Source organism: Engystomops pustulosus, chromosome 10 (genome assembly GCF_040894005.1).
Source record: "Engystomops pustulosus chromosome 10, aEngPut4.maternal, whole genome shotgun sequence".
Taxonomy (NCBI): Eukaryota; Metazoa; Chordata; class Amphibia; order Anura; family Leptodactylidae; genus Engystomops; species Engystomops pustulosus.
In genome coordinates this window covers 25,066,803-25,117,448 of record NC_092420.1, presented here as the reverse complement: position 1 = coordinate 25,117,448, position 50,646 = coordinate 25,066,803, and the positions used below count along the sequence as shown (strand labels likewise).

The 50,646-nt window shown below is 42.7% G+C and overlaps 1 protein-coding gene across 1 annotated transcript; it reads left to right on the top strand.

Annotated features, from left to right (window-relative positions):
- Positions 1–12,281: 12,281 nt before the first annotated feature.
- Positions 12,282–44,307, top strand: NINJ1 (ninjurin 1). Its single transcript, XM_072127276.1, has 4 exons — positions 12,282–12,478; positions 41,200–41,425; positions 42,685–42,849; positions 43,652–44,307. The coding sequence occupies exons 1-3, from the start codon at positions 12,392–12,394 to the stop codon at positions 42,834–42,836; spliced, it is 465 nt and encodes a 154-aa protein (XP_071983377.1). The 5' UTR covers positions 12,282–12,391; the 3' UTR covers positions 42,837–42,849; positions 43,652–44,307.
- Positions 44,308–50,646: the final 6,339 nt, after the last annotated feature.

The following is a 50,646-nucleotide window of genomic DNA, read 5'->3' as shown; positions in this document are numbered from 1 at the left end:
GTATATTCTTTCCGAGAGCAGGTCGGTAACAAAGCCAATGCAGACACCGACACTTTAAGTAAATGTCCCCCTTTATGTATGTGTTTTTTTTATTTCTAAATGGATGGGATTAAATTGTGATAAAAAAAATGTAAAAAAAAAGGAAAAATAGGAAATAGAATTTGAATATTCAGCCATTGGGAGTAAAGGCCTCATGTCCTTCTAAGTAGCAATGTATCTGGTTGATAAGAATGGAGCAAGTGGGCAAGTCAATAAGATCCTCCTACGCAGAAAGATTACTATTATCTGATTGCAAACATTATTGGTATCTATGAGCTGACTAAACCACCTTGTGTTCTAACAAACAGGTTTTTATCACTATACTGTCCCCGGCCGTGATGTAATCATAGTCCCACAATAGTCCCCGCTCCTATTTGCTGGGATATTTGAGGATTTTTCGTGTCAAGGTGGCTTTTAATCCTGTTGTTATACCTGATGTGGACCTTCCATTATTTCCTAATACTACTCCAAGGGTGAGGACACATGTTCCGCTTGCAATTCATTTTGAAATGCAATGCAACCGGAATGGGGAGGGTGTTGTGCCGATTTCATAGGAAACGCATGCGATCGGTAACTAGCACCGCGCGTTTTGCATTGTTTACAGGATTAGAAATACATAACTGCTTTCTTCTAAAACAATGTCCATAGGTTGGATTTGTAGTCCTATTCACTTCAATAGAGCTCAGTTGCAGTACCAGACACAACCCATGGACAGGTGTGGCGCTGTTTTTAGAAGAAAAGCAGCTCTAGTACAGGTATGGCTCCATAGAATATGCTGGAATTGTACAAGGTTCATACAGACGACAGCTTTGGAGAGAGAATTGCCTCATCCATATTAAATACAAATGATGTAGGTTTCCGCTGTTGGGTGTCAATCACCACCGTTTATACCTGATGGCAGGCAGACTTGTCACGCTCCAGACTCTTATAAGGAAACGCTCTGCAGTTTGCTTTTTGCATAGAATATATTACAGTAGCCTGCCATTTAGTCATTCTTTACATTTAATGAACGCCCTGAAGACAAAATCCATTACATACAATGAGAAAGGAACAAAGCAGAAAACTGTCACCTATAGGCAATTTCATTCCTGCTTTCCCAGACCCTAATGTAAGCTTAAATTACACCGCAGTGACTATACCATCCCATGTGTCATTTGTCTGGTTTTGAAAAGGCAAATAATTGATGTTGGTTAAGTATTGAGCTAATGGGGTTTTGTATAGGAGATATGCTAAAAAGTTATGGGAAAAGAGAAACCTATGCCAACTCATATAAGAAGGCTTCTTTAAAGTCAGGCATTGATCTAAAGGGAGCTGCCTTCTTTAGGGTACAGTGTACACTCACCGGCCACTTTATTAGGTACACCTGTCCAACTGGTCGTTTACACTTAATTTCTAATCAGCCAATCACATGGCGGCAACTCAGTGCATTTAGGCATGTAGACATGGTCAAGACAATCTCCTGCAGTTCAAACCGAGCATCAGTATAGGGACGAAAGGTGATTTGATGCCTTTGAACGTGGCATGGTTGTTGGTGCCAGAAGGGCTGGTCTGAGTATTTCAGAAACTGCTGATCTACTGGGATTTTCACGCACAACCATCTCTAGGGTTTACAGAGAATGGTCCGAAAAAGAAAAAACATCCAGTGAGCGGCAGTTCTGTGGGCGGAAATGCCGTGTTGATGCCAGAGGTCAGAGGAGAATGGGCAGACTGGTTCGAGCTGATAGAAAGGCAACAGTGACTCAAATCGCCACCCGTTACAACCAAGGTAGGCAGAAGAGCATCTCTGAACGCACAGTATGTCGAACTTTGAGGCAGATGGGCTTCAGCAGCAGAAGACCACACCGGGTGCCACTCCTTTCAGCTAAGAACAGGAAACTGAGGCTACAATTTGCACAAGCTCATCGAAATTGGACAGTAGAAGATTGGAAAAACGTTGCCTGGTCTGATGAGTCTCGATTTCTGGTAGGGTCAGAATTTGGTGTCAACAACATGAAAGCATGGATCCATCCTGCCTTGTATCAACGGTTCAGGCTGGTACATAGGGCCACATTTATCACTCGTTTTTTCTGTTGTTTTTGCGCCTTTTCATTCAGGCGCACCGTTTTTGCGCCATTTTTGCGATTAAATGCCAAACTAGCCGCGCAGCAAAAATAAGCAGCTTTCCCTCATTTATCTTACCAATCCAGATGTTTTGCAGCGCCTAATGATATTCATCACTTGCAACGTTTTCATTTAGGCGCAAAAACGGGCGCAAAAACACTCCAGCCCGAAGGTGGCGTTTTCTGAGAAGAAAGCACTGAGCCCCTTTGCAGAAGAGCTCATTTCTAGCAGCAGAGCTCAGACAGACACTAGAACATATAATAGATATATTAGATACACTACAGACAGGAGCTGCAGACTCTATTTACAGTTCATCACCTTCTATTTACAAAATATTCTGCAAAACGCTGAGCTCACAGCAAGAGAGAGGAGAATGTTACAGAATGTTGCAGATACTACAGACAAGTGTCCCCCATGTAATTCTGCACAGTATCTGAGGGGGATATTGTGCAGAATTACAGGGGTGCAGCAGGAGACCAGCATTGGGGGATCCCCTCCAGGAGAAGCCCCTGCTGAGGAGGTCACTGGGTGCAGGGTGTCACACACCTGGGTGCTGCTGTGAGTGTTATCTTCATTCTGGGTTGTGGGAGAAGCAGTGAGGAGCTTGTAGCAGGATGACATGTAAGTGCCTAAATCTAACATTGCGCCCAAACTGCGCCAAAATTGCGCCTAAACTGTGTTAAAGTAAAGTGATTAATAAGAGGCAGAAAATATACTTATCACAGATGGTTGTAGCTTGTGATAATTCTGGCAAAACAGTGCGCCCGAATTTAGGCGCAACTACTACACTTAGGCGCACAAAAGTGATAAATGTGGCCCATAGTGTCTTATATGTAGGCAGCATGTTATAAAGCAGGAGGAGCTGAGGAGAATGTGAATAGTGTTCTATCTATATGTTATAGCATCTGATTTTTGCAATCTCCCTGTAATTTCCAAAAATTTTAACCCTGTTCTGATACACTTTAGCAATCCACTTTGAAGGAAGGAGCTTGACCATAAGTGTAAGAGAGCCTAGGCTGCAGTTTCACCAGAAGCTAAGGTCACTGTACGCCCTCTGCTGGTAGATATCAGGATTATCATCATAAGTATGATTCAGATACTGCTGCATTGCAGTTCTCCTCGGTGCGTATGAACCACCACTCCTGTACTCTCCAAGTACTTCAACAATAATGAAACTTTTTGAATGAAGTTTTTTAATTAATAGTACAGTGAAATATTATTAATTTGTTCTTTTTTCTTTAGGGTCATAACATGTCAAACTTACTCAGTTTTGCTAGGATTTCTAGCTAGATTTTTAGCTATTTTTCATTCTTCCTCATCTTGCATTCAGATAGGGATCCCATCCCAGCAACTGAAATTGCTGGTTGATGCCCTGAAAGATTATTCTAGAAGATCTGTTTATGTATTTAAATTATATGTATAAAAAAATATATACATGTATCAATGTATACACACATATACAGGGCCACCATATGGTCAGCACTTACAAACCAACCAGCGGAGTATTAAACTAATTGTATAAAATAAGGAATTGTATTGCAGTGGAGCCAATAGGCGCTCAGCAGAGCACCTCAGACTCATTTGCATATCTTGGAGTCATGGTGAGTGGGCAGAGCCACGTAGGTGAGGGGCAGATTTTACACTATGCATTCCCAAAACTATGGACATAGAAGCAGAGCCCTGACAAAGGTGAAGGAAGCAGGGGTGTGCAGGGCATATTAAGAGGTTCTGCAGAAGCTGAGGTGTGTATGATGAGGTTCTGCAGCAGCTGAAGTGTGTATTATGATGATCTGCGACAGCTAAGTTGTGTATTATGGGGTTCTACGGCAGATGAGGTGTGTATTATGAGATTCTGCAGCAGCTCAGGTGAGTATTATGATGTTCTGCAGCAGCTCATGTGTTTATTAGGAGGCTGTGTAGCAGCTGAGGTGTGTATTATGATGTTCTGCAGTAGCTGAGGTGTTTTGTAGCAGCTAGAATATTTATTAGGAGGCTCTGCAGCAGCTGAGGTGTTAATCAGGGGGCTCTGCAGCCGCTGAGGTGTGTGTTATGATGTTCTGCAGCAGTAGAGGTGTTTCGATTTTGCCATTATGTTACAACTATGTAGAGATGACTATAGGTAATAGACTTATGTAGGGGCCTCAGAGATTCATGCTTTGCTTCTGGTTATGAGAATAATGGTCCAGAATTACTAAAGCTCCTGGGACAGTTTTCTGTTAGACTTTGCATGTTCTTTGATGTACAAACTACTTGCACATGTATTTGAGAAGTGTCCGAAACACATATGTGGCACGGCTGCACTATACCTGATTTGACACAAAATTCTGCACATGAAGGGCCGTTCCTGTGCCCAGTTTATCAAGTAGCGTCCGACAGAATTATGTCCCACGCCCCATTTAATGGTGCACCAAAAAAAGTGGTGCACTCTGTCAGGGCAGTGCAGGGGAGCTAGATTCATGAAGAACGTGCACCAGAAATCCTGAATCTGGGGCCCCTTACAAACAGCACATAGCACACGCTGCACTGGCATTAGTAAATGTGGGACAATCTCTCTTCTCCATTCTTTTTTGTTCTTCAATAAACTAAGAATTTATTTGTGACTAATTTCTTCTATTTTCCCCGATCAGCAGGTGCTGCTACATATCGACAAGGCAGAATCTGAGTAAAGAGATCATTCTGCCCCTATAGATGGTCCCTCCTTGTGGTAGAATATTCGTCATACTTTTCCATAAAATAGTGGTAGTCTGAGGTTTCAGCCTTTGTTATGAGATACATCAGGGCACTTTACTTTTTTCTTACATTTTGAATAGCTCTGCCTCTGTTCTAAGCTCCTCCTGCTCTATAACAATTTTTTTTGTCTTTCAGGTTCATGACTACATCTCTGCTGCTGCTTTGCATCCTGCAAGTAAATTTGATTACATTTAAAGACCCATCCAGAAGGGGCGCACCACACCCCATTTTCATTCCTAGTCAGAATGTGCAACGTCCCTGCCAATGCGCATGGCAGAGAAGTAGTTGCGAATAAGCCCTTCTACTACCCAGTACATATAGAGGTAATTGAGCAGCGGTAGATACAGGCGGTCCCCTACTTAAGAACACCCAACTTACAGACAACCCCTAGTTACAAACGGACCTCTGGATTTTGGTTATTTACTGTACTTTAGTCCTAGGCTACAATAAAGAGCAATAAAAGTTATAAATGATGTCTGTATAAATGAAGCTTTAGTGTTAATCTTGGTTCTTTTGACAACCCAACAATTTTAAAATCTAATTGTCACAGAGACCAGAAAAATTCTGTCTGGGTTTACACAATTATAAAGTATACAGTTCCGACTTACATACAAATTCAACTTAAGAACAAACCTACATACCCTATCTTGTATGTAACCCGGGGACTGTCTGTACTGCCTAGATAGGCAAGGGTTAAGCTGATCTGACTGTTGATGTTATTATCCAATGTCCCTCCATATTTCTGGCACACACCACCTGCTGGAGACCTGCCAGACTGTAGGACAGCCCTCTGGTCCCCATACCAAGCACCGTGACACTAGTGTGCCTAGGCCGCAACCGCCAGCCAGTCCGGTATTCCGGGACCCGGCTGTATCCAGGCCCCAAGAAAAGGCTAGGCCCCGGTGGGGGATGTTGCAAATGTAATCCATATAGTGATCTGATGTTCTGTCCTGAGTATAGAAAACATATCACTTGAGTCTTCTTTCTCCAGCTCTTCCTCTTCAAGGCGAAATTGAATCAGACCACAGCAATGGGCGGGGAACATGCACACAACATGCACACATATGGGGAGAGTCCATCACTCATCTGTCATGGGCCGAGAATCACAAATTAAGCGATCTCCTGTGTTCACAAATATTACAGCATAGGCAATTTTTTCAATCCCCTTGATAACCCCTTTATAGGATTAGTGGAGACATAGACGACAAATAAACTTATTGCAAATATATCCATTGGATCCCCATTATGCTGTTGTGTTTGGGTCCCTGACATTTTTTTCCCCAGTAGTGGATTAGAATGTATTGGTGGATTGGGCAGTAGCCAGGGCCCCAAACCTTCTAGGGATCCCATTGCCACCCAAGCCACCCACCAAATTTGAGAAGGACCTTCACCCATGAATGTGCGTTAATCTGTTCCTGCTTTCAATACATATGTACACAAGAACCCCTTCGGGACCTTTGAAGATCCTCCAACGGTCCTGAAACCGCAGATTTAAATGATGCTTCTTCCATTCCCCAAGAAGCTGATTCTAGTCCCATATGTAGGAAGTGAATTGCAGACTTGTAGGGGCCATAATATTCATACAGCCCAGGGCCATTGGCAATCTTTATCTGCCCCTGCCTAGCCCATATTTATTTTAAAAAAGCCAATGGGGCACATTTACCGGTGCTGATCCACCTAAATCCGACTGCGTGCGCCAAAAACCCCTGTTAAATGTGGCGCAAATCGGAAATCACCGGGAAACCTGACGAAAATGTGGTCCGCGGACCCTTAGCAAATGAGCCCCAATATATTGCCCTATTTTGATACTAAAAAAAACGCAAAAAAACCTTACTTACTCCAGTGCTGTAGGTTAAGGGAGTTTCCGCTGCTCTGCTTTATAAAAGGAATAATGTCCCGGAGTTAGGCTAAATTCACACTGCCGTGAGCCCGCCACACCGTAGCACGGCGGGCACACGGCAGCGCGGGGAGAGGAGGAGGAGGTGAGCGCAGCTCACCCCCGCCCCTCTCCATAGAAAGTAATGGCTCACGGCGCCGTAATACGGGGAAAGATAGGACGCACGGTGCCGTAATACGGGGAAAGATAGGACATGTCCTATCTTTCCCCGGGCTACGGAGCGGTACGGTGCCGCGCGTGTGCTGCACCGTACCGCTCCCGTACAGGGCCGTGAGCCCATAGAAGTGTATGGGGGACGTATATCGGCCGCATATACGTCGGCCGTATATACGTCCCCCATACTGTAGTGTGAATGTAGCCTTAGTTAGTGTTCTTTTCAGGTACCTTTCATTTTGCCAGGAAAAAACTTCTGTGGGGGGAATGGGAGAATATCTGATTTCTTTTTACATTTTGCAGCATAAATGAAAGGATGAGGGGAAAATGTGAGTGTGACCTGGAAAAGCAACATAAACTGGTACTTTATAAGATGTGGTTTCTATGAGTGGGAGTACAGAAATAGGGGCATCACAGGGGGGGGGTGCTACAGAAAGTGTACAAAAGTAGAGGTTGAAGAGAGCATTATTAGTTGGTTAGCTACATTAAGGTTCATAATATTTGGGATGGATGAGGAGTATTGCAGAGTTTGGTGGTTGGCTGCAGGATATGAGGCATTATACAGTGGGAATGACGGGAAAGGACATTATACATTGTGGGGGCATTTTACAGGCTGATGGTCCACAAGAAAAGGGACATGATACCCATTGGAGTGTCAGAGAAAATGGAATTATACTATAGGGGTTATACAGTTTGAGGGTATAGGGCAGTCGTGGCACACCTATGGCACGGGTGCCAGAGGCAGCACACAGAGCCCTCTCTGTGGGTACCCAGGCCATTGCCCCAGCACAGAGTTCACCAGACAGGAATCATGGCCCCCTCCTGCATTCCCAACCACCAACCACAACACATTCTTGGTTGCCTGAGACTGCAGGTTACATGAGGAGGTGTGGACAGTTACCTATTGTGAGCCCCTATTTTTCCCATTATCCTGGACGGATGCCACAGTGATAGTCCAAATCTCCTTCCATCTTTCAACGTATTGGCGTCCATAGTGCGCTTATATGATTTAAAGCTGAGGCAGAACAGTTAAAAATAAGCTACAGCTTAAATTCTCATGTTGGCATATTATGATAAATAGGTGGGTTCTCATTGTAGTTCATGAATAAGGGCAAGGCCAAATTATCCTTAGCTCTATTGGAGCACCAGCACTGGGCAATCTGGAGTAGTTTGCAGGGGCCCCCGGCATGAATCTTCGATAGCTCCAATGATTATAGGATGGAAGCTACAATCATAATCCAAAATTCCTTTCCTTCTTTCTACTATATTGGTGTTCTTTGGTGCCAATACAATTTAAACCTGTGAAAGAGCAGGGAGTAATAAGTTACTGATTAAATTGTCGCATTGGCACGTTGCAAATAATATGTGGGTTTTGTTTGTAGTTTGGGCACTCGATGTCTAAAAGGTTTGCCATCACTGCTCTAGACTGTGACAACACTGTGTATTAACTTCACTGTGCTGTGAAATCACTGAGTATTAACCCTCTGTGCTGTGACATCAGTGTGTAGAAACCCCCAGTCCTGTGACATTGCTGTCTTTAGTGAGATATGTGTAAATTCACCAACATATAGGGGGCACCGGCGTTTGATAGCGGCCATGCCACCCCTCATCGTGTCGGATACATTATGCGTAAAAACTATCAAACGAAAGTTCCATGGTTCTGCAAAAGATCTCAGGCAATGGGCGAGAACGCCATGCCCATGCCCTCCATCGGCAGCCACACCCCTCTACACCCCCTTCACGCCCGCATGGCGTGGAGGTGGCGTATTCACAATTTTAATTAAATGAATCACAAATTCTTCCACTGCTTCTATGCCAGAAAACTGCGTAGAAGAGCATTGCGGTAGGGATGAAGTCTGTCCTAATCGTGTATTCTGCCTCCCGTTCCTGATGAACGATTCTTGTAGGCACCAGGAGGCAGGACACAGTGGAGGAGTGTGGGACAAAATGGGGAACGCCGGGACAAACACCCAACCCTCTGGGACGGCAGGACAGTCCTAGTTTTTCAGGATGGTGGCTTATGAAAAAAGCTCCTCCCTTTTTTCATAAACCACACCCACTGCCCCCTTTCCCCTCCATCCCCAAGCATAGTACAATATAGTATTAATGGTCCCCACATAGTGTAATAATAATGCCAACACCAAAGGACCCATACAATACAGCCTAATGCAACATAAAATATAATTAATTTTATCCTCCCTTTACTTTTGTTCTGCTACTTTTATTTTTCTCCCCTTCACTTATATATAATACTTTCTCTCATATTTTGGCCTCTGTCCTCCATGCTCTGCATGTTGTAACCTCCTGACAGCTCCCCACAACATTATTGATAGAGATAGATTTGAAATCCCAGATGAAGTAGATAGGGGGTGGTGTCGCATGCAATGGTGTGCAGCTATCAGGGGGGTCAGAAAGTATCAGGGCCCAAAGTTGGGCTAGTCTGACCCTGCATACAGCATACACAGTCACATATACACTTCCATACACTTAAACACTCATACACACACATACATACATATATGTATCACTGTCACACAGTCTTCTTATTCAGGGGGGATAGGTTCAGACAGGGCCGGCTCCAGGTTTCAGTAGGCCCCTGGATGACAGAGCCTTAGTGGGCCCCTCCAGTAGCCACACTGCTCCTCCATTCCCCTGTAGACACGCTGCCCCCCTCCCTCTGTAGACACGCTGCCCCCCTCCCTCTGTAAACACACTGCCCCCCCCTGTAGAAACACTGCCCCCCCTGTAGACACGCTGCCCCCCTTCCTCCCTGTAGACACACTGCTCCCCCCTGTAGAGACACTGTGGCCTCCTCCTGTAGACACACTGCCCCACCTCATGTAGACACACTGCCCTCCTCCCCCTGTGGACACACTGCCCCCTCCAGGAAAGAACAAAACCTCACCTTTCCTCGTTCCCCCGAAGCAGCGCCTGCAGCCGCCATATTTCTTCTGCATATGCCTGCCATACGCGCTGGCTCTGAAGCACACGTGATCTGATGACGTCATGATGTGCGCTGGCTTCAGAGGAAAGGCGAGTTTCGAATTCTGCCTCTATGCGGCGCTCCTGACACTGCGGGCCCCGGGCAATGGGATTGGTGAATGTCTGACTGTTGGGACCCCACTGATCACAAAAATGAACACCAGCAATGAGAGTCTAGTTTTCACTTATTGATGGAGCAACAGGTGGTGCATGTTTTCTGCGACTCCATTTAATACTATGGGAGTGTTGTAAATCACGGAGCACAGCGCTCCAGTATCTCCAGGACTCTATTCACTTTGTGAGTGCTAGAAATACAGGAGCAATTTGCCTCCCATAGTTATGAATGGAGCAGCAGGACGCGTGCTTCACCAGGTACTTCAACCCATTACAGAGAACAAGATCTCCGTGATCAAAGGTGATCCCAGCAGTTAGACCCCCACTAATCAGATTGTTATCCACAGGATAAACTACACTACAAAGCTACCGTAATACACTGCAGATTGAATTGTTTTCTAGTGTTTCTAGAAGTGCTGTGAGATTTCACCCCAGGCTTATGGAGATTCACACTCTGATGTATTGGTGAGTATTGTAAGTGAAGAGTCATATTAGAGGTTTATTAAAAGCAGCAGGACTGTGAAAAACACATTTCTAGTCCAGGATTGTAGTTGGGTACCACGGGACTGTCCTCACATTGCTGTATTATTTCTGCATTCAAACTGCCCACCTGTAATATCTAACCAGAATCCCACTTCTGCTCTTACTCAGGGCAGAGGGGAGGGGCTGTGATGTGTTCAATAAAGACATCCCAGAGCCATAAGCAAAGGGGGACATAACTTTGGCATGGGGGGACCTATAACGCTGCCTTTGTATGTAGTAGTATTCATTTAATATAGTTGTGTTCTGCTTTTAGAGGGCAGAGTAGGTAGGGTCTAGGGTGGTACTGTGAGAGGGGACCCAGCAGTATTTATCATATAATGGGCTGCTAACTATATACTAGACTATAACTATATACTAAGACTATAACTATATACTAGACTATAACTATATACTAAGAATATAACTATATACTAAGACTATAGCTATATACACAGGGGCTGACTGGCTATATACTAGGGCAGTGATGGCGAACCTTTTAGAGCCTGAGTGCCCAAACTTCAACCAAAAGCCACTTATTTATTGCAAAGTGCCAGCGCAGCAATGTAAGCAGTAATTTATTTCTCTTTGTTCATTGACAACTTTCAATCGTTCAGCCTCCTAAAGACACCAACGCAGTTGAAAGGGGGAGGGCAAATTCGCCTATCATTGTAGGAAGATTCTTTGAGTCCTGTCTGGTGTGCTGGGGTGATGGTCTGGGTGCCCACAGAGAGGGCTCCGAGTGCCGCCTCTGGCACCAGTGCCATAGGTTCGCTACCACTGTAGTAGGGGGATGAATTGTTATATCCTCGATGGAGGCTGTGACCAAAGCATTTCCTACCCTAGGCTTATACTCGGGCCAATAGGTTTTTCTAGTTTTTTGTGTTAAAATTAGGTACCTTCAGCTTATACTCGGGTCGGCTTATTCTCGGGTATATACGTACCTCAGGCAGCAGAAAGGCTGGATGCATCCCCACAGATAGCAACATTGCCTGGCAGACCCCTTTGACTGGTGTGTGTCCTTCATAGGGCCCAATAAGTATTCCATACAAAATACAGCAGCATCCTGCATCCTAAATACGTTGACATCTGACATGGCCCACAGTACTATAGTCAGAGGTCTATTCCCTTTAAAGGATTTTCCATCTTCAAAATCAAACAACCTGAAACATCTAGAAATTAAAACAAAGCACAAATTTGTGTATATGAAATGTATACAGTATATAGACTTATAGGATGACATATACATTATATACAGTGTCTGCACATCTCTAGGATAATGTATATGATTTCTAAACATTATATACAGTGTCTGTACAGGATAATGTATATCATACGTATACAATATATAGGCATCCAGGATGGTGCATACAGTATATAATATACGGTACTGATGATGTATCGATTGTATAGTGTGCGCCTCGTGCAGGATGATGAATACATAGGGGCAAGGATCATGGCACGGCTTATGACACAAAACTTTTGAACTTAATATTTTTTTTCTGACAAGTAACTTTCGCATTAAACCAAAATTGAGTAAAATTTTATCATTTTACTGCCGACTTGCTTAAAGCTTGGAGAACATATAAACAAAATAAGATTTTAATGAGGGGTGGATATTATAAAAATAATGATAATAACTGCGTCTAATTTCAGGGATTTCCCCAATGATGATGGTGAGGAGGAGGTTTTTTCTCTGGGGGATTTTCTCTCACTCCCAGTGGCGGCCGCCAGGGGGAGCAGTCTTATTATTCTCTCTATAGTCAGAGGCGGCCGCTCTTTCACCGGTCACTTCCAGCACAGAAGCGGCAGCACCGGAGCCCGGCACCGGCTCCCCAGCCCTCACACACCCGGTATATGTCACCCAGCACCATGGCCACCCGATCTGAGAATATGGAGATGAACGGCCGGCCGGGGGAGACGGAGCATCTGCGGGATGACGAGGTAACGGGGGAGGGGTTACATATGCGGCGGATGGGGGCCAGGTGTCCCTGATAATAGTGGGGTGCAGTCGGGTCGGACGCACTGCTACACCCCCTTACACAGTGCTAGGTAATAATCAGTGCATCCCTTAGTAATCAGTGCTGGGAGTCCCCAATAGTCAGTGCAGCCCCCCCAATGTGCCTGCACCCCAGTAGTGATCAGTATTACACATCCTCCCATAGCAGGAGGACAGTATACAGGGGCAGTGATGGACACCTGTCCACTCTAAGCTTCTCTGTGCTGCAGGGTGTTGGTCCTGGTTACACATAGGCAGTGAACATTGGTGGTGCTGAAGTAGTACTGTAGTAGAGCATAATTCCTGGAAAACCCCTTTAAGCTGAAGTGCATGGCCTTGAGGTATACAAACATGAAATTCACAAATTTCTACCTACCCATGACTCTTTGCTTACAATGTAGTTGATGCTTAGTGTACGGATGCTGCACTTCTTTAGGTGGGTTACCTACCGGTTGTAGGATAGTTATGGGTTACAGTTCTTGCTGTAACACTAAAGCATTTTTACTGAACTTGTTTGGACCATATGTTGGTTGTGTTTCCTAGGGACCTGCACCCCTGGCTTCATAGTCATCTGGTCCTCTGCCTAATATCTTCCATGTAGTTCATTAGTGTTATAGCGAGGCAGGGAATCACATCCTCATATTGTAGATGACTATGGAGGTCTGGGTCCCTGCACAGAATTCATTCTGGAGATATGACCAACGTATTCCATGGATGAACACACGTGTCTGATAACAGTCTTAGGATAGTGATGGGGATCCAATACCGTAGTAACAACTTTCATCAATCTGTTGTTTGCAACTCTGCTGACACCTGATCCAACACAAAGTCGAAAGCTTTGACTGGGTACCTAATGTTCCCGGACTTGGAAAACCCCTTTAAATAGTTTTGGTTAGTCTAGTGAGTCTAGTACTTGTGGGTTGTGTTGTGCTAATTTTTTTTCTTGCCCAAATACAAAAAAAAATAAGTGATAGTCACAAGATGTTTCTATTAATTTCACCCAGTACAAGGACCCCACTTTACTTAATTGATTTACTTTTTGGGATTTTTAATGAATTGTTGGACTTTTCCCTCTTCTGGATCCTGGTTCCTGCATCATGTTGGTACTTCCAGTCTTTGGTACAAGTGACGTCCAATGGTCTGAGGAGGCCACGGATTGGCCTTCAGGACTGATGGCTGGCGCATGTGCCGGAGAACGCAAGTTCTGGAGCCATAACAGGGTAAGTACACTTTGTCCTTTTATTTTTGCTACCCCTTCCCACACCCCAAGTGTTTGCACAAACACAAAACTTTAATCAGTAGTGGACTATAACGTGAGCATATTGGGCGGTAGCCACCCAACAAACTTGATACTGCTATAGAGAGGTAATAAAGGGAGAGGGACCTCCAGCCCTGTAAGCCTGATAGATTTATGCATCTCTTCTCACACATGCATACAAGAGAACTTCCAGGACCTTTTAAGGTCCTACAGAACTGAAAGCCTACAGAAAGGGGCTCCCCTCATTCTTCTGGAAGTTTGGTTCTGGTACCGTATGTAGGCAGTCATTTTCAAACCATTAATAAAAGAAAGCTGTGGGGGGGCATAATTTGCATACACTTAAACATATGACCATGGTAATCTAAGGTTGGCCCGGTAGAACCATGGGTCGGGGTGAAGTTGGCCAGTAGAGGTCGTAAAATATTAGTGAAACAGACCAATGAGGTTAAGAAAAAGATTTGAAATTTGTACAATCTTATTTATTCATTTTTCATTTGCTTTTTTTCATAACACCTATAAATTGTGTTCGCTTTATTTATTTATTTTTTGTATGAACCTATTTTTTTTTTTTCATTTGACGCCGACTGGTACTGGTGGCTATTCATACAGATGTAGAAGTGCACGTGGCTTTGCAGGTCGCGTGAGATAAACAGTTGTAAAATCCATGCACTGGAATCTGCTTAGTGTTACTCTGTGTAAGCTTTTCTCACATTCCTATTACATTTTGTACTCGTTTAGTTTTTATGTCCTACTTTAAAGGGCACCTACCACCACAAATCTACCTATAAAGGTAGATTGGGTGGTAGGTGGATCAATGGGACGTGAGGATAGCCCTTTTAAGGGCTAATCCTCACGTCCCCACACTTTTTTGATAACTTTTATTACACATATATTCAAATTTACTTATGCGGCTACCGGGGCGTGGAGTAGCCGCATCTGAGGTTACAGGAGGCGGCTACTCCACGCCCCGGTAGCCACTTTACCCCTCCTACTCACCCATCCTCGGCGCGCAGCTCCACATAGCTGCGCGCCCTCGTCCGGCGATCCTGCCGTCTGCGCATGCGCAGAAGAGCAGGCCCGCGCCTGTTTCGGAGCAGTGACCGCGCAGGCGGTAATCAAGTAATTTTATTGAGCAACAAAAAGTAGAATATTAAAAACACAAATCGTGGTAAAAATACCCACCGTGCATGGACGAGTGTACATGATAGAAAAAGCCAATATAAATTGTGTGCTCCATGTGCAAAAGCAGGGAAAGACCCTGTAAGTGTATAAATGGTAAATATTATATAGGGATAAATGCCAAACAGTACATTAGAGGTGACCCCACACAATTTCAGTAACACACTTATGGATGGAAACAAAACATAGGCAATAAAACTTTGCTATAAAGCTTAGTACATAAAGATGTCACCAGTGATCGTCCAGCACAGAGAAAACCGCCCCACGCGTATCGCCTAACTTGTACTTGTACGCATCCTCTTTTTCTTTATTCTCTATGTACCTATTTGCTTGAGATGCTGTTTTGAGTTATCTCTTCACCCATTTTTTGTATACATTTCTACAGGTGTACGCAGCTATGAAACAGGTTAAAACCACCCAAACACATACACATGGTTAACGTTCTAAAATGCAATCATTTTTTAAATGGACTGAAAACTCATGCTTTAAAACGGTCTAAAAACGCGACGTGTGGCATCACCCGAAGGCTACATGCATTCTGCCATTGCCAGCCGTACCGCAGCACAGCGGACACACGGCAGCGCGCGGGGAGAGGAGGACGAGGTGAGCGCTGCTCACCCCCGCCCCTCTCCATAGCGATGCATGGCGCCGTAATACGGGGAAAGATAGGACATGACCTATCCTCTCCCGGGGTACGGTGCCGCACGTGTAGGGTGCCGTGCGCCCATTGCCGTCTGTGGTGGGACGTATATCGCCCGTATATACGTCCCCCAAGTGTGAATGTAGCCTTAGTGTGGGTCTGATCTTCATGTGAATGGGTTTAGCGGGGTGGCTTGGATTACCACTATGAATGGAAAAAATATAAAGGGGCTAGGGTCTTAATGAAATGGAAAAATGTATTTAGATTTGTTTCCACGTGATGTATTTCCACAGTAACTCAGTAATTGCCCCTCCCCCCCCGCACAGTTTCTCAAGCCAGAATTGTAGAAAGGGGGTTTCACTGGAAAGTGACCGGATCTCTACAATATACTCCACCCTACACTCCACTTCTCTCTTACTAATTGCAAAAGCTGCTTATCTTGGCTGAGACAGTACAATAGATTAGTCATCCACATTAACCTTTTACCCCCTGGTGATTATAGTCCGTAGTTAATATTAAAGTTCCACCAGGCCATGTGCATGCAGTCTCTATAATATATTTCTCATATCTTGGAGAAGTTGATTTTACCCAGAAATTTCTTTATTTTCCATATATAGGCGCACATGGTTAAATACTACAATACACTGTACTGTGGTCCCATATGGCCCGAAATTTAGTTTTAGCCTGGTTACAGCCATAAACAGTACACAAAATAAAATGAAAGTACACAGTGTTTCCGCAGTATGTGAAATTCATGACATCACAAGCAATTAAGAAAAGTACTTTAAAAATGTTTTGGCACATATGAATAACATTGGTAACGGAGCACTATGGTTCCTGTATACAAATTACTGAATTTCACTCCCTGGGCACAGAGATTGCAGCTGCATAGGGTGTGGGATGTATTTCTATCCAAACATATTACATAGAGATGTGGAGTAAGTCCATAGATCTCTATGTAAATATGACTATTTGAGGACCGGCATCAGGTTAAGTCATGTATTGTGTACAGTAAGTGGCATCTTATCCATGGAGGACACTGACCTCCAGCGTAAATAGTGCAGGGGCACCAGAACTCTTCTAAGAAGATGCAGCGCTCATCCAGGTGCTTACACTATCCATAAGAATTTGGATGAATGATATGCCATATGACACACCCATACAACAGTAATATTTTGTTAAGCCGGGCTCTAGTATATAGGATCTAGTCTAGGATTTAGGGTCTATAATTTTATCATCCGTATGAGTTTTTTCACCCATCACTTAAAGGACATCTACCCCATGGATCCAGTATTGTACAATAAGCACAGTTACACACTGGTGTGTGGTCCCTGGAACAGGATATGTCCTTCATTTATCTTCTAAAGGCCTAGTTTCAGTGAAAATCCTCTTTTTAAATTATGTAAATGAGCCTCAAGGGCTTTTGTCTATGTCACAGAATGCCCTTCTGGTTACGTCTTCTGATAATTGTGCACACCTCTGCTAGCCTCCTCTCTCCCAGAGAGATGGTGACGTCAGAGCTTCTGTGTGATGTAGACAGGAACCCCCGAGGCTCATTTGCATAATTTTAAAATCAGCTCCTGGTGTACATTACTGCATCCATGTGGTAGATTTCCTTTATATTTGAAACCAGGGACACTTGCTCCAGGTACCATGACTGTGTTAATCTTCTTATAGTTATTATCCATAGCCTCCTTCCTTCCAAAATAAACTAATATTTATGCTAATTAGCCTGTAGGGCTCTGTGGGTGTTACCAGAGCCACCCCGTACTGCATATTCACAGGCTGTTACACTGTCTCACCCTTCCTATCCTGTTCTCTCAGCACTGCAGAGGACGTTTCAGCACACATTAGGAGGGGGCAAGTGCAGCTGCACAATGTAACAGCCTGTAAAGGTACAGCACATTTGGGCTCTGGTAACCCTCCTCTTTCCCCATCTCCCTCTCCCCAAAGTGATATTAGAAGGATGGTGTCCATGGATAACAAATATAAGAAGATTACCACAGTCATGGTGCCGGGATCTATGAGTAAGTGTCCTAGGTTTATCAAGATTTTGATGGTAAATTTCCTTTAAATAGGGATGAGCTGCAGTACCTGATACAGCCTGTGGCTCGGGGTGGTGCTGTTCTTTCAGAAAAATTATCTGTACTAATTAGTACAACCTGAAATAAGTCTCAACTTCTTCATCAGTAATTTGTTTCTGGAAATGGCTGATTTATATGCATATACATTTCTTTATATTTGTACATATATATATATTTGCATTATTCCAAAGTATCTTTGAAGCTAATGTAATCGGCAGGTGTAGTTTTAGAAGGAACAATGTAATCGAGTGTTTATGTGTAATGATCAAATTCCCTTCATTCCATAAAGCCAAATTCCTTAAAATCCAAACAGATTCCAACGCTCTCATGAAATGAGAACCATTCAACCACTTTGTGAGTTGTCAGTATGGCCTGAGGGGCTTCATTACCCTTGGCCAATTTTGTGTTTTAACACTGGGAAGTAATTTTGTAATGTAATTTCGAATTCTTTTCATTCCATAGTCCTTTCATATACCAACCTGTCTGGGATAAAAACTCCTGCAGATTTCCTCTCTCCTTTTAGTGTTTAGTCTTTGTACGCCCTTAAAGGGAACCTACCACCACGATTCTACCTATAAAGGTAGCAGGGTGGTAGGTGGATGTATGGGACATGAGGATAGCCCTGTTTAGAGCTAATCCTCACATCCCGCTATCTTTTTGAAATCTTTATTACCCTAATATGTAAATTTTGTAAAGCGGCTACTGGGGCGTGAAGTAGGCGGGCATGAGACTACACATCGTGGCTACTCCACGCCCCAGTAGCCTATTTGCCCCTCCTACCCTGAGATCTTCGGCACATGCGCAGAACGCAGGCCCGTGGCTGTGCGGCCTCTGCTCCGAAGCCGGAGCTACTGAGCATGCGCAGAACTCCGGCTTCTCGGACGAGGGCGCGCAGCTACAAGCATACATCACATCCGACACATGCACCGACCAATCTTTCTACCTTTATAGGTAGAATCGTGGTGGTAGGTTCCCTTTAAAGGGGTGTTGTCATGTTTAATGTTTGACACAGTTATGTACATAATAGATATGGGTCCCAAACTGCACCTTTATAGATAATGGGGTTCCACTGACCTCCTTCCCACAGCCGGGCCGTACAGAGGGTTGGCCGTGCATGCGCAGCTGCTCCCCACTCAGGTCTATGGGAGCGATGCAAGTAGCCAAAGCAAAGTAATGACTAGTTGTTTTATTTTATGTATAAATGATGCTTTTTTGTATTTAAAAGATTTCTGAGCAGGAAGTTGAAGGTATTGCTTTTGACGTTTTTTTTTCTGCTCGGCTCACTCCAAACTTTAGGCTTAGATTTTCCATTTTATGACGTGTGCAGAATCTGAATAGATTCAGTGTTACATTTGTAGATTTGAGATTAATGGAATATCTGAATTTCTATGATAAATGCACAAATATAGATGATGGCAAAATGTGAAGGCCTATTGCTAATAGGTATATACAGGCGGTCCCCTACTTTAGGACACCCAACTTACAGACAACCCCTAGTTACAGACAGACCCCTCTGCCCACTGTGACCTCTGATGAAGCTCTTGATGCTTTACTATAGTCCCAGCCTGCAATAATCAGCTATAATATGTCTGTAATGAAGCTTTATTGATCATCCTTGGTCCAATCCAGCAAAATATTTTGAAACTCCAATTGTCACTGGTGCAAACATTTTTTTTGTCTGGAACTACAATTATAAAATATACAGTTTCGACTTGCATACAAATTCAACTTAAGAACAAACCTATCTTGTATGTAACCTGGGGACTGCCTGTGTATAACCCGTGTCTGGTACTGCAGCTAAACCGTATTCATTTAAAAAACTTTAAAAGGGATTGTTGACTTTCAGCAAATAATTGATATTGTTTGTGTATTGAATCGTTCTGTAATTTAATGTACTTTCTGCATGAATTCTTTATTGATTTCTATCTCTGCTTGCTGTCATTCTATGGGAAGCTTCACAGTTTATTTCCAGTGGACAGAAATTTGTCCATGGTCATGTGATGTCACACAGGTGCACAACTCATTACACCACATAGCTCCAATCACTCTCTGAAGTCGTGCACCTGTGTGACACCACATGATCATAGACAGATTTCTGTCCTTGGGGTGGGGGAATGGTGAAGCTTCCATACACTGAGATCTGGGAAACTGTGAGAAATTGATAAAGTATATTGGAAAATTGTATAACTTTCCATTACACAAACAATATCAATTATTTGCTGAAAGTGGACAACCCCTTTAATCTCATAAATCCCTTTTAGAGAATCCAAGCTGCTTGTGGTTGCAGGGTTTTTTAAGTGATCCCTAAGCAAAGAATCAATGTTAGTGTCTGTGATGGTTCTTTGGCTCGACCCGACATAACCCGTAGGTTTGGCTTTTCCGTTTTCCTGTGGAGTTGCCAGCAAAATTTCCAGCAGCAATTTGCTACTGGGACGTCCCCAGCAAGAAAACTAAACCTTGTGCTCGGGCAGCAGTGGATACGTCATCCTGTATCCGGTGCCACAGACTCCATCATAACATGGGAGCGATGCCAGGCGAGGCCCATGAAGATAGCTTTGATCAGCCAAATGTTAAAGGAATATTCCATTCACAGCAAGTGCCAGGCTATCGCTGGGTTATTCCATAACTTGTGGAGTGATGGGAGTTCACTGGGCTCCTTCTTAATGTTCCCCTTGTGACACAAGAGTCCATTGACCAGGGCTCTGTCACAGCTCTCTGCCCATGCCCTGCATGAGAGGAACACAGTGTAATGGTGAAATATTTGGAGTAGTACTACTAGAAATTATTTAAAAATCATTTTAGCTTTTTATCCATTTGTATTTTCCTGGGGTCCCGTGACTCTCAGGATCAAGAACGACTTATGATTTACACTGATCACATGGTATAACACAGGACAGAGGGTAAAAATGGGAATTAGTTAATTATCTGCATAATCATATACCCAATATGAATGACAAACTATTAAGTTCTTATTGGAGCGCTTTGTTGAAGGGACACTCCAGTCACAGCTGAATTATTGCAGGACCTAAGCAGGACTCTAGGTTCTAGGAATACAATGAAAATGGGTCCTGCTCCTCCCTTCCCTTCAGTGTCAGAGATTGGGAACAGCCAGTTGGGGCTAAGCTGCAATCGCAGATGCAGCCCACGTATAAGAGTGGCAACATTTCTGTTAAAAAGCAGTTGTGTTTTTCTTCAAATATACATAAATATCCACTTTTAAGGGGTTTTCCAGGAATTTTCAGTTCAGCTCTAGTATTTTTTGACTTTGGCACCTGCGCCCTTGCAGAAGTACTGGGGGGGGGGGGTCACAAGACCGTCTTTAGCCAATGAGATGAGTGGCCTCCCTGGACCAAGGGCTGTCATTTGTGATGTCAGAGGACGTGCCACCAAGTGGTCTGCGGAGGCCTCTCATTAGCCGTAGCCAGTCCCATGACCCTGTTGAACGTCCGGCATGGGGCAGACACTGAATAGCACTGGAGTGATGCTGGATTTGCAGCAGGATTTTCCATAATTTCTGAAAAGCCCCTTTAAGCTACAGCACTAATACATCTTAGTTGAAATGTCTCTTTCAGCCTTGCGGGAATGCAGCCATTGTCATCTGCAGACAAAATGTGACCTCATTTGTGTTGAATTTGTTGTAAGTGACTGCAATCTCTTTACTTATGACCTTGGATCACAATGTTGGCATTGTTCTGCCTCACTGATGCCCACCCCCAAGTTTCGTTTGTGGTCATTCTAATAGGAATGTAGAATGAATTGTATACCAGGCAATAAAAAGTCCTGGAAAGAGATCCGGGGACACGCTGGTTATGGTCACTCCTGTGATTTTTATATAACCATGCCTGTGCAGGACGCTCACTTGTAAATCTATTCATGGAGCTGCACTTCAGGTCATCACTTGTTGCTGTTATTCAAGTAGAGACAAAGGGAATCATTAAAAAAAAAAAAGAATTCAGAATCCCGGAATTAAATATTGTTCTGTATTGACTCATTGATATGTAAATTGGATGAAAGAGAGTGTTTTCTATAAGTTTTTCCATTTCCAGATTAATCAGCTCACCATCAGATCAGTGACATATTGGGGCACATTTACTTACCCTTTCTTGGCAGATTCCATTAAAAAAAAGAAAAAGTTCCAGAAAAAAGATTAAAAAAATGCTACAGCCATATAAATTAGGTTATTATTATTTTTATGGTATGTTAAAAAGCCAAAAACGAAAAAGCAAAAAATCTTACCAAAAATTGATCATTTTCTCTACCAAGAAAGAGTTAATAAAACCTCATCAATTAGCTATAGATGCCCCCAAATGATGTACCTTAAAAGTGCTTCTGGATGAGGCTCCTTTCATTCTATGCCCGGCCGTGCGCCCATACAGCAGTCACCATTACATATGGGGTATGGCCAAACTTGTCAGCAATTGGGTATTAAACTTTGTGGAGTTAAGTTTGATTGTATTATAAGATAATGAATGTATAATCTGAATAAATTACAATGTATAGATCACACCTACATTTCATTTTGTTTTAACCCCTATATAACACCTAAAGGGTTAACAAACTTTAAAAGTTGAGGGGTGTAGTTTCCATAATGGGGAGAATAGACTCCTAGAGTCTTGAGAGGGTTAAGCTCTTCACATGTTTACATTATCTTTTATGTGAAGATATATTGTAGTAATAATAATAATAATTCTATATTTATATAGTGCACACAGATTATGCAGCGCTGCACAAAGCATGACAAATTGGTCGTGTTCCCATGGGGCTCACAATCTAAACAACCTACCAGTATGTTTTGGATTGTAAGATTCTATATGAAACAGGGAAGGGACTATTGTTCTCTATTTTGTAATTGAAACAAATGGAATTTCTTATTGGAACTAAATTTCGCAAAGAAGACAATTTCCTGCTACAAAACTGTCTAAGTCAGGAGAATTCTGGCCGATGAAAATTTTGACCCAGAAAATAAGGACACAAAGACGGCATTGACTAGAAAGAGGATCAGTGACATTGAACAATTCTGAGGAGACCTTCCTGTGGTTTTAGGGTTGTGATAACATTGTTCCTGTTTTTGGGGTTTGCACAACTTTATTGCTTATGGCTGACATCCTATGCGGTGGGAAAGATTTTTGTTCTTTTTTTTTTCCCCCCCAGAATCCAAAATCTGATTAAAATAGAGAAGAAATATTCTTTTAACTACAATTAATTTCATTTATTTATTTTTGAGTGGTATAGAGGGACTATTAGCTCAGGATAGAAATCTAAAATAGCTTTTAGTAGACCAATGTCTTAGCAAAAAGTTTTTCCTACGCAATTGAAATTTCCTGAATGTGGACCATTTCTGGTCATCGTTAGCCATGTTTATGAGCTTAAAATCCACAATTCTGAGCCAAAAAGTGGTACATATTACACCAATTTGGAATTAATCTAACATTTTTAGTGGACAGTCTTATGGGACATGTTTGGAGACAAGAGGTGGAACTTAAGTGAATTTTTTTATGTTTATCTGCCCTAAAATTTTCATTATTTCTGGAATACTCACATTGTTGCCGTCATGTGTTATCTATGTTTGTCCACTATGTAAGTTGTCACACTAAAATTTTTAGATGAAAGTTAGAATCGTCAAGATGTAGACCTATGGACCTTGGTGGTTGAATGCACAGAGAAGACATTGGATATGGGTACACAGGTTACAATTAGACTGGTACAGACAATGCCAGCATTCAGCACTCGGGTCTGGAGCAGTTTCTGTGCTCGGATGTCACTAGAGTACTGCATCATTTAATAGTCCATAGATCGCCGCGCTATTCAGTCCATTTACCCGAGAAGTCATCATTATTTTACTTGGACATCCACCCGTCCATCAGTTGATCATTCTAGGTTTGGATTCTCTGTTTTTCCCAGATTATTGAGCATCCGTGTTATACATCTACAGGCTGCAGAACTTGCTCTTACATAGTACTGTAGCTCACATTCTGGCTATTATGTAGAGCCCTTAAATGGGCCCATTACTAAAATGTCCTAGTGGGTCTTTCATACAGTATTCGGCTACATTCACATCATGTTTTATGGATTCTTTTTCTGCCTCTGTTTGCGCGGTATACATTGCATCCTGCAGGAAACATAGGATGGAAAGCAACAAGCAACACTCATGTGCAGTATCCACTCAGTTAATGGCCTGTGAGAGAATGGATGCAGCAGTATGGCATCCATCCCCGACCTCCGCTGTAACTACGCTCTGAGAGGACCTCCATTTATATACATGTCCATGTACGTTAAGTCACCCAAGAGACGTCCTTAACGTTGGCAGCTGCCAATCATTGGCTTTCAGTAGGGAGAGGTGGTACAAAAGGACATATCCCGCTATATAAGTACACAGTGGGATACGTCCTAGCCCCCTTATGTATGGAGACATACGAAAATATCTTTACAATAGAGGGTTAAAACAAGACAGGAATGTAGCCTAATTGTATTGTTAAACTGTTCTCAGAATAGTTCATCCTGTAACATTTTTTTATAAATTGGGTCCAAAAGACAGCAACAAAATCTCCAGTAAGTCTGAATTGGTAAAATAACCTTAAAATAAATCTCCCCCAATGGTTTTGAAGTGCAGTGTGTTGTACCATTGTCTGTAGAGATGCCAAGTTTTCTATGAAGAAATCCGCATGACTTGTGATCGTCACATTTGAGGAAGTTTGACATATAGCTCCAAAAAAACAGAACCAAAAATTCACAGCTAAAGGTCACATACAAGAAATGTGTTCTGTAGTTATATGTAAAGGGGTTGTCCAGGATTTCAGTACTGACGTCCTAAATAAATAATAAAGCAACATTACAAATAGCATGAAGATTAATATTAAACCCCTACTATTTTGTGTTTACAGCTGATGTACATATTTATAAGTCTCCATGGTTACAGACTACAAACTCTGTCTGCAGTCAGATCTTCTAGCCATGTATTACTTGTTTTTTTCTGAATACTTCTCTATACTATACATATCATAGAAGAAAGTGATGCATGATAACAAGACCAGACTAAATAATGAGTTTGCCCGTAGTCTGTAATTTAGATGCATAGGAGCTGTATACCCAATTCTGAGGCTACATTCACTTATGTGGGAAAGCTTCAGGATCCCCAAATTTTAAAAGATCTTATAGGGTGCATTGGGCTTTTGTTGAAGAGATCATCATGCAGAACTTCTTTTTTGTCTGTGATTTTTGACCATATCTGCAAAGGTTGTTGTCAGAACCGTTCAGTGTGAATTGTGTCTCAGGGGTTTTGACACGCCCGATTGCGGTGGTGCAGCAAGTTCTGACAGTAATGTGCAATGTGAATTGTGCCTTTGGAGTCTGGACACACCCGATGACTTTGGTCCAGCAGTTAATGAGTTACCTTGTCTTTGCTGGACTGATGCAGGTGATTTCAGCTCCAATCAGCACTAGTCCTATCAGCTTCTTGTCTGTCTCTCCAGCTTTACTTATAAGGCAGCTAGTGGCTCAATTGCGTGCTGGCTATTGTCTTGTTCTTACCTGGATATCCCAGCTCCCCATATTTCCCTGTGACCTCTTTGTACCTTCTGTTATCGTTGCCGAACCTCTGCCTGACTTTTGACTACCGTTTTTTGCCCACTGAATTTGTACTGCGATTCTTCTGGTTTTGATTCTGGCTTGTCGACTACCCCTTATTGTGTTGTCTGTCTTGTCCTGTTACGTGTGTCACTTACATAGTATAGGGACCGCCACCGAGGTTGTCCGCAGTTGCTAGAGCTGTCTTGAGGCAAGTAGGTAGGGACAGTGGGGGGGGTTCAGCCTTAGGGCTCACTGTCTGGTTGTCTTGCCCCCCTATACTGACAGAATAGCCAGCCCAATATACTGTCGCTGTCATGGACAGCAGAACTGCGTTGACAAATATTGTGGAACAGATGCAGCAAATCAACACCATGGTGCAGGAACTAGCTGTTCGGCTTCATGAGCAGGAGACGGCCCCACGTCAGTTTACTATGGCTTCCCCAGCACCACCTGAGCCACCTGTACAACTCCCAGATAAGTTCAGTGGGGATAGAAAGAGATTCTGTGCATTTCGGGAGGGGTGTAAATTGTTTTTTAGATTGCGCCCCCGCTCTTCTGGGGATGAGGTCCAGAAGGTGGGCATAGTTATGTCTCTACTCCAGGGGTCACCACAGGAATGGGCTTTCTCGTTACCTCCTAGTTCTCCTGAGTTGCAGACGGTGGAGGGGTTTTTTCAGGCCCTAGGGCTACTGTATGATGACCCGGATAGTGCAGCTAATGCTGAACGTCACTTGACAGGTCTGAGGCAGGGTAGACGTCCTGTGGAGGAATATTGCTCGGAGTTTAGGCAGTGGAGTGGTCCCTCCACTTGGAATGACTCGGCACTCCGATTTCAGTTTCGTGTCGGACTGAATGATCGGTTGAAGGATCTGTTGGTAGCTTATCCCACTCCTAGTTCCCTTGAGGATAGCATGACATTAGCTATCCGAGTTGACAGACGCTTGAGAGACAGGCTAAAGGAGAGAGGTACATCAGACGCTTTTAGACCTTCACCTATTCGTGTTACCAACCCTAGTCCTTCCCCTTCTGCTATACCCCCATCAGAGGAACCTATGCAAGTGGATTCTACTGATGCCAAGACCAGACGTGCATATCGTGTGTTGAACAACTTATGTTTCTACTGTGGGAAAGCAGGACATCGAGTCCGGCAATGTCCATCCCTTCCTGGACCACCGCCGGAAAACTTCTACGCCTGAGTGACTATCGAGGGGGTCACTCAGGCGAACAGGTAACCTTCACCAATAAGAATAAGTTATTATTGCCTATTTCATTGTCTTTGGGAGGGAGAAACATCTCTGGTTATGCTCAGATTGACTCGGGGTCTTCTGCTAATTTTGTTAACCCTATGTTCTTTTCCGGTCTAGAGGTGTGTCCCCTTCTGCTCCAATCTCCTGTTAATGTCACAGGAGCAGACTCAGCCCCCTTTGCTCAGGGGGATATACGTTACATCACTCCCTGCCTTGAGGTTAAGGTGGGGGCAGTTCATGTGGAACGTATGAAGTTTTTGTGTCTGCATAACCTGTCGTCTGATGTGATTTTAGGTTTGCCTTGGTTGGAGAAGCACAATCCTGTTTTTGATTGGGCAAACCGGGAACTGGTAAAATGGGGTACTGAATGTGACTCCCATTGTGTGGTGGTACTCACTGATCATAAGAATCTGGTTTACCTAGACAATGCTAAACGTCTCTCGCCACGTCAAGCCCGATGGGCTTTGTTTTTTACCAGATTCGATTTTGAAGTCACTTACCGACCTGGTTCCCGTAATATCAAGGCTGACGCCTTGTCTCGTAGCTTTGATTTAGAAAGTTCCCCCAGAACTCAATCTGATACTGTTTTAAGACCCGGGGTAGTAGTGTCTATTTTGCAACCTGACTTGGTGACCCTGATTGCAGAATCTCAGGGTCAAGCACCTCATAACACTCCAGACTCTTTGTTGTATGTACCGCCTAACCTTCGACTCCGAGTTCTTGAAGAGATTCATAGTTCTGTTTTGTCTGGTCATCCAGGTGTGGCAGGTACTAAGTATCTGCTCTCACGCCATTACTGGTGGCCATCTTGGGCTCGAGATGTCAAGGCTTTTGTCGAAGCTTGTGAGGTTTGTGCTAGGTCCAAGGTCCCTCGTAGGCCACCCGAGGGTCTGTTACATCCTCTACCGGTCCCTACGAGACCTTGGACGCATCTTTCTATGGATTTTATTACCGACTTGCCACTATCTAAGGGTAAGACAGTCATTTGGGTAGTGGTGGATAGATTTTCTAAGATGTGTCATCTCATTCCACTACGTAAACTGCCTAACGCTCGCACACTCGCCACACTTTTTATTAATCATATTCTACGTCTTCATGGGGTGCCTGAGAATGTTGTTTCCGACAGGGGTGTCCAGTTTGTGGCTAGGTTTTGGAGAGAGTTCTGTGGCAAATTAGGTATCTCTCTGTCCTTCTCGTCTGCATTCCATCCTCAGACAAATGGACAGACAGAGAGGACCAATCAATCGTTAGAGCAATTTCTAAGATGTTTTGTGGCTGATACTCAGAATAAGTGGAAAGACTTCATTTCTCTAGCAGAGTTTGCTATAAACAATCATGAACAACGTGCTATTAAGATGTCACCATTCTTCTGTAATTATGGTTTTAACCCCAGGTACTCGTCTGTTCATTCTGCAGAATCTATTAATCCCTCAGCCGAGGCCATTTTCTCTAAACTGTGCACAGTTTGGGCCCAAGCTCATCAGAACTTGGTAAAAGCCCAAGAGTCTTATCAAAGACATGCTAATAAAAGACGTATATCTGGCCAGCAATATGTACTAGGTGAGAAGGTCTGGCTTTCAGCTAAAAATCTGAAACTTAGGGTGCAGTCAGGGAAACTGGCACCCAAATATATTGGACCTTATACCATTGTGGAAATCATTAATCCGGTAACCTTTAGGTTGAAACTACCCAATGCTCTTCGTATCCATCCTGTGTTTCATAAGTCTCTTCTTAAAAGATATGTGCCACCGGTGTTGCCTTCACCTCCTCCGGCTCCACTCATCGTCCAGGGGGAATTGGAGTATGAGGTGGAGAAAATTTTGAATTCCCGCTGGGTACAGGACTCCTTACAGTATCTGGTCCACTGGAAGGGTTTCGGACCGGAGGAGCGCACGTGGGTCTCTGCTAAGGACATGCATGCGCCCCGTCTGGTCCGGCGGTACCATTTACATAATCCTTCTAAGCCTGGTCCAATGATTAAGGGTCCTGAGGCCCCTCATAAGAGGGGGGGTACTGTCAGAACCGTTCAGTGTGAATTGTGTCTCAGGGGTTTTGACACGCCCGATTGCGGTGGTGCAGCAAGTTCTGACAGTAATGTGCAATGTGAATTGTGCCTTTGGAGTCTGGACACACCCGATGACTTTGGTCCAGCAGTTAATGAGTTACCTGGTCTTTGCTGGACTGATGCAGGTGATTTCAGCTCCAATCAGCACTAGTCCTATCAGCTTCTTGTCTGTCTCTCCAGCTTTACTTATAAGGCAGCTAGTGGCTCAATTGCGTGCTGGCTATTGTCTTGTTCTTACCTGGATATCCCAGCTCCCCATATTTCCCTGTGACCTCTTTGTACCTTCTGTTATCGTTGCCGAACCTCTGCCTGACTTTTGACTACCGTTTTTTGCCCACTGAATTTGTACTGCGATTCTTCTGGTTTTGATTCTGGCTTGTCGACTACCCCTTATTGTGTTGTCTGTCTTGTCCTGTTACGTGTGTCACTTACATAGTATAGGGACCGCCACCGAGGTTGTCCGCAGTTGCTAGAGCTGTCTTGAGGCAAGTAGGTAGGGACAGTGGGGGGGGTTCAGCCTTAGGGCTCACTGTCTGGTTGTCTTGCCCCCCTATACTGACAGTTGTATCTTAAAAGGGTTGGCTACTATCACATAAGTTTACCAGGACCTGAATTGGGATGTTTACCCTGGTAAAGTTTGTGTAAAGCCATAGGGACCAGCAGGACAGGTGACCCACCGACAGCAGGAGTCAGGACTTCCAGTGATGTTCCTTCTAGCAGATTAAGGGGGAATGATGGCCCCGGCCTCCTTGGCGCGCTCCTCCAACCACTGCTATGGGAGTGGCTATGATGTAGGGGGCATTCAGAAAGTAATGTTTGCACCACCCCTGGCATCTGGCAGAAGCCAGTAGGCCGTGGGATGTCACAGGAAGTCCATAGTCCTTCTTCCGTGTGTCATGTGACCACTGATCCCGGCAGCTTTACTGAAACTCTACTAGCGTCTTGTACTTACCTTGGAAAAGTTAAGGAATAATGGCCAACCCCTTTAAAGAAGTCTCTAACATAGATGTTAATTTCGTTGCAAAACTGATTGATTTCTATGACGCTTAGAAGCAACACAAGAGTGTAAATTTTTCTTATATTTTTTTATCTTACTATGTGTAGTGTACACAAAACATCTCACCTTCTGTTGCCAAAAACAAAAACTTTCAGATCTTGCACATTTTTAAGAAAATCATTTATAATCCTGGATTTACATAAGCCTGCGGGACAACTTTCTGAACATTGTGTGCACTAGTAGAAGAATAATGGTGCGCATCTTGAAGGTCTCCAGCATATCACACCAGACCTCTCCAAATATTATTAGTACTGTGAATAAATAGTTTTCTTCTGTATGATAGAATTTTGGGAGGGTATCCAAGACAGAAATAAGCGATTAAGAAATAAATTAAGTCTAAAATATATAAGACAGCAGCACATTCATTAGTACTAGTACAAGGGAGGAGAAGATAAAAAGTAAAATATTATTTCCTAATATAGTCTGATGAGGAATCCATAGTCCTGGGACGGTGGTCTCTGGGGAAGGGATGTTTGTTTGCTTTTTGTCCACACAAATTGACTGATAAATCCCAAAAGCCACCACGCCAAAGATTTCCTGTTTTCATGATGAGTTGGAATTATTCTCCTCCTGGACTACTCTTAAGTTTGTAACTGAACATGAAGAACCAAAAAGTTGGACACAAAACTGACTTTTCTCCCATTGGGGGGCATTTATTATCTTCGGCGCTAGGTGTTGTTGTTTTTTTTTTTTTGCGCCTGATTTTAGTGATAATTTGCACTGTGATTATATATTGTGGCACACGGCCTTAATGCAGTGGTCCAACTATTAGAAAAAGTTAGCAGGCGGGCTGGGGAGGGCTTCTTGGTGAGCTTTACTCACTTCCCATGGCGCTCCTGGTGTCCTGCACTGCGGTCTGCTAGAGACGTGCCTTTGTTTACAAGGGCACAGCAGCTATGCTCCTACTACTTCCGGCAGCCTGGCACACCCACCCATCGTCTGTCCCAGCACCTAATACAATGCTGGGACATTGGGACGGATGGGCGTGACAAGCGCTCGGAAGTTGCTGTGCCCCTGTAAACAAACAGGAGAACCGCTCCATTGGACCATGGCATGGGACACCGGGAGCGCCGGAGTAAAGCTTTATATTTTTTTTAAAGTCCTCCCCAGTAGTCGGACAACCCCTTTAATGTATTTGGCGCACCATAAAAGGAACAAATAAGCGTCTGTCTCTCCACGTTTATAAAGGGGTTTAGAAGCTCGTAGACTTTCTTTTATATATTTTGCTTGACTCCTCAGTTTGAGGAGATACAACTCTTCCTCTTTCATTTTAGAAATGGGTGGGAATCTCAGTACCAAGCTCACCCACAAATTACCAAATTACACAAAGAAACTCCATATGGCGCTTTGAACACTGTTCTTAGTAAATGTGTAGCGACTGTCGCCTGGAACTGCAGCTTAGCCTTTTTTTACTTGATTACTAATAGAATCCGGCACCATGACTGTGGTAATCTTCTTATATTTGTTATCCATGGCCTCCTTCCATATAAAAGCAACTTCAAAAATTATGCTAATGAGTCAGAAGGGCTCTGGGGATGTTACCCTTCATGCTGCTGCTTCACAGGCTGTTACATTGGATTACCTCCCCTTCTCCCCTCCCTCTCCCTGATATAATCTCACTGCAGCAGAGGAAGTTTCAGCACACAGTGGGGGGGGGGGGGGGTGCAGGGGTGTTCCAGCCTGTGAATCTGCAGCATGGTGACCCCCCAGAGGCCTACTGCCTCATTAGCATAATTTAAAAAGTTGATTTTAGAAGACAGGAGACCTTGGATAACAAATATAAGATTACCACAGTCACGGTGCCTGGATCTATGAGTAATGTCCCTGGTTTATCATGATGGATTTCCATTATTTTTTTTCCACAAAGCTCATATTAATGGCCAGGTAACTGGAACCAGCTGTATCATCAGACTGGCACGTGTAGTGCACTTGTATACTATATACTTTTATTGGACAAAGTCTAAAAATATTATTCCCCTGCCCCCTCTGTATTTGTAGCTGACATCTGTTGCATTCCAGTCCTCCAGCCATGATAACAGATTAGGAAAGTGGATTGTGCCTTGTGCATGTCTGGGAGCTACTCTTTCTGTAACCTGCAGTGTGGTTTTTATTTTTATGACATTTCCCTGCACATTTTGAGACTGTGTAGGGTCACAACTAGTGATTAGCAGAGCCATTGAAATTCGGCTTTGGCCGAGGTCGGGCTCCCTGAATTTTTAAACAAGCGATCGCTACCACACCAGGATCCCAACCAGTACCAGGTGTTAACTGTTTAATTGCTGCTGGCAAAGTTGCCGGCAGCATTCAAATCTTTAGGGAGCGACGATCCTCCCCAAAACGTCAATGATCGCCGTAATTAAAGGACATCTACTATCAGTTTACTGATTGTTCCTCAGGACATCTTTAATAATAATAATAATTCCTTTATTTATATAGCGCACACAGATTACGCAGCGCTGCACAGAGCTTGACAAATCCGTACCTGTTCCCTATGGGGCTCACAATCTAATCAACCTAACAGTATGTTTTGGAGTATGGGAGGAAACCGGAGGACGCGGAGGAAACCCACGCAAACACGGAGAGAACATACAAACTCTTTGCATCTTTTATTATAACTCTTTATGCTGCTTTATATAGCGTGTTAGTGGTGCCGAACCCTCCCCACACACGCCTTCCCTAAGCGCATAGAGCAGGGGATAGCTAGTGCTACGGGGAGGTACATAAATCCTCAGGAACTTTTTAGGACACATCTACCATCCGTTTTCTTTTACACGGGGGTGGAAGGGTTTAATACAAACCATGCCCCGAACTTAACCCCAGTATGAACCCGAAGTTTGCTCAGCACCAGTCGAAATTCTTTGCGATAAAACCAAACTGTTAATTTATTCATACATTTCCTGGAGTAGTAATTGAGTAATGATGCATTGTAGAATTTTGAGTAATATAATTATTTACTAAACATCATAAAGGCGGTGATACATATTTTTTAATAATTTTAGCTTTGTTCTGTAGCGAAAGCCCCATAAGGACGGTAGTTTCCATATTAAATATTATAGTAAGCTGTTGGCACAAATGCAGAATAACTGTGTAATGTATGTGGTCATTGTGGTGTGTGGAGACTGGATGCTGTGATGTCTCTTGTACACTACACACAGGAGGAGATTAGAAGCAGAATGGGGGCATTTATTGTTGTGGTTTTTCCAAAATAAACCAGAAGAAGTAACAACTGTAAAGTAACAACCGTCACCCCAAAGTAAAATGATAAATAGGTGGTATTAGACTAAGGATCACACTTATCATACAACGTGAGCCACTATGATAAATCTAGCACAAGTCTAGCTATTAGTAAATGTGGGCCATACTGTATTAATGTAAAGAACTGGTGAGAAAGAAAATGCGCCATACTTCTCCATAGACTTCTATGAACACATGTGATTTCATAATTTAGTGACTTTTCTAGTATTTGGAGACCAAAACGGATTTAGTAAACAATTCAGGGTGAAAACTTTTTACTATCCTATAGTTCACTTTATTATAACTTTCTGCTTTGAATGCGGATGTTAAAATGTTACAGCCGTCTGTAATGGGCGTCATACTCACATACCTTTAATGAGAACCGGTCACCAGATTTTGACCACCCTGACTAACAATGCCTCCTGATAAAGGGTTACAAGTCCTCCCCATATCACCTAAAATTAGCTGCCAGCAGGGCAATGTACTTTAATAACAGACGTTTTTTCTGATATGCAAATTAGCTTTTGTGACTCTTGTCTGTTGACTCTTCTCTCTCAGGCTGGCAGTGAACCACGCCCCATTATTTTGACTGACAGCTCTGTGTCTCTTCAAATCACTGCTCTACCTCCTTGTAGTTGGGAACCATCAGCTAATATTCGACTACAGACATATAAAGCGCTATGTACAGATAAGAAATATTGTGTCAACTTTTTTACACCGTGCCTTGTGTTACATTCATGACATGTGACCAGTGACGTAATTGCAGGTCCTTTAGCCTTCTAATAATAGCAAATGGCACACCATGTATGTGATTACATAAAACCACAGCACCCTGCATGGAGGATGGAGAGGAGTAGAGTCCATGGAGGCTGCTGTGACTTCATGTGGTCAGATACATGCATGGTACAGTTTGCTATTGTGAAGAGGCTAAAGGACCTGAGATGTCACTCTGGTCACATGACATGAACTGTAACCAGTAAGGAGGCATAAGGCATGGGGAGGATTAGATGGGAGGGGCCAGATGAGCAGCGCACGCCCATCTGATTGCAAGTAATATAAGATTAAAGGTGATTTATGTGGATGTAAGCAAAATTGTTTAGCTAAAATAAGGGGGTCAGTCAGTTAATAGAGCTTTATAGGAACCTGTCACTGACTGCATGTGTGCAAATGTGGTGACAGGTTCCCTTTAATGATTTCTAGAAGAACTTCAGTAAAATCAGCTACTTGGTATTAGGCGTCCTGCCGTCTGTGAAATTGGCTTTGTCCGTCTTCCTGTATTTACATTACAGAAATAATGGGAAGTTTTACATAAATACTGTACTGTCATGGACTTTTGGGGGGAGGTTTATCAGTGCTTTTACGCACTGATAAACATCAATTTCTTAGGCAATGCAAAAATTGTGATTATTTCGGTGACTACGCCGCCTCCATGTGGGAGTGAAGGGGCGTGCACAGGGTGTGCCAGCACAATTTTTAAAAATCAGCGAACACCAGTGAATGTTTGAGGTCTAAGCCTCTTGATTTATCCTTCGTGGCAGGGGGAGGGATGGTTGTATCATATGCCAGCGTATGATGAATCTCCCCCTTTGTCTTTGTTTTTGCAAAATTGCTGAAAAAAACCTTAAAATTAACCCTATTAAACAATCTATTCAACTTATTGAACACATGGCTCAAAGTGGGTAAAATAAAATTAAAATTGGTATTCTCCATTATTCTGCTACTCTTTTCGACATTGTCCAGCTGCACTTACACAGCTGGAACGGAGCTGTGCGCCATAATCCATGGATTTGTTGGGGACATGAAATACTGCGTGATGTATGAATCCCTTAAAATTTTCTTCTAATGTTATACTTATTATTCAGTATGAGATTTGTTTATGTGGTTTCATTCACTGCAAGCAGAGGTATTGAAAAATATGAGTAATTGTAACATAAAATGTACTAGAAATCCAGCACAACTTGTTGCCTTCGAGGGATTCTGCTTTGTGAATGATGCAGTATATTCTGCCAATTTGGACATGTTAAGCCTCATTCATAAAACTCATGCGTACAAAATCTGAAGTTACTTTCCCCAGCAAATACTGAGGATTTGTACTCTGAAGTGACCTTGCTAAATTTCTAATGCGTTGCCGCCTTATTTCTACATATCGGGTAAAGGTCAGATAGGAAAATTTAAGGAAATCCCCCTCTAAAACTGGAAGCTGTACTGCAAAGTCATGAAAAACTCCCTACGAGAAATGACTGCAGCAGCTTCACAGATTGTCCTCAGCCGGAGATTACAGATTTTTAAAGGGTCAGTTACCAGAGCCCCTCTGTGCTGCAGCTTTACAGATTGTCCCTGATTCCTCAGAACTTCCTCCCTCCTTCTGCTCCTGCACAGTGTGAGAGCCTATGAAACTACAGCACGGAGGGGCTCTGGTAACACCCCCAGAGCCCTTCTGGCTCATTTGTATAATTTTAAAAGTTGATTTTAGAAGGCCATGGATAACAAATATAAGATGATGACCACAGTCAGAGTGCATGGATCTACGAGTCGTCCCTAGTTGTCTCAATGGAGGAATTAGCACTGTAGTTTGTTGTGGTGTAGTCGGAGGAGGGAGAGAGAATGAAGAGATGGAAATGGAAAGAGCTGGAAGACCCTCTCCAATCAGTTTGTTGTTGTTTTTTTTTATAATGGCCATTACCCACTGACCGGTGAGGGGAAGACATCCGCTCGCACACTCATCAGCCATTTTGGTCTGGCAAGCAATTGGCGCCATACTCTGTGTAGTGGTTGGAAGTCGGAACTGCAGGCTCAGTTACCATTGCAATGAATTGGAGGTGGATTCTAGATTTTCTACCATACTACAGTATATGGGGTGTCGGAATCTGTGCATATAAAGGAAGAGCCTCTTGTATCCATAGCAGCCTATACAATCCATAGAAGCCCGTAGCCTCTGTACTACTAACCTGCTACTGGAAGGAGGGGAGTGTGCAGGCGAGTATGTGCTCATTGCTTGTCAGCTGTCCCAAAACTTCCATAATATAGTCAACATTTTGGATGAACATTTAAACTTTAGTAACCTGAGTCGTCTAGACACTCCTTCCCTTAAATAATGAACCTCACGAATAGACAGGACAGGTGCAGTACCCAGCTACACGCCCATCCCCCTCCAGACGCCTCTGGTCCCGGGATGATGGGCCGGCACAGGATATTCACATTTCCCATGCAGGATTCTATGACGTGTATTTATTCTGGTTCTCATGTGAGGAGAATCTCAGCCACAGAATCCTGATGTCGGGTTAAGAAGTGGAAAAAGTTATTTAACGAGAGAAACTTCTGAGCTAATTGCTGCTATTTAATCATCATGTAATAGTCTGGGGAGGAGCAGGTCATGTGTAACGGGGCTGCTGCGGATCTCCATGCTGCTGCGGAGACCAGATACACAATGGTGATGTCATCAGCCCTGAAGGACTATAAGGCCATATGGTTACCTGAGCTCAGGTATTGTCACACCTGATACATGACACTGTGTGAAAAATGAGAGGACGTGTAAAGATTTACCACCTGCAGTCTGTGCCGGCCTTGGCAAGTGTCCCACAATGTCTATTCATAGTTGTGACTGATAGCAACAGTATACTGCATCACTAAATTACTACTGAAATTACAATTATTTCACATTTAAGATATCTGATTGTACATTTTCTGGCTATGATTATGGGGGGCTGCCATTTTGTGTGAGCTTTTCCTCTGCTCCTTTAACAGCATTTAGGGATATGCTTTACAGCAGCCTCATATCCATAGGCAGTAATGGTCAGTCCCAGGGTCAACATCTGCAAAGAGTTTGTATGTTCTCTCCGTCCAACAGGGACTGATTTGGCAAACTCTGCGTAATCTGTGTGCGCGATATAAATAAAGGAATTATTTATAATTTATAGTTGTCAATGGAGAGGATAGGAGGAGGAGAATCTATGATATCACCCTGTCAGTAGTGATGTAATGATGGTTGATTGTACAGGTCACCTGACCGCTGTAGTAACCAATCACTGGCTGGCACACAAACAGCACACTGTCATTTTTTTTTTTTGAAAGTTTTAAAAAGTCCTCATTTCCTTCTCTCTACTGACTAGTTGTCAAATTTTCCTTATTTTACCAGAAATGGTAAAAGTTGCCTGACAATGGAGCCGGCTTTCCTGTTGTCTTATCTGGTAGCACAGTCTGTGTTGCGCTCCTGGTGTGTCTAACCAATGTGTATGTGAGCGCTGATAGGAGGCCCGGGGGGCGTCACGTCTATAAATACTCTCATGTAGAGGGATGCAGTGACCACGTTAATATTTAACTAATGGTACTGCAGAAACATGTAACCTTAAATTACATGGTCCAGTCTTAAAGGTGAGGTTTATATAGCGGCTCTAGTACGGTTTACATGTACTCTGTATCCTGAGGCTGTTTAAGCACAATCCAAATATTAGTTATTTTCATGTGATTAAATGTTTATTTTCTATCTCTATGTCTTCACTTTAGTGTTTTTTGATTTTTTTAATGGTGTTTTTCCTCTTTTTTTCTTTTTGTGGTATGCCCAGCCGCTCAGCAGGTGTCTGGTGGACGCCCTGTACAGTCTGCGGCAGTAGTAGTAGTGAAATGAAGGGGAAAAAAAAAATTCTTAGAGGATAAGTTTACACTTTTGGTCTTGGCATGTGGGCTGTTTCATGTGGTCATATTCACACTGAGGTCTCTTATAAAACCATACAGCTGTTATATGGATGACCTCTGCACAGGATATACCATCAGTATGAGATCTGTAGGAGTATAGCACCTAGACCTCTAGCACCAGAACCTATGTAGTGGACAATCGGCAGTACTGCTTCCAAGTTTTTATTCATGTAAGTGGTGGCTGACCTGCAATATCCCAACACTGCCACTATACAATTGTGTGAGAACTCGGGACCCCTAACCGCCACATGCAGAGGACCTTCCTTCGGATAAGTTATCAGTATAAAATTTGCACGGACCCTTATTGCATTTCCTTTGTGACATAAAGGGGCAGATTTACTTAACCGGTCCATTCGCGATCCAGCAGCGGGCTCTCCGTCGAGGATTCGGGTCTTCCGGCAATTCACTAAGGTAGTGCGCCCGATGTCCACCAGGTGTCACTGCTGCGCTGAAGTCCGCAGGAGTTCACCGTCCTATCGTGGGTGCAGGTAAGCGCGTGTCAAGCGACACATTTTTTTTAAAAAAAATTCCGCGTTTTTTCCGAATCCGTTGGGTTTTCGAACGGCCACGCCCTCCCGATTTCCGGTTCGTGCATGCCAGTAATTTTCGGGAAACCCTTTGAAAAATAGCGTTTTGGGCCCTTAGTAAATAACCCCCAATGTGAATGTTTTTATATCACTAAAGGTTGTGCATAATTAATTGATTTTGGGACCATCGACCTAGTAGAATCCTTACATGGCCTATCAAACCGGTGGGGGTCCGACATATGGTTCCCCATGTCCAGCATCAGAATCAATCAGCTCCGTTCTCCATATAATGATTGAGTTGTGATACTGCAGCTCAGTTCTCAATCACTCCAACAAAACATGCAGCCTTCACTGATCTGATATTCGCCACCTATCATCTATATAAAGGCTGGAAAACTGCTTTAATTCAGTCGTCTTGTTCGCAGACTTTTGATTTGCGGCTCCGTGTGCTGTCAGTTATTAGACCAGTTCCTATTTCCAGGTAGACTGAAGGACAGATTTGCAGTTTACTTAGGGCTGATCTGATTGACTGCTCATAGGATACACATGTAAAATAATTATCTGTTTACTCCTGTCTGACCACACCTTAGATATGGAAAGTACAATAATCCTTTATGAAATTGTCTGAAAGGGATCGCCTGGGATTGATAATAAAAGTTATTTGTACCCGGAGCTTTTACTGAGCTCCATTCTTCACTTCCTTCCAGCACAGCTGCTCACTTTACACCAGTCTCTGCCCGTTTATAGTGGACACAGAATGACAGTGCCTGGAGCAGCAGTGGTGGAATGAAGGGATTAAGATAGGTCAGTTTACATAAAATGTTCTGCCTTTTCTGCTTATTGGGGCACATGTATCATAGTTTTTCGGCTGCCACTTTTTCAGGTTTCCTGAAGTCGGCCTACTTAATATTACAATGCATCTCAAGTTTTTCCCCTTTGTAATACATGTGATGAGTTGCCTGTTTTGTCTCACTTTTGCAACTTTTGTGGTGTGCAACTTTTTAGTCCCACATAGTAGCTCCCAAAAGTAAGTCTGGGTCTAGCATGCTCTGTTTTGGGACTTATTAGGTGCAAGAATGAGACAGTTTCTGAGCCCAAAAGTCGCGTAAGTTGCACCAACATCGGGGCTACAAAGATAAATGCGGCCACTACACTAAATCCCTGAGGCAGCTGACTTTGGTACACTGCTTGATTCTGCACCTAGAAAGTCTCAAACTGCAAAAAGTCTCACAAAAAGTTGCACAAAAGAAAAAGAAAGCAATGGGAGTGATACGTGTCCCCTATAGCGTTAAGAAGCCCCCTTTTAATTGTGTGCTGTGATTTTACTATTTTAAATTAACGCCATGTGGGCGTGATGGGTACGGCCGCTGGCGGAGTAGGCTGGCACGGGCGATTTCCGGGGCGTTCCCTGTGCCATGTTGCAGGTTTTTATGGAAAACTACTTCAGCAAAGCCTATGCCTCTTGATGTATCCCCCCTGACAGGGGGACGTGGCCTTTATCACACGTCTGCGCTCGTGTTTATTTGTGATCCAATGTTGTCACAGAGGAAATTTTCAGAACGCTGAAGAAATTTCCCACAAACCTGCACTTTCAGTTCTGTATGGAATTTCCCTTTGAAGTAAATCCATCACATTTCTTATCCAGGGTTTCCTAATCTTCCTAAGCCTAGTGCGCCGTACTCATACACATTGCTCAAACTCACAGTACTTAAAAAATTCAAGTTGTTGTCAGATATGTGGCCTTAAAGGGATTTTCCACTTCTGCAGCGGGTCTAGGAACCATGGAAGGTGCAACCTCGGAACTGGGTTTAAACAAGTTATAAAAGTTTTTCATTTTGTAAAAAAATACTTGGCTTGTTTTTTCATGTTTTGCATAGTATTTTCTTTTGTTTTTATATTGTCTTTATACATTGTAGACATGTTAATGTAAACTTCCTGTATGGTGAATGTGATGCACGCAGCCGCGTTACATCCACATGGTAACGCAGACATTTCCTCTGGCAGGCTGTGGTATGCAGGGGGCTGACATGATCTATTTCCAGCTTTACTAAGTGCTTGCAGTCAGGGGTCAGGTTGATGTTTTACAACTTCTCGCCCCCCCGTGTCAGTCAGACATGGCAGTAAGCTGCTGTATGTGAATAGTTTTTAAAGGTAAAGTTTACTTATTAACAAAGTCCCACAGATGATTCAACAGAGGAACTACAAAAAAGTAACTCAAAATATAAAGTGAAATTTTTTTATCTGCCTTTTGGTTTCCTTTTTACCTTACTTTGCCCTTCCTCATTGACTTTGCTCAGTGTAGTATGTAATATGCAATGGTGAAATGTTTTTTTATTCTTTTGTGAGAAGTTTTTGAAAATTATAAGAAAAACAATACAATCCTAATGTTCAAAGGATCCAGAACTTGGAAGGTCACGTACATATGAGATACCTGTATTTTTTTTACTTGTTTTTATAAATACTTTGCTCTTATAGTTTTCTTAACCTAAAATTCAGCAGGTTAGCAGAAGTAAAGACAGAGATAAGAGGTCGGGTAGACCCCTCTCTGGTGTAATGAGGAAAGCTACATTGTCTCATTTACTTCCCTAAAATATGCCTTGATACTGTATAATGTAAAGAATCGGTGCAGCCTTCTGTGTATACCAACCACATACTGATACACAATACTGTATATATTATTTAGGAGGACCTGTCTGGCTTCCAGACATGTCTGACAAGAAGAGGTAGCCACACAATATGCTTCGGATTGGTGATCAATTTTACATCACCAATGGTCTGGTTTCGGGACTTAATGGGACCTGGCATAAAGTTACTCCACAGGTTTTATCTGCAGCTGCCAGATAAAACCAAACTAGCTCCAAAGGACAGTTTGGAGGGGCATCAGGTACCTTAGATGGTCCATGGGTAAAGATTAGGACTAAGTGTTGCTGGATCCTAGATTTGCTGTAAAATATCATTATTTTTAGGGATCCTATGAAGGATGGGGAGCACAAATCTTAAGACTATGAAGAATTGTTATAAGAAATTATGAAACCTTAGTGTTCCCCTTTAAGACCTCACACCATTTGATGATATGAAGTATGACGACCATCCTTATACCACATCTTTCTGTTACAGATTCCTCATGGCCAAGGCAGAAGGAATCTGAATATGAACCATTATGCCAACAAGAAGAGCGCGGCCGAGAGCATGCTGGACATCGCCCTGCTCATGGCCAACGCTTCACAACTGAAAGCCGTGGTGGAACAGGGACCCTCCTTCTCCTTCTATGTCCCGCTCATCGTTCTGATCTCCATATCCCTGGTCCTCCAAGTTGTGGTCGGGGTGCTCCTCATCTTTATTGGTTTGTAGATTCGAATAATTAGCATTTTTCGGTAGCTGTTCGCCAAATGCTGTGTTTTGATGTTGGAGAGGGGAATAGGTCATTGCCAAATATCTCTACTGTTCCCTTCTACGACCAGCAGGAATGTTGAAGTCTTCCTTCCTTATCTCTTTTCTCTATACAGCCCTCAATTATATCCCTGGTCATGTGATGTCACACTGGTGCACTGCTTGTTATATCCCTGGTCATGTGATGTCACACTGGTGCACTGCTTGTTATATCCCTGGTCATGTGATGTCACACTGGTGCACTGCTTGTTATATCCCTGGTCATGTGATGTCACACTGGTGCACTGCTTGTTATATCCTTGGTCATGTGATGTCACACAGGTGCACTGCTTGTTATATCAGAGCAGTGTTATAACGAGCCGTGCACCTGTGTAACATCACATGACCTGGGACCGGTGATTATTCAGAGGAAGTAAACAATGAAGCTTCCCATAGAATGACATCTAACAGAGATCTAGAAAACTGTGAAGAATTGATACAGAAAATATTTTTTAAAATTAAATTGAACGGACAAACCATTTAATTACTTCCCTGAATGGAGAAGTGTTTTTACACACCTTTTCAGAATATATTTATCATGGGTGCCCCAAATTTTCAGTAATCACTGATTTTGCTTTCTGTTAAGCAGCGCTCAATTTTGGAACCTCTTCTACCTTTTACTAGGTGCCTAAAGGGGTTAACCCACAAATTAACATTTAACTTTTCCACTGGATAGGGAATATTTGTCTAATTATGAAGACCCCCAGCAGTGCCGTAGAAGAGTGATTGGAGCTCATGTTGGTCATGGGCTCCTGCATTGCACTTCTGTTTTACTGACTTCTGATTGTGCCACAAATTGACAAGGGGCCAGGGTGACTCAATCCCCAAAGAGGAGTCTCAATGGTTTCATTTACAAGTAAGATTATATGGTGGCATTGGAAGGGTTAATGATATTTTGTGGTAACTGACATACTGGTGTGTGCCCCATGGAACCTAAAGCCCATAGGGCTCATTTGCATAATTTTAAAGCCTTTTTTTATTGAAAACAAGGGCATAAGTAGCTAAAAGAAGAGCATATCCTGTCAGAGGGGAGACACACCAGTATGTCAGTGTGCTTGGTTTACAATCCTTCATCCTGGTGGTAGATGTCCTTTAAGTTTTTCTTTTACGTGGGATTTGTGTTACCATGTGCTGATTTTACTTTATAAAGTATCACTGTGTTCTTTCTTCCAGTGAAGTATGATCTTAATAATCCTGCCAAACACGCCAAACTGGACAACCTTAATAACGCCGCTACTGGACTTGTGTTCATCATCGTTGTGGTCAATGTGTTCATTACAGCGTTTGGAGTTCAGAAACCAGCCGAAGGACCTGCAAAAGTATAGAGCTATAAACAAGGTATATCGGTCATCATTTGAGAGGAGCACTGGTAGATTATAATATAGGCGATTTGGGTGGTAGCCTGGGCTCAGGGTTTTTAGGGGGGCCCATGGCCACCCAAGCCACTTACCTAATTATATACTGAGAAGGGCGTTCACCCTTTAAATCCTTGTAACTGTTTCTGCTCTCAATACACATGGACACAAGAGCCATTTCAGGACCTTTTGAAGGCCCTGCAAAGGTCCTGAAACCAGAGATTGAAAGCAGGCAGAAGGGACACATTCTCCATTCCCCAAGAAGCTTGATTTTAGTATCATATGTAGGAAGTGAATTCCAGACTTGTAGGGGCTATAATATTCATACAGTCTCAGAGCCTATGGCAGTCTTAATCCACTGGAGAGGAGCTAGAATCCTACTAGTGATCCCCATACTGTAAGAGCAGATGGGTAGTCCAGCACTTGCCTGAGCACCATGGCCTGATTGGCAGTGGTTTATTGGACCTGCTCTGGCACTTTCATAGACAATGAATGTGAGTGTTGGAGATACCCCAGCGACGTGCTCGGCAACTTCAGACACTCACCTAGTATGAAATTGAACACTTGCTCAATCTGCCATTACATTCATTTGGTGAGAACGGAAATGTTTTTTCTGATCGCCGGGGCCCATTTTCATTTTCTGCAAGGGTCCATTCTCCATTCAGGTTGCTACAACAATTGAATTCTGAAAAACCCCTTTAACGTCTTATCTTGGCAATCTCCGCACGTTTCATATAGTAAATCCTTGTTATGTTCTGTAATTTATCACTTTTCTTCTCTTCCAGATACATAAGGACTTTATAAGAGAAAGTTTATTTATCACACAGATATTCTATAGTGTAGACGTAATGAAGACATCGGTTCCCTAAACATTTCACCTCTTCCAAGTGACCCACTTCCCTCTGTACAGCACGTGGGCAGAGAATACATTGTTGCTTCCTCTGTGAGAGAAGACACATGGAAGTGATTTAGTTTTTGCTGTCATTAAGCCTCTGACGATGTTGGAACGGGCAAGAAACCAGAGAAGCTGCATTTTTTTTTGTAGTAATAATGGGATGATGTCTTATTGGACCAGAACTGAACTCTTAGCATCTGTGAATAGTCCAGTGACTCATCGTCCTATACCCCACAATGGTGGAGATGATGCAACCTGGAGGAAAGTAATGAATCACCCGCTGCATGACTCCTACATCTTATCCCAAGTCTACGTAACACTGTGGTGCTGATGTTGGAGGTGGGGGAGGGGGGGGTCCGTCTATGCTGAAAGTCATTCTATAACGTCGCACATACCCCCCATGTGGCGCTCTTCTCTGCACTGTAGCCATATACTAGCATGTTGTAAACAGGGGGTTTTAGCAAAACTTTATTTGAAGGAAATCTACTATTAATATAAAATTGAACTAAATGTACTTTACTACTCGATCCCGGCGCTGGTCTGTTTTTATGCTGACACAGTAGGATCTCTGTTAAAAAAAAAGACATCTACCTCCAGGATGAAGGACTGTATGCAAATGTGTTTGAGGGGCTCCAGTATCCATAGGTGTTAATGGAGCCTGGAGCCCCTCAGGCTCATTTGCATACAGTTTCATCCTGGTGGTAGATGTCCTTTAAACAAAATGAAACTAAACATACTTACCGATAGCCGTCTTCTCCTCGACGCCCGCCGCTGTCCTGCTCTCCGGGGTGTTAATTATTCACCTTCCAAATCCATGCTGGAGTGGTAGGTGACGTCTTGCAAGAGGCGTAAATAATTGGCAGCCGGACATCGGTAAGTATCTTTGAGTTTCATTTTATTTCATATTATTGGTAGATTTCCTTTAAATTAAGTAACAAAAATGAGCAGTTAAAGGGGTTATCCGGGTTTAAATTTTTTTTTATGTCCGGGCTGGGGAGGGCTAGTTAAACATAATAAACATGTACTTACCCCCTCCGGCGGCGCCGATGTCCCGCGCCGCGGTCCCTTCGATCCGTGCCCCTGTTTGTTTACAGGGGCACGGAAGCCGCGCACAGGGAGCTTCCGGTCCACGATGTGGACGGCTCCTCCCATGCGTCCCTATCTCTCAGCGTTGTAAGCGCTGAGAGATGGTGCGCATGGGAGCTTCCGGCCGGCCGGAAGCTCCCTGTGCGCCGGTGTAATGAAACCGGCGCACAGAGAAGACGGGCCGCGGCGCGGGACATCGGCAGCACCGGAGGAGGTAAGTACATGTTTATTATGTTTAACTAGCCCTCCCCAGCCCGGACATAAAAAAAAATTTAAACCCGGATAACCCCTTTAAGGTAAATTAGGAAAAAAATCCTATAGATGTAAGGATAGAAACAGTAATTCTTATACCAGTAATATTTAAGAGACTAATTGTAATATCTTACAATTTCACCTATGATGGTACAACTGGAATTAATGGAGTTGTCTCCTCCTGCTATATACACATAACCATAGTTTGTATACATCAAGAGAATCGCCTACCATTCATCTGGATGGTAGACATGTAATACTATATATCTCCTGCAGTGGGCGCTACATAGTAAGTGCCTGACCGTCCATGGCTTACTCTGGTCTAACCAGCTGCATGTTGGGAGTTGTGATGGGACAATTGCTTTGACTATCAATCCCATATGGAATGACTAAACCTGATGGCAGGGCTGGCTCTAGGTTGGGTGTCAAGTCCTAGTGGACCCCTTTTTTCACCCGATTACCATAGAGGGTGAGTACTAAGTTGGTTGTTTTCCTTGTATTAATGGATGGTGAGAACCTGAGCTGCAATGGCAACAACATTGGCAAAGAGAGGGATTGTTGGGATTATGGATAGATGATGGGGAGGAAAACTGAGCATAATTTCTTTCCTTTGTGGTCTGGGATATTGGTGATATATAGGATGGGACCATATTTAATCCTGTAGCTGCCCCTATAGCTGTGGAGCAGTAGATGGAGGAACATTCTGACCTTTGTAAAAAGTGCCTTCGCGGTAATATTGCTGTGCCAGATATTGGCATGGACCCCTAATATTACCATTAGCCATACGTTACCAAAAATCCTATGAATCATTTGTCCCAAACCCCGTACAATTGGGTGACTTTATTTTTGAATTTCATAATTCCTGTTTTCTGATGTTTTTTTTTTTTCCTTTTCTGTTGATTTTAAGAAAGGGAAGTAAAAAAGGAGAAATGAATCTTCTTAACGCTGTATTTTGGGTTATGAGTGTGTTGGCATTAATCACAGTGCAGATATAGGGTCACGTTCACATTGTGCACTGTACTGTATTGCTGCGGATTTAGCAATGCAGCAGAATTTTGGCTTACTTTGCACTAGACACATAGCCTATATACTGTGCCACACATATATTCTGTATTTTAGGCTAATTGTATGCCCCAACAAGGGAGAATGGGTTCAGAGTTACTAGAATTTTGCACCAAAAACACCTAAAAGATGGTATAAATTTAGAGTAGACATTGTAAAAATTCACTGAATTTATCATCAACTTATACATCCATGTATGCAGTCCAGATTAATACTGTAATAGACCAACCACTACCCCTAGACTTATCCATGCAGGAGAAATATGCTGCAAGATTATCATCCAATGTCAACATGGCTTAAGGTTTTATTGTTTATCTGATTGGTGAAGTTTCGTCGGCTTGGACCCCACTGATCAGTGTTGGTTCCGGTGGGTAGGGGGATCACAAACAAACTTGGTGCAACCCCTTTAAGGGAATCCATGTTGTTTTAGAAGGTAGTTATCTAATAATATGTCTTCCCTGTCCTGATCTTGGTTGTCACAGCTGTATGTACTTGTACTTGTATGCATGAACTTGTATGTATGAACTTGTATATACTTGTATGTATGTACTTGCACCTGTATGCACTTGTATACACTTGTATGTATACCCTTGTATGTATACACTTGTATGTATGTATGTATGTATGTATGTATGTACTTGCACCTGTATGTACTTGTATGTATGTATGTATGTAGGTATGTATGTATCTATGTACTTGTATATACTTGTATGTATGTACTTGTATATACTTGTATGTATGTACTTGTATACCCTTGTATGTATACACTTGTATGTATACACTTGTATGTATGTATGTACTTGCACCTGTATGTACTTGTATGTATGTACATGTATACACTTGTATGTATGTATGTATGTTTGTATCTATGTACTTGTATATACTTGTATGTATGTACTTGTATATACTTGTATTTATACACTTGTATGTATGTACTTGCACCTGTATACACTTGTATGTACATGTATACACTTGTATGTATGTATGTACTTGTATGTATGTACTTGTATATACTTGTATGTATGCACTTGTATACACTTGTATACACTTGTATGTATGTACTTATTTGTATACACTTGTATGTATGTACTTGTATACACTTGTATGTATGTACTTGTATGTATGTACTTGTATACACTTGTATGTATGTACATGTATACACTTGTATGTATGTATGTATGTATCTATGTACTTGTATATACTTGTATGTATGTACTTGTATATACTTGCACCTGTATGTACTTGTATGCATGAACCTGTATGTATGTACTTGTATACACTTGTATGTATGTACTTGTACTCCAAGACTCTTCCTATTCTCTGATGTCCTCGATCACAAAGGAGCTTGTGTTGATTGTTACGCAGTGAATACATTTTAAGCCTTGGCGCTGACTGTATGAGACATTTCAGTCCATGGGGTCAGTGTGATGAAATGTTCAGTCTGTTCTTGGGAGGGAAGCACAAAATGTAGAATCAATTTGTGAAAACCAGAAGCCAAGAGAAAGTTTCCCCACTGACCCCATGAGAAAGCTGTTCCGAAAATGAGCTGTTCATTTCTTATGATCTTGTTATTATCAATTTAAAAGGGAAGGAAAAGGGAAAGGATGCACTACCATAATGATCTGTCATTAGATTGTACCCCAGTAATCTACCAGCCCCTCAGGTAGGGTATGAAATGTCCTTTCTAGAATTTTATGTGAAACCTCACCCATTTACTATCAAATTTGTGAGGTAAAACTGTTCTAGTTTTATTGATGTCACATACAATAGAGAATTCTAGAAAGCACATTTCATACCCTACCTGAGGGGGCTAGTAGTTTAATGGGGAACAGTTTGGTGACAGGTTCCTTTTAAGTGGGTTGTAGGACATAGAATAAAAGCAGGGAATTGTATAAATGAAAACATAACTTTTAAATGTCCCCTGTTCCAGTACCCTCGCCCCGCTGCTTTTATGTACCCGTCACGTAACAACTGAAACTATTCACTGGTCTCAGCAGTCACAACCTGTTTGTCTATGAGTCCACATCACCTATGAGGCCAGTCATTGCTTCTCACTGTGAAATCCTTAAAACTGCTTTGTCTCCAACTTCTCGCTGGAACAAGGAGCAATCCCAGCACCTACGCTGAGGCCGTATTCACATTTTGAGACGCAATCTAAAGCCCCCCCCCCCCCGATCACATGTTGAGGTAACATTGCGTTTACATCGGGTTTGCCCAACTCAATCTCACCTCCAGCATGTGATCACGGTTGGAGCCTTTGGATTGCATGTGAACGCGGCCTCAGGTTTATGTTGCGTTGTAGCTCCAAAGTTTGATAGAAGCCCCTCTTTCACCGGTAAGAAGTCTTTGGAGAAGTGCTTCCTAAGGACTATAGCGTCCTTCTCCAGATGTTTGTTCAGCTTTTGGGTGACACATTCCACTTCACCTACTACTACCCTTATTTATATATATATACCTTTCTGTTTTCACTGCCAATCAAAAACATTGGAGGGTTTATGGACTTTCTTCTCTAACTAGCGCTACTCTGCTCCACAGGCTGTGTATAGTGTTGCAGCTCAGTCCCTTTCAAGTACCGTATTTTTTGGACTATAAGGCGCACCATCAATAGATGCCTGCTAAAACATCTAGGTTCATATTTAAGGCGCAGTGGACTATAAGGCGCACCTTTTGATTTCTGAGAAAATCAAAGGATTTTTTTGTGCGCCTTATAGTCAGAAAAATACAGTAAAAGGACTAAATCCTTTTAGTCCTAATTTAGTACTAATTTCAGCCTGTATAAAACCCTGGCACTGTTTTTTTATAAAGCGAGTATCAATGTTTTATAATCCCAAAGAGTTTTTAATATCTATCCCAAGATCCAGAGGGTAAGAAATATATTAAGAAAACTTCTCTTGTTGTTTAGTTTTTTTTTTTTGTTTTTTTTTATTGTATGAATATTGTGTGTGAACATGACCTTGGTTTGTCAGTTATTTTGCCTTCATCGTACAGGATAGTGATGGGAAGTCCGGCTCTTCTTAATGAGTTGGCTCATTAGGCTCTGCTCACGAAGAAGAGTCGGCTCTTCGGGCTCCTGATTAAATATATTATAGGGAGTCTCAGTCGAGCCAATCCCCCAATCTACTCCACTTTTAACCCGATTTTATTGGGTTAAGGGGGGCGTGGTGAGCTGATTAGAGGTGGAGTTGAGTGAAGGGAGCGACTACCGTTGTTCACGTGAAAGAACCAGCTTGTTCGCAAACGACCCATCACTAGTACAGGGGGTCGTCCTGTAAAAATGGGACAATTTGAAGCCTTAACAAAAATATTAACGTGATACATTTTATGATGCAATATTTTTTAATGTATCAAATTGAAGAACAAACAGTTTGATAATTTATTTTAACAAGGTGGACACATGGCTAACCCACACCTTGGTGTACGGGGGATGCAAAATGAATTTCACGGCCGACTATGATCCGCAGCAGGATAATTTCTGCTGCGGATTCCAAGTGTTGAATTCAACCTTCACGTTGCAATTGTTGGTCTCCGCATCCTTGCCGCAGGAAAGTTGCGGTTCAGAACATTCTGCGTTCAGAAGTCTGGCACTTAATTTTCATACTCCAGGACTTCCTGATAAACCAGAATTTTGGGATTATTCCACACAAGTAACTGTTTGTTTCTGTAATGTGTGTCTATATATTGCACCTACATACCTAGTAGAGTATATGTATCCATCATCTTCCACATGTACAATGGAACACAAATTGGATGTTACACATATACAAAAGAAAGTTCTTCCTAAGATTAAATTTGTATGAAACCACTTGTACCTTATGCAATTTTATATACGTTGTTCTAAATATGTTGTTTATTAAAGTTTTTTTTTTCCAGATCTCTGTGTTTATTAGATGTTCAGACAAAATCCTTCCCTGCCTTTTTCCTACCCTGTAACATGGCCGCCATTACCCGCTGCATTGTCATTTTGGGATAAGAACATTTAAGCTTTGTGCGCCCTCTAGTGGTAGAATGAAAGTAGCGATTTTGGTTGCCTTATTGTTTTCAGGATTTCCAAGGGAAAACCGAAAGGAAAAGTGACAAGAAGATATTAATAGAAAAGAGTGTAGGAAAATTGTTTATATGCAGTCGTGATAATTTAGGGAAAACCTATTTATATACATTTATGGAGAAATAAGAAAACATAAAATCCCGGGAAATTAATTTAAATTAGCCTTAGCCTCATGATATGATCCCTTTAAGAAGAGTCCCAACTGGATATATAATACTTTCCATGGAAACCCATATATTTTATTACATAGAGCTTCATTGTACGTCCCTGTACTCCTATCCACACCCAGATTAGTCTCCAGCAACATCTCACATGGACATTGGAATCTCTGTCATCATTCAATGTTAGTGACCTAATGGAGCATAAAATACTCTTGAAAAATAACTAAACTGGTGCAACACACTGGAACCTAGAGAATAAAGAGAAACCTTCACAAAATA

What these genes read in the sequence shown, in the direction of transcription:
- NINJ1 (XM_072127276.1), top strand. Translation starts at nt 12,392, where the DNA reads ATGTCACCCAGCACCATGGCCACCCGATCTGAGAATATGGAGATGAAC. An exon ending in AGCATCTGCGGGATGACGAG is followed by an intron (nt 12,479 to 41,199) that starts GTAACGGGGGAG and finishes TTTCTGTTACAG; the next exon opens with ATTCCTCATGGCCAAGGCAG. An exon ending in GGTGCTCCTCATCTTTATTG is followed by an intron (nt 41,426 to 42,684) that starts GTTTGTAGATTC and finishes TCTTTCTTCCAG; the next exon opens with TGAAGTATGATCTTAATAAT.